Below are 72,089 nucleotides of genomic sequence, written 5' to 3'. Positions count from 1 at the left end.
CGATATTGTGATCTCGAAGAAGGTAGAGGTCCCCATATATCAGTATGAACAAGATCCAATATGTCATGAGAATGAGTTGTATTTGAAAGAGGAAAGGGTTTACGATTGTGTTTCCCAAGAGCACAAAATTCACAAATTCCCATATGAGGATGGGCTTTAAGATCCATGCCATGAACAAGATCACGACGTTGAAGATCAAGGAGTTTTGAGAAATCAGCATGAACAAAACGGTGATGCCATACTTTGCAATCATGATCACCTGGAGCAGTGACAACACTTGCTACAGCATCGTTGAGAGAGAGTTCAAAAAAATTACCATTTCGAGGAGCAGTGGCTATAGTCTGTCCATCTTTCTCAATTCGGCATTTGGTATGATCAAATCCAACAAACAGACCAAGATCAACAAGTCTAGCAACTGAAAGAAGATTACGTTGAAGATCCGGTACATGTAATACTCCTCGCAAAATTTGAGTGGAAGAAGATAAGGTACCAAGATATAAGTCTCCAATACCCTTTACTTGACAAGTAGTATCATCAGCAAGATAAACAACACGTTAAACTGGCAGTGGATGATAGTTATGGAGCCACTTAGACTGATATGTCATATTTCCTGTAGCACTAGAATCGACAATAAAAAGTGATCCATCACGTACATGAAGTATTCTGTCTGGAGCAACTGAACATAGGACGCAGCTTGTTTCTGGTACAATGTTGTTTCGATGTTCAGTAGCGTATGCTCTATTCTGATCTGTGTCGAATTGACTCTTATAGCACATATGAGTGGGATGATCAGATCGTCCACAATATTCACAAGAAGAAGAAGAAGAGTATCTAGATAAACGTGGTTGTTTTGTGGTAATATTGTGTTCTTCATCATATTGACGTGCCCAACAATCATCTTCAGTATGGCCATTTTTGTTGCAGTAAGAACATTGCTTATTAGGAAATTTGAGACGAGAGAAAATATTACCGCGACTGCCACCTCTAAGGTTTCCTCGTTGAAATGGACGCCTTCGAGCATAAAAATCCCGTTCCATCTGTTGTGACTCAGTCTCCTCATGTGAAATCATAGCCGTATCATGACTAGCATTACGACGTTCTTGACGTTGAGAGTATTCAATTAAAGACATGCAGGCTTGGTCGAAATCAAGACTATCTTTATTAGAGAGAATAGTAACAATGTTATCATAAGAAGAGTCCTTCACCGTATCAAGGAGAAGTGTAATCAGTTGCTTTTGTGGAACAGGATCACCGGCAGCAACAAGTTGATTAATAATAGATTTGAAAGATTCAATATGTCCCGTCATGGTAGTACCAACTTCATATTGTAACTTGTTAGGCAACCCTCTCAAATAAAGTATTTCTGTGACAGATTTCTTCTGAAAGTTTGCAATAAGGTACTTCCATACGTCGTGGGAAGTAGGCAGTTCGTACATATCAAGCAAAAGGGAATCAGTAAGAGCTGAAAGAATATACCGACGAGCTGCTTCATCACGTCGTTGCCAATCCGTATAGGCAACATTCCAATCTTCAAATATAGGTCCTTTAGTGATAAGCACGTTATCATTATCCGTATCAACAGGCTGAGGCGGACAAACACGATTTCCAAGAACAACATCGGAGAGTTCATCGCCTTCAAGAATTAACAACATCTTTGCTTTCCAGCCTGGAAAACCTTGACCTTGGAAAGGAGGAACAGAACGCTGGCCAGAAAGAAAGCCGTTGACGAGAATATTCATAGCCATATCTTATTGCGAGAAGACGTTGAAGCGGTCCGGGGCGGTCAACAAGAAGAGCAACCTCTAAACACCCTTCAAGGCTCCCGTGCTGCTCAATGGGGCTGGGGCACAACACAACACAAACCCAAAACAACAAACCCCCAGCCAAATCCCAACTACACAAGGGGCACCACCTAGTTAAAGAGCAAACTAGGACGCAACAGAGGAGAATCGTTAGAGCAACCCACAAACAAGCAAGGAATTTACACTAACCCTAACACCAATCGAACACTCTAACACACTAAAACACGAGAGAGAGAGAGAGAGAGAGAGAGAGGGAGAGAGAGAGAGAGATGGTGCTCGGGCTTCTTTGAAGTTTATCGTTAATGATCAAGCAAACATAAATATATATATGTAAGAAAGAGAGAGAAAGGGGGAGGGGGTGCTTGTTGCATTAATACCTTCTTACAAATCTGTCATGACAAATCAAAGTGAGATTAGTATTTGTTCAACATAGCTTGCGTAAATTTCACCACAACACATCACAAGAAAAGCCACCCCAATCACTGTCTTAAGGCCAGGGGAGTCCTCTCCACCCTGTCGCCCTCTTACAGTATGTGGGATTTATGGCTAGATTGATGACAACACCAGAGACAAGCTATCAAGAACTTTACAAAAAACACCAAGACACTTACGCATCATTGTTGTCCATTACTTCACGTTGGAAGGGAGACAAAGTATCCAAGCTTAGTCCAAATCCACCCTCCTTGATTCAGTAAATGTTGGGCTTACACTAGTAGGAGAAATGATAGATTTCCTACTCTCAATTGAATGATCACTCTCTCTCTTAAAATGGCATAGAGTTCCCTTGCTAATCCCCTATTACAACACATGCACATGCATAAGACAATGAGCTTCCACTCAAGAGCTCCTTCTAGAGAGGTTGAGCTTGGCTTCTCAAGCTATAGCATAGTGCTCTTGCTTATGGCTCCCCTTTTTTGTGCTAGCTACACCCTCCTTTTATAGCAATTTTTAAGGCTAGGGTTACTCCTCTAACCATGGTTGGGTTAGATTTTCAGCAATTTATCTAATTTCTTTTGCTTGGAATTATCAAGAAGTTGGTGGGGAAAGAGAGAGGAGAGAAATGGAGGTGATAGGACTTCTCATAGTGGGTTAGTGTTAGTAGAGTTAGTATTAATTTACAAATGGAATTGGATATTTACAATGGGAGTATCCATGTAGGATACAAATAAGGAAGAAAAACTCTTAAGAGGTAAGAAAAGGTGGATTTCTTACAAGGTTGATGCTCCAAGTGTCTTGAGTGGGGCCAATTTTGACGCTTGTTGACGGTCCACTAGCTTTGACGGTACATATTTTCTCCACTCTTGACCTTCCTTGAGAGACAAGGTAAATGAAGCTGAGTAATCAACCACCATGATGTTGTATTTTAAGAGAAGAGACTGAATTTTGTGGTTTTTTTGATAGATATGGGTAATTTAAAGGAGGAAAAATGAGACTAGGTGGTCAATTTTGGAATGGAATTGTGTGTGGGAGGTATGAGTTCAGCATGGTTTCTCTTATTCTTCAAGGTTGAGAAGAAGGTGAGTAGGGTGCAGAGAGAAGTGGTGAGAGAGGTGGGGATGATGAGTGGAGAAGTGTGTGTGAAAGAGGAAAATGATAAAGTGGAAGAGAGAGTGTGGCTGCATAGCATGGGAAAACTGGGGTCCACTAATAAAATCATAGCTCACAGCTCGTAGCTCAAAAAAATATGAAAAAATGTGAGGCAAAAGTACAGCCCACGAGCTACAACTTTTGTTTGTATCACCTTTTCAAATTCGAAGAGCAAGTGAACTTTAAAAATTCAGCGAAACCGACCGTTTTCTTCCACTGCACAAGGTCCTTGTGGGGTCCTTCTTTGGATGATTCTTTTGAATACCTCCAAGAGTGAGCCCTCCATAGTGCATGTATGCATGCCACCTACCCTTGACCTTATTTGGTAGGTCTATAATTGAAGATATTGTTGAGATCATGATATAAGTGAATAGTACAACTAAGAAAATCAAATATTGAGGGGTCTAAAAAATATGTACATGTCAAATATAAATAATATAAGTGGAAAAAATATAAAGGGGTCAAAAGAAATCTCTCTCATTATGAGGCTACCATAAAAAGATAAATAGTTTTGGTGTTCTAATTTTTTAGAAAAAAAACAAAATAGATGTAGGAAGGGAAAAATCACAATAGTGAAAAAATATACACATAAATAAAACTAGTTTGTTTGGATTTTTGTTGGGGTGGAGTTACACCAAATATAAGAGAAGCTTACATGAAAATATTTCTATATGGAATAAAGAGTATGAAAAATGGTAAGAAAAATTGTGGTAATGGTGAGGCAATGTACAGAGCATAAATAACACACACTTAGGTAAAAATATTTAAATAAATACCAAAATAATTATGAAAAAATCTTTTATTTAGGCCCTATATACAAAGAAATATTTACATATACATGGGCCATAATATACTTATATTTTTTATTTTCTTTATTTTTTTGGCTCAACTAGCCCAATGACTAGCTAATTGAGGGTTTTTTATTTCAGTAAGGAGATATGGGAAAAGTCTCCTAACTCACACGCGCCTATATAGAGTGAAAGGGTGAGGGTAACCAGAGTGTTTGAGTGATTTGATAGGGTGAGATAACTCACTATGGAAATTACAGAGAGCCGAAAAATGGCTATCATTAGCCCTCCCCCACGATGATGGTATATTCATGTACCATCATAAAGAATCTTTTCCAAAGAGAGTGCTTCAGAGTCTTTGACAAGATCTTCATTGTTTGGCCCCTTGGAATTTTGGTTTGTGTTACACTCATGCTTCATGGAACAATTCTTACATCAGATAATTTCCTTTTGCTCTGGTAGATCCTTTGGTAGAAGGCGACTCAAGTAAGGCTTCAAGCGACAACCGTTTACCTTCCTGGAGTGCTCTTTCCCATTCAAGTCCATAAGTTGATAGTAACTTGAATTGAAAGCCTTCTTGACTATGTATGGCCCCTGCCATCTTGTTTCAAATTTGGCATGAAAACGATTATCGAGTCGATTGTCATACCTTAGCACAAGATCTCCTTCATTGATGCCTTTGTCCTTCAGTTTCTTGTCAAGCTTCTCCTTTGTCTGTGTGACTTTCCTCTTATAGCACTCGTATGCTGCTTCTCTTTTCCACTCAAGCTCAGCTAAGGTAAGAAGTCGATCCATCCATGCTTCTTGATCATCTTGTGCTGATTTGCCATGAAGTCGCATTGTTGGAATGTTTAGCTCAATTGCCTGTAAAGCCTCTTGACCATAGACCAAGTGAAATGGTGTGAACTCCGTGGCTTCCCTATATGTGGTTCGATACGCCCACAAGGAACCATCCAAGAAGTCATCCCACAACTTTGTCTTGTTTTTCACCATCTTTCTAATGATGCCTGCAATAACACCATTAGCTTTTTCTACCAGACCATTTGATTGGGGATAGTAGGGTGTACTGTGACGATGTAGAATGTGAAGTTCTTCACAGACTTCTGTGAGCAATCCCTTTCTAAACCCTAGACCATTATCAGAAACAATCTCCAAAGGTGTGCCAAATCTACAACAAATGTGAGTGTAGACGAATTTGCTCACTGTCCTCTCATTTACCTTTGCCACACTTTGTGCTCCCACCCACCTAGTCATATAGTCTACAGCCACTAGAATGTAGAGTTTACCATTTTGTCCTAGGCAGAGGACCCATAGCATCAATGCCCCACTTTTCAAAGGGTCCATTTGCAAGCACGATTTGCCTTGGACCATAAATCAATCTTCTATTCCCATTTACCTGACAATTGTGACAACTTTTACACCAATGTTGGACATCCACATGCAGACTTGGCCAAACATACCCCGCAAGCAAAATCTTCTTCACAGTTAATTCTTGGGAAAAATGACCACCACATGCCTCTTCATGCAAACCTTTTAGAATGGCTGTAATTTCCGTGATAGTTGGTACTCTTCTTCACACTTTATCCTTCCCTCTTTGATAGAGGGATCCTTCTAGGAAGAGATACATGCTTGCCTTCTTCATGAGTCTCCTCTTCTGAGCCTTCGTGAAGTCTTGTGGAACCTCACCCTCCAAAATGTAGTCAATAATGGGAGCCAATGACTCCAATCCCTGGTATCTCGGTTGCTTGACAGCTGCTGCCACCATGATGACCTGCACTTCTCTCTCAACACATGTAACTGCTTGTTGTGCAAGTAAATCGGCATCTTCATTTTGTTTCCTCGGAATATGATATAGTTGCACTTCTTCAAACTAATTAAACATCCTACGAATGGCATGAACTTTTTTCCTTAATATTTCATTCTTGCATGCCCAAATGCCTAAAATCTGTTTAACAATGAGAAGTGCATCTCCCTTTACCATGAGACGTTTTATCCCTTGGCCAATGCACATCTTCAAACCATGAAGTAGTGTGTCGTATTCTGCTTCATTGTTGCTAGTTGAACCTAGTAGATTGACCTTCTCTTTCATGACCACCTCTCCACTTGGGTTGAGCAACACTAGCCCTTCCCCTGCTTTCCCTGTGGCTCGTCGAAAAGCTTCATCAAAGAACAAGGTAAAAGCATTGGGAATACTTTTTGGTGGTGGCAATGGTAGGGTCTTTACTTCAGGCACCTTAATCTCCTTTTCATGCACCCTATAAGTGAGAATCCCTGCCAATTGTGCACGCACACTATCTTCTACCTTGAAAGAGTATTGAAACTCTTTCAACTCCATAATCCACTTTGAGATCCTAGTACTAAGATTCATTTGAGATGACACCCAAGGGAACAAATTCTCTGCGATGAGGATTAAAAAAGGTTTTGGGAGCAAGTAGGATCTAAACTTCCTTATCGCAAACATGAGAGAAAGCATCATGAGTTCTGCCTCCGTGTAGCCTCTCTCTGAAGCATTCCTGACCCTACTAGCAAAGTAGATGGGCCGCATCCTGGTACTATAGGGATCTTGTTGTAGCAAAACTGCACCAATTGTTTCTTTCCCAGCACTAGAGCTAACAAAGAATGTGTACTCCCAACAAGGAGGCATGAGTGTTGGTAGCTCTGACAAAATGACTTTAATGTTACAAAAATACTCTTCAAGCTCATCAGACCATGCAAATTCTACTTGTTGTGTCACTTTTTGCAAAGGATGAAGCAACTCCGAGGCTAAGTGAATGAAGCGTGACATATACTTCACCTTCTGAATGAAAGAGATGACCTCCTTAAGACTCTTCGGTGATGGGAGCTCAATAAGAGCCTTTGCCTTTGAAGGATCCACTTCAATGCCTTTGTAAGAAACTTTATGACCAAGCAAGATTACTTCATCCTCACCTATATGGCACTTGTCGGGGTTGAGTTGACCTCCCATGTCGTAGAGCTTCTTTAAACCTTCTTCTACCCTTTGTAGATGCAATGATTTTGAGCTATAAATACAGAAATCATCAATGAACACCCTAATTGACTTTCCAAAGAATGCTTGAAACACCATATTCATGAAAAGTTGGAATGTTGCAGGAGCATTTGTCAGACCAAATGGCATGACTCTAAAAGCATAACAACCCCAAGGAGTGATAAAGGTTGTTTTCAATTGATCCTCCAATGAAATCCCTATTTGAAAGTAACCTGAGTAACCATCGCACACAGTGTACTTCTCATGACCAGCTACCTCATTTAGTATCTCATCCTGGAATGGGAGGGGAAAGTGATCTCTTTTTGTTGCCTCATTGAGGGGACGGTAATCCACACACACCCTCCACTTGCCATTTTTCTTAGGAGTGACAACAACAGGAGAGACCCACTCTGAATTCTCCACTGGATAAATGAAACCTTCTGCTAGAAGCTTTCTTACCTCCTTGAGTAGAACCTGCTCCTTTATAACTCCTAGCCTTCGTAGCTTCTGAGCTTTAGGTGTGGCCTCAGGCTTTAACTCAATCTTGTGTTGAACAACATCTACCCCACGCACGTCGGTGTAGTCTTTAGCAAAAAGCCTAGGAAACTTCCTTAGCACACATTTGAACTCCTCTCTTTCATCCTTTGTAAGTGTTGTTGATAGCATACCTTCCAGCATCCCTTCATCTTGAACACCTTCGTTCTCTTGAGGACCTACCTCCTCCAAGCATTGACAAGAGGTCTCTTGGTTGCTTGGCTTAAACCTTACCCCCATGACTTCGATGGAAGACTCCTCTTCTGTAATGCTGCCGCTACTTTCTTCTTCTGAAGTGCTATCGGTCCAACCTTCTTCCGTCTCACTTTGAGATGATTCTTCATGGAGCTCCTCTTGGCGTTGCTCCTTCATGTCAAAGACAACCTTCTTATGATTGTCATTCCTACGAATTAATTTCCCACTCTCCCAATCCTGCAAAGCTCGCATTTTCATTAGCCATGGTCTTCCTAGGATAAATGGATAACCACTTTCCTTGGTTGACATAACAAAAAAATCCACCGCTTTCTTAATGCCAAAGGCCTCTACAAAGACATTTTTACAAATGCCTACACACCTAGCCTTGCTATTGTTTGCCATCTTGACTTTGATTTCAGGTGTCTCATGGATGTGCATGCTTAGTCTTTGCATGAGTCCCTCTGTCATGATGCAAATTTGTGCACCCCCATCCACTAGACCTTTCCTAACCAATCTTCCTTTGATGTAACAGTCTAGCACCGGTGTAATGTCCTCATTCATTTCACCTTGTGCAATTTTTACAACCGGCACACTCTCTTTTACCTTTCTCCTGGTGCTAACTGCCCTGGTTAAATCCCTCCTAACTTGTGGACATAATGCAAGAAATTGAGGCCATGAAATATGAGGACCCGTACCTCTCATGTCTTCCAACAAGTTGTACGGAGCCATACCATGTCCAAGAGGGAAGTCTTGGAGGTTGATACGACGTCGAGTCCTCTTGGTTTCCTTGGTTTCCTTTGCCTTCTTGCCTTGTCCATGGTCACTCTGTGATGTGACTCCTTCTTTCTCTTTACCTTTCCCTCGGCCACGCTTAATGCCATTGGCTTCCATGTCAACCTCATTTGAATTTGTCACCTCTACCACATGCACATTTGGATCTGGCAAAGGTGGAACTCCTTCTACCCCTTGTGAAGGTGGTCTTGGTCCATTTGGCCTTTGTAGAAGCCTTGGTTGTTGACCATCTCCTTCTCCTGCATTCATCACTGGGTAATTCAAGTTAGGTCTCCCTGGCTCTCCACGGGGCCAAGGACAATTATAGATACCATGTCCAGACTCACCGCAATTCCAACATTGCAAGACTCTCCTAGTTCGTGGCTCTCTCTCTCTTTTGACTTCTTTGCTTGTCCCTTTGGACCTACAGCTTGTGCAAGGTGAATTGACAGGCTGCTTAAAGATTCATTTAACTTCTCAATCACTTCAGTCGTTACCTCAGGAAGCTCCCTAGATGTTGATTCTTGTGACTTACCTTTGGGTCTAAGACCTTCTATTGGAACCTCTCCCCTTAAGCACTTGAGTTTCCTATACTTCTCACCAGCCCTAGTTTCCGCTGCATCAAAAGTAGTAGGTGCACCCGCCTCAACTTTTACCTTAAGGTCAGGAAAGAGTCCGGCTATGAACCTCTCCTTATTTAAAAATTCTGCACCATCACCAGGGTTAGAAACATTTCGTATCCATAGAGCCCAAAGACGTAGAAACTCTTGCTTGTACAAGTAGTAGTCATCTAAGTCTTTTTGCTTATGAGAAACAATGTCTTGCCATAATTTGTGAGTGTTTTGGGGATCAAAGAAGTATTTCTTGAAACGATTCAAAACTTCCGTGTAATTCCCTTTAACTTCCTCAGGCAAAGAGTCAAACCAAGTGCTAGCATCTTTCCTAAGGACCACCTCAAACATTTCTACACGTTCTTGATCAGTTACTATCCTCTTGATACGGCAAGACATCTTGAAATTTGCTAGAAATAATTCTGCATCCTCTCCAGGCTCTCCAAAGAAAAGAGGATATCCAGACATTTGGCGTTGGCTCTCCATTGAATTGATTTCAAAGTGACGCGTTTTTGTTTTTTCTTCTTTAAAAGATTTACACAATAATATTTTCTAAATTGCAATCTATTCTACAACAAAATAAAAATATTCACATCAAATGACCTATGATAATCAATAAGAGGTAGAATGACAGGGTTTGGTGATGCGAGAATTTCTCCTACTCTTTGGGCACCAAACATGAATACCATACGTTGTTAAAAATGGATTTTTCTACTAATTGCAATGTTTACTCTAATGTGTGGAGTGAAATGAAAGGGAAAAACCTGTATTCCTGGGCCATTATAAATGGTCTATGCATGTCCTAATTCTTAAAACAAAACTAAAATATAGAAGTCCAAACTAAGGTCGTACCTAATGAGAGGCAAAATAAAAGGATTTACTGATGCGTTTATCTCTACCAACCTAAGAGGACCTAAAATTCTACGAATTACTCACTGAAATTCCAACTTAGTACTAACAATTATGTGTACCTTTTGCCTTGCAATGCGAATGAAGGGATCATACAAATTCTCGTGATTCATGAAAGCTACTTGATTATGCTAAAGGTTAAGCCTTCACAAAACATACACAAGCCTTTTCTCAGTGGGGACACCAATTTGAAGCGGTCCGGGGCGGGGCGGTCCGGGGCGGGCAACAAGAAGAGCAACCTCTAGACACCCTTCAAGGCTCCCGTGCTGCTCAATGGGGCTGGGGCACAACACAACACAAACCCAAAACAACAAACCCCCAGCCAAATCCCAACTACACAAGGGGCACCACCTAGTTAAAGAGAAAACTAGGACGCAACAGAGGAGAATCGTTAGAGCAACCCACAAACAAGCAAGGAATTTACACTAACCCTAACACCAATGGAACACTCTCACACACTAAAACACGAGAGAGAGAGAGAGAGAGAGAGGGAGAGAGAGAGAGAGATGGTGCTCGGGCTTCTTTGAAGTGTATCGTTAATGATCAAGCAAACATAAATATATATATGTAAGAAAGAGAGAGAAAGGGGGAGGGGGTGCTTGTTGCATTAATACCTTCTTACAAATCTGTCATGACAAATCAAAGTGAGATTAGTATTTGTTCAACATAGCTTGCATAAATTTCACCACAACACATCACAAGAAAAGCCACCCCAATCACTGTCTTAAGGCCAGGGGAGTCCTCTCCACCCTGTCGCCCTCTTACAGTATGTGGGATTTATGGCTAGATTGATGACAACACCAGAGACAAGCTATCAAGAACTTTACAAAAAACACCAAGACACTTACGCATCATTGTTGTCCATTACTTCACGTTGGAAGGGAGACAAAGTATCCAAGGTTAGTCCAAATCCACCCTCCTTGATTCAGCAAATGTTGGGCTTACACTAGTAGGAGAAATGATAGATTTCCTACTCTCAATTGAATGATCACTCTCTCTCTTACAATGGCATAGAGTTCCCTTGCTAATCCCCTATTACAACACATGCACATGTATAAGACAATGAGCTTCCACTCAAGAGCTCCTTCTAGAGAGGTTGAGCTTGGCTTCTCAAGCTATAGCATAGTGCTCTTGCTTATGGCTCCCCTTTTTTGTGCTAGCTACACCCTCCTTTTATAGCAATTTTGAAGGCTAGGGTTACTCCTCTAACCATGGTTGAGTTAGATTTTCAGCAATTTATCTGATTTCTTTTGCTTGGAATTATCAAGAAGTTGGTGGGGAAAGAGAGAGGAGAGAAATGGAGGTGATAGGACTTCTCATAGTGGGTTAGTGTTAGTAGAGTTAGTATTAATTTACAAATGGAATTGGATATTTACAATGGGAGTATCCATGTAGGATACAAATAAGGAAGAAAAACTCTTAAGAGGTAAGAAAAGGTGGATTTCTTACAAGGTTGATGCTCCAAGTGTCTTGAGTAGGGCCAATTTTGACGCTTGTTGACGGTCCACTAGCTTTGACGGTACATTTTTTCTCCACTCTTGACTTTCCTTGAGAGACAAGGTAATTGAAGCTGAGTAATCAACCACCATGATGCTATCTTTTAAGAGAAGAGGCTGAATTTTGTGGTTTTTTTGATAGATATGGGTAATTTGGAGGAGGAAAAATGAGACTAAGTGGTCAATTTTGGAATGGAATTGTGTGTGGGAGGTATGAGTTCACCATGGTTTCTCTTATTCTTCAAGGTTGAGGAGAAGGTGAGTAGGGTGCAGAGAGGAGTGGTGAGAGAGGTGGGGATGATGAGTGGAGAAGTGTGTGTGAAAGAGGAAAATGATAAAGTGGAAGAGAGAGTGTGGCTGCATAGCATGGGAAAACTGGGGTCCACTAATAAAATCATAGCTCACAGCTCGTAGCTCAAAAAAATATGAAAAAATTTGAGGCAAAAGTACAGCCCACGAGCTACAACTTTTGTTTGTATCACCTTTTCAAATTCGAAGAGCAAGTGAACTTTAAAAATTCAGCAAAACCTACCGTTTTTTTCCACTGCACAAGGTCCTTGTGGGGTCCTTCTTTGGATGATTCTTTTGAATACCTCCAAGAGTGAACCCTCCATAGTGCATGTATGCATGCCACCTACCCTTGACCTTATTTGGTAGGTCTATAATTGAAGATATTATTGAGATCATGATATAAGTGAATAGCCAACTAAGAAAGTCAAATATTGAGGGGTCTAAAAAATATGTACATATCAAATATAAATAATATAAGTGGAAAAAATATAAAGGGGTCAAAAGAAATCTCTCTCATTATAAGGCTACCATAAAAAGATAAATAGTTTTGGTGTTCTAATTTTTTAGAAAAAAAACAAAATAGATGTAGGAAGGGAAAAATCACAATATTGAAAAAATATACACATAAATAAAACTAGTTTTTTTGGATTTTTGTTGGGGTGGAGTTACACCAAATATAAGAGAAGCTTACATGAAAATATTTCTATATGGAATAAAGAGTATGAAAAATGGTAAGAAAAATTGTGGTAATGGTGAGGCAATGTACAGAGCATAAATAACACACACCTAGGTAAAAATATTTAAATAAATACCAAAATAATTATGAAAAAATCTTTTATTTAGGCCCTATATACAAAGAAATATTTACATATGCATGGGCCATAATATACTTATATTTTTTATTTTTTTGGCTCAACTAGCCCAATGACTAGCTAATTGAGGGTTTTTTATTTCAGTAAGGAGATATGGGAAAAGTCTCCTAACTCACACGTGCCTATATACAGTGAAAGGGTGAGGGTAACCAGAGTGTTTGAGTGATTTGATAGGGTGAGATAACTCACTATGGCAATTACAGAGAGCCGAAAAACGGCTATCAACGTATAAGATAAGATCGCAGAATTTGCACACCATATATGGTGAAGGCCGCAATTGAGAATGAGAGAGATTTGAGGACTGCGTTCTGTCAACGATAAACGTAAGAAGGATGCTCAAGGAACTTCCAAAGATGTGAGAGACGTCACCCAAAAAGGGCAGGGTAAAGGAGACGTTAATAATAAAAGAGTTCTCAAAATAGAGTGGTGTGAGACGCAAGATTGACGGCCACAATACGTATAGAAAAAAGCTAAATCTTCTCGAAAAAGTTAACGCCAAAATAAGAAAAACGATTGCGGACGCTTCACGAAGAAGTAGGAGGAAGAAAGCTGCGTCAAGCTCAATTGCAGTAAAAACAACATAACTTTCTTCTGCGAACTCCGATTGACGCAAACCTAGAACTCAAATCAAAGAGCTCGAGCAGACGAACAAGTTTTGGATGAAAAATGCCATTGCACTACGCTCCATTGCGCTTTTCCCGTTTCTCCAAATTTTGAGCAGAACAACAAGAAAAATTGAGATGAAGTTCAGGGTGTCATCAAGAAGAAAACGTAATCAACGATAAGATTGATTAGCAATAAACTTCACACAAAACACTAATCATATTCTTCTTCACACAAAACAACCACAGTTAATAAGAATCAATGCTCAAAAATAAAATTTGTAGCAATTTTTGAATCTTACATGCAAATCGCATACACATACTATTTTGTCACCATGAATTGAATCGGCGCATGATCGTTACTGCTCTGATACCATGTTGAGATGTAGAGAGAAAGAGAGAGAGAGAGAGACGAGACAAGAGACACACCATATACGCTCCCAAAGACTGATTCATATTGAGGACAAGATACAAATATATAAGTGAGACCAAGTTGAGTAGAGTGAGCCATATATAGCTCCAACATTGGCTGCTTGGATTATGGTAATCCCAGTGTGGTTAGGGTAATCTTAATCGGGGAGACAAAGCAAGTGGTGGGCCAGGTGTGGTTGACCCTTGCTTTGTTTTTGGGGGAGGTTATTAAAAGATGGGAATCTCAAGGTGGGCCTTTGTTACCCTCACTTAGAGAAAGGATATTTACAAAAGGGAAATTTACAATGGCTTGGGTGAAAACTGAAGATAATGGTAAAATAACCTAAAATTATTGAGATGGCATCGAGGTTGCATGTTGCCGGCGAATGGCGAGCTACCAGTGCGTTGGTGTCGAGCGTACTTCTTTCCGGAGTTGACCGGGGTATGCCTTCGGCGCATTTTCTGTTTTTTTCATTGGCGGCGCGTGCTTTGGATCCTTCTTCTTTCGTTTGTCGATGGCGTAAGCGTTTATGCACGTGCGTATGTATGTATGTGAGTGTGGAAGCATGTGTGTGTGTTTTTTTTTTGCGGGTGAGTGCGTATATGTATATGTATGTGCGCATGTGTGCGTTGGAGCACGAGAAAGGGGGGGGAGTTATATAATGTATATATATTTTTATTCTTTTTTTTCCTGTGGCGGATGGCGGACTGTTGCGCATGGTGGAAGGAAAGGGGGGGGGGGGGACAGGTGTGTGGTGGGGTGTGTGTGTATGTGCGTGTGTGTAAGTGTGTGTGTGTGTTTCAACTGCTGCCGGAAGGCGCGTGTGTGTGGGTGTGTGGGCAGCGGACTGCGCGCGAGAGAGAGTGTGGTGGAGATGCGGGGTATGCTGCGGATTGCGCATGGGAGAGAGAGGAGAGGTGGGGGGAGGGTGTGTGGTGGTGTGTGTGTGTGTGTGTGTGTGTGTGTGTGTGTACAGCGTTGCTGCCGTAAGGCGAGAGAGAGAGAGAGATTTGCGCGATGGTGGCATCCGGATGAGAGAGAGAGAGAGAGAGAGAGAGAGAGAGAGAGAGAGAGAGAGAGAGAGAGAGAGAGTTTTGCGTGCTGCTATGCTGTGAGAGGGAGAGGGGGAGGGTGAGGGGTGAGGGGATAAGGGATAGAGGGAGTGTGTGAGGGAGAGTGAGGGAGAGAGGGGGTATGGCGGGGCATGGGTTTGTGTGGGTGAGAGGGAGAGGGGGAAGGTGGTGTGTCTTGCATGGGCTTAAGGACGAATGACAACTAAGTCAATGGGGGGGGGGGGGGGGGGGGGGGAATATATCCACGGGCCGGGGGGGGAGAATGAGGCCGAAGGGGGGGGAATGAGCCGAAGGAGGGTGAGGCGAGCGGGTGGGGAAGAGGGAGGAGGGGTCGGGGGAGGGAATATTGGTGGGCCGAAGAGAGGGGGGGGGGGGTGGGGTGGGTAGGATAGGGTAGAGGGTAAAGGGTAATGGGAAAGGGGTGAGTGTAAGAGTGAGGGGGGGGGGGGGGGGGGGGGGGGTCCCACGCGGCTTACACCGAGGGAGCACGAGAGAGGGGTTGGGGGGATTTCTTCTTAATTTTTGCCTGGCCGGGGAGGGTAAATTGGGGGGGGGGGGGAAGGAGGGGGAAGAGGGTATGTAAAGAAAATGGGGGGGGAGAGAGTGCGAGAGTTTTATCTGATGCCGGTGGGGTGGGAAGGGAAAGATGAGTTACGGTGGAGGGGTACTGAGGTGGGGGGGGGGGGGGGGGGGGGGGTGAAATGAGTTTTTTTTTTCTTTTTTTTCTTTGATTTTCCGAAAGCCGGCTATCAATAGTAGCATACGTGTTAAATAGGAAACCTGATGTGAATGCACGTTTTGTTACTCGTTCTTGTGTTTTTTATAAAATCAAACATATTTATTTGAATCACATTTTAGTAAGTGAAGTGAAATCATTCAATTCTATGCATGACACATATGCAAAGGATTCCCATTTTGCATGCGCATGGTTTGAAGTATATCAAAATAATGGTCTTTCTTTTGAGCATTATACTTTGTCAAATGGATTTCTTTATTTTCAAGAAAAGCTACACATCACAACACCATTTAGGGAATCAACAATGAATGAAATGCATGCACCACCCTATATGGGTCATCGAGGAATACAATCTACACTTACTGCATATGAAAATCACTTCTTTTAGCCTGCCATAAATTACAATGTAGATAATTTTCATGAATGCTTAATATGTCAAAGAGTTAAGCATCAACATGGTAAGTCTTTTAACAACTCTTCCTATCCCTAGTGGTCCTTGGAAGAAAATCTCAATGGACTTCATCATAGGACTCCCCAATACTTCTTCTCAAAATGATATGATATGGACCATAGTTGACTCTTTTAGCAAACAAGAATATGTTTTACCTTGAAAAAATACCCTATCCACACCACAAGCTACAAAACTCTTTCTCAAACTCAATTTTCCTTATCATGCTTCCCCAAAATCATTATCTCTTATCGAGATGCAGGATTTTGCAATAACTTTTTGGGTTGCATTGGCCAAAAATCTAGGATCTACAATGGACTTCATGTACACCTTTCATCCTAAAAGTTACAATCAAACAGAAGCAACAAACAACACTATCATGGACCTCCTTAGATCATAAATGAGTGAAACATCTCAAATTGGGACCAACGTCTTCTTGTGCTTCAATTCGCCTACAATAACACACATCACTCAGCTACAGATTGATCATCTTTTGAGATTGTTTATGGGAAGAAAATCCATGTCTCTATCTCTACTATAGCAATGATGTCCAAGTAGCTGACACTTTAGCAAGAGACCACACAAACATTTTATAAGAAGCCACAAAGCACAAGCTAACAGAAAAAGTAAACCTACACATTTTAAACAAAATGACCTCACTTGGATTAGAATAGAAAAACAAAGATCAAAAAGTGTCAAAAAACATCCTAATTAAACCTCCCTTGATTGAGGATGATGAAGAAATTATAATTCATAAAACGATCCTTGACCATGACCTCACCACTACCCACAAAAATTAGTACAAAAGATATTTGGTATAAATCACTCCCTTCAAGAGTGTCAACAACGAATATCCAAAGCATTGCTACATCCACACTACCATCACTTGATACTTGCATACCACAAACCTAGAGACACAAATTCCTCAATTTATTCTCTTTTAATTGTATATCTAATGATTTAAGTAGTACTAGTGTAGATTTGCCAATTTAGGTAGTACAAACCCAAATGCAGATTTACTGGTTTAGGTAGCATTAGTGCATATTCTCTTATTTAGGTAGCACAATTCTAAATTCATATTTGTTGATTTAGATAGCATTAGTGGAGATTTGTAAGTTTAAGTAGCACGTCCATCGGTGTAGTTCCACTAGTTTAGGCAACAGTAATTACAAGGCCATTCAATGAGTGGCTAGCCACCACTACCGTTAGTTTGATTTTAGTAACATGATTCAGGACAATTGTCTTTCAACCCTGTGTATATAATGGGATTAGTATTTTGATAAATTCTTTATGGATCATTTGGTAAATTCTATAAGGTTTCCAATGTTAACTTGAATTGAAAAAAAAAGAACATTTGTCGAGTGTTGTTCTAGCAGATCAGTGACTAGTACATGCAAGATAATAATGAGATATCTATTGATGGAATAAAGCTGCCACTATTGGAATTTGTGGCAAGGCATCATGTTTCATAGTTCATTAAATGCATAGTTGAGATGTAGACATTTTATTATTAGAGAGATAGCTCTTTATGAGCAATGTTTAAATTTTTATGCCCAAGTGTGAACTAATGTAATCAATGTATGCGCATTGCTTTTACCTATAAATAAACATGTGCAATAGGAAAATGCTCACTCTTGCATAGGGGATATTGCACATTTTGCCTCTCTCTCTCTCTCTCTCTCTCTCTCTCTCTCTCTCTCTCTCTTTCTCAGCAATTCACTCTTTTCATCATAACTTCTTCATCCAAACTCGGTGATAGACCGCTTTTGGCGTGTACAAAGCATCATTTATATGCATGTTCATATGTATAAAAGGATGTAAATACATGAATTCGGGAGCTTTGCAAAGAGGTTTCAAGTTCAAAAAAAGGTGCAACGTGTGCACATTGTAAATATCTGTGCTTGCGTGTCGGCAGTCGAGCATACATACCTGCCTGGATAGGGTATCGCGGCCTTGGATATGGTTCTAGGTGGCTTATTTTGGCTCTAGATAATGTGTATGAGCTTTCTAGAATGTAAATAATGCAAGTGACAAGTGTGGATACTCTCATCCTGCTCGAGAAGTTTGACACATGCGGTAACTGTCTATTTGCGGTGATATGTGCATCGCCCTAGAAGTGGTCAAAAATGGAATGTGGGGATGTGGAAATGTGATTTGGGTATTGAGGATCAAGCGTGCAAAATTTGGTGAATTTTGGAGTTTGTTTCCTGTGAACAATGCCTGTCGGGGGTCAAAACTGGGCCAAAAAAGGTCAAAAAATGGTAAGAAAAGGTGTGAAATGGCTTAAAATTGCCACATCACTCACGGTTCCGTGATGGTCCAGACCGAGGAGGACTTTGGAAGATAAATATCAACACTTTCACCCCTCTGTGTGTGGGAGGAAGCAGGGTTCGTACAGGTGGTCTAGTGCAGTCCCGTTGCGTTTGGACCAAAATTATTAGCATTTCAGACTAAATGACATTTCAGAGAAAATTCTGATAAATCTGCTAACTTTGCACTCTATTGACTGAACAGGAGCCATGCAAGCAGCACAGAGGTCCAAGAAGAAGCTCAACCAAAAGGATAAGTTGCAGGAACTGCCCACTTATCAACTAGACCCTGATTCAGTCAAAGCAGCCAAGGCAGCATACCTCTCCAGAGAACAGCTAGAAGAGCATTACACTACAGTCTTCACCGACAGATTCAAGAGTGAAGAGGGGCATCAGGTGGAGTTGCAACTCCTACCTAAAGAAATTTATGATATTGCTGCTAAGCCCAAGACCAAAGAAGCCAAGCGCAGGCTTGGACTCAGAGACTTATATGAATAGGAGCCTTGCGGAGTGGATTTTCAGAAATTGTATGAGCTTCTATCCACAATTAAAGAAGATGGAACCACACAAATATCTGACACTCAGGGAAACAAGGTTGAAGTGGATCACTAAAGATATAGTGGCAGAGGCACTCAGACTACCTACAGAAGGAATGACCATGAGAGCAAGGGACAGGAAAATGGCAGACACCTTCACCAAGGAGACCGCCGCGGCTACCTTTGTAGATTTGATTCACAAACAAGTGGAAGAGCTAGCTCAGTTATACCATCAGCACTTCCATTTTTTGGCAAAAAGGCCACCAAGGTACACCACGCTGAATCACGTGATTGCCACCACATTTACCCAAGTTCTAAAGTCAACAACTAGGCAACCAGTGGACCACGCCCAATGTCCTGACCACCTTGAAGGACACCAAGAAAGAAGGCAAGATCACTTACTTGGGCACGCCAGAAGTTTTGACAAGGATAGCATACCATGCCATTGGCATGGCTGACAATCTACCACCTACTCCTAATCAAAATACATGGATATTGGCAGCACAAATATCTCCAAGAGCTACAAGGTCAGGAAAAATTAAAAATCCGATGAAGAATCAGCTAACAGCTCGGCGGAAAGACACAGCAGTGAGAGCTCTGATAACGAGGAGAAGAGAGCAAGAAGAGAAGAAATGAAGAGAAAAGTTGTGGCTGCCCACCAAAAAGAGCCCGCGCAGAAACAAGCTCGTTTTGAAAGAGAAAAACAAGCCTACCAACGCAACCGACAAGCACAAGGGAAGGACCAAGAGAAATGGGTGTCAAGCGGACTTAAAGGCCCATGAATGAAGCATCACACAAGAAAGAGACTGAAGACCCCACTGAGACTTTGGAGAAAATGTACCAAGAAGCTGAAGCCCTCAAGCTGAAGGAATCAGAAGAGGTAGCTAGGAAATCCAAAGAGGCAGAGGAACAGAGATGAGCTGAACAAACAAAAAGGGAAGAAGCACAAGAATAGGTCTATGAGTCTCCTAGACCCACCTCACCGCCTACAGGGCAACAAGACCACCCTATGCCAAGCCCACCACCATCCTCTGCAGGCAAAGACACCAATAAAGAAGGGAAGCCTGAGAAAGAGACAGAATTTGAGTCCACCAAAGAAACATAATCTACACAAAAGGCTGACGAGCACGAAAAACAAAAAGAGAAAGAAGCAGAGCCGGAACAAGAGAAAGTCACCGAAGCTACTCAAAAGATTAAAGAGCAAAAGGCAAGTGAATATGCACAAGGAGCCACTACTACACAAGAGCAGCAACAATAGAAAGAACTTGAGCGAGAGAAGGAAGTGAGCCTTGCACCTGAAGAGTCTACACAGTCTGGGCTAGCACCCTCTACTTCCACTCAGCAAGAAACCACTGAGGCAACAAAGCCTTGAGATGACAAAGAAAAATACTAACCCTCTACCTCCGCGCAAGAAGAACCAGCAGCTACGATGCAACAGAAAGACGCACATGAAGCTGCAGGTACATCCACTTAACTGGCAAGACAGGAGGATTGGCAGTCAAATGACGAGGTCATATTGCAAGTAAGTGAATATGCAAGGCAGATACAAGATATGACGAGAGACTTTGATCAGAAGCACTTAGCTATAGTACCAAGGCTAAAGAGCTCAAGATGGTGATTGACGCTCTCCAAGGAGAGTTAGAAGACAGGATGAATATCATCACCGATCTTTAGAGTCAAGTGCAAGAGATGAAAGCCAAAGTTGAACAGCATCAGCTAGCTAGAGATAGACAATAGAAAGAAATGGAGGAGTTAAGTGATCTGCTCACCAAGTTATCTGATGCTTGCAAGGCAAAGGACGAATAGCTCACAGAATTTACAAATGAACTTCTTACGACATCCCTGTCAGCTCAAAAAATTCAAGTGCAATCGGATGTTTCCAATGCCTCCCTACAATACTCTGAACAACTAATCAATGATCAGGCAATCTTCTTATGGCAAATCAGAGAAAATCCAGCCGTGGCCTTGATCAAGGGGACTGATAAAGATTCAAGGCACTACAAAAGAAGAACAAGGACCATGCATTAGAGTTAAAGCTGGAGCAATCACAGCGCAGGGACCTGTCTTTGATGCGGGTCTAGAGAGAAGAAGAGCTCCTGAAAGAAATAGCAGAGCTCAAGAGAGTTAACCAACTCCTCAGAGATGGAAAGCGAGAAACGCAGGATGAGGCCCGTGTTAGTAGCAAGCTAACGCAGACACCATTTTTTGGAGTTTTCCTTGTAAAACAATTATTATTTTGATAAATTGGAAATATTGTAACTCCTATTTTCTCTAATAAACCTTGTAATTAATGATCCGGGGCTACAAGCTTCTAGATTGTATCAGCCAATCAATTCCCAGCTTTGGTAGAACTCCAAAATATTAGTTCTGACCACTCAAAAACCTTGGATAAGGTATAAAAGCCAATTTTTGTAAGTTTTTTATAAGTTTTTGGATAAGAAATACACAGCGTGAGCTAATGGCGCTCACTTCTCTCCTTCTTGTGCTTCCTACTCCCTCTCCAGTTGTCACATTGCAAATGTTTTTGTTGCATTGCAACCGCAGGTAAGAGCTCTACGCATTAACGTAAGCCATTCACAGTATTTCATAGCTTTTGGCGTCGTCGACTTGCGACCTAATTTCATCATAACCACTACAATAAAAGAAGGTGTTATCGACGCATATATCGACGCTGCCCGTCGCTATACGCGTCGCTGTGAAACCAGTCGCTATTAGCGACGCGCATAGCGACTCATATAGAGACGCGCATAGCGACGACCATAGCAGAAAAAAAATTTCTTGAATAGAGGGCTGGTAACCTGGCCTATGCCCAGTTAAAAGATGGACATAGCCACAGCCAAACTTCCTGCCCTCTGCCCAAGAAAGCAATTGAATCGAGTGGAAATTGACAACAAGTCAATCCAAAGGTGAGTACTCTATCCAGGGCTTCTATCCAGGGCTTCATAAGTCTATATGAACCTCAGATCTGGTCATGTACTAGGAAATTGGGGCATACTCGGAGAAACCTCCAGTAGAGTATCTATTGAAGAAGCGTGAATCAAGGCAATTCCTTGCACACAATTTCTGAAGAAGTCTTAGACACTTTTTCAGATTCAACATCTAAAATGTCTTCTTACTCGACTCACTCGGAAACCGGAACGACAATGCGCTATAAAAATATACTCTCTTTTTACAAGACTAACCGTCATGGAGCCCAGGTTTACTTGCACCCTGACAAGGAGTGTGCTATTCGCATTGATGACCATGGTATTGAGTTCAAAGAAGAGGTTAGGGCAACCAAACAAGGAAAATGGTACATGGATCGAAACGGAACTCAATACGTACAAGTCAGAAATCCTGATGTGGTACAAATGGGGGTTAGAAGTAAACACTAAATCCCAGATATGTAAACAAAAGAAGGACCACCAACTCTAGAATTCGAGGGATACGATCAATTAGACTTGAAGCCTTTGAAACGGCTTAGTATGGATAATCCTAGGATCGGAGTCTATTGTTGGGAAGATAGAAACATAAAAGATCTTTTGTGGACTTCTCATGCCAGACCAGGACAATTAACGGCCATGAAGATCATCTATATATTCAAGATCAAAGATAAGGGATCTGCAGATCTACCAACTTACATGTTTAGAGATTATTTTAACAAATCTTTGTTATGATGACTTATGAGGAGGTAGAACAAACCAAATACTAGGGGTATTCCATACAGGATTGGATATTGGGTCAAGGACCAGAAACAACTCCAAGAGACGAACATCGTGAAAGATCATCTAAGAGTAATGTGAAGAAACCAAAAACCACCTCATCACATAGAAAACCAGGTGACACTAAGGCCAGTCCAGGGCTACATGAGTCACTATTTCCAACATACTGCTTTGAAGGACTCGGAACAGAACCAACTCCTAGAAGACCTAAAGTTGAACCAAATAGACGTGTCAAACCAACTGATTTTCAAAAATAGGTCAAAAAATACAGTGGGTCAGGGGATCCATATGACCACTTAGCAAGCTTTAAGCAAGTGCTAAGATCAGAGCGTATATTCCATTTCCATACTCAATTCAAGGGGTTGGGAATGACATTAGAAGGAAAAGTTTTGACATGGTTCCAAAACATTCCACCAAGGTCAATCATGGGCTTGAACACATTAGCTCAAGGATTTGTAGCTGCTTGTTCCAAGACGGGGATTAAACATAATATGGTAGCTCAAATCTACAACTTTAAACAGAAACATGGTGAGTCTATTAGGGATTGTGAAACTCGAATGAAACAATACATCGCCAGATGCCCAGAAATGGAGATACCTGTAGAAGAATGACTTGTATCCTCGTTTTTGGAGGGACTGCTAAACAAAGAACTGCATGCCATACTCTATAGTAAAAAGCATACAACCCTAGAAGCGTGTGTCTCTGATGCTATTGACCTAGGAGACAGTTGTGAGATCTTCAATGAAGAGGATTTCCCTAAGGATAAATAAAGCAAGAAACGGAATCCACAAGACCAGCACAAGCGGGAATGACCGCTCCGGCACCGCTCTCAGCCATAGAAGATATGCTAAAAAGGATGAACGACATGATGAACAATATGCAAAAAGCTCTATGAGAGGATCGGGACAAGGGATACCTCCACAAGGACAACCATTTAGGCCACAAAAATGGTGTGCAATCGAGGGTAAATGGACCAACCATGAAAGCCATGAGTGCTACTTCATATCAAAGTATAATGGGAATGTTTAGTATGTGCCCATGAGGCTCGAAAGACAACCCATGTACAGATATCAACCTAATATGGCCCAACCTCAAAGACCACCAATGGGTATGGAAAGACCTCAACCTGTGTTGGGACAACAACCTCCGAATCTAGGACATAATGCAGTGCATGTAAAGTACATGCACTTGGAAGGATTCATAGATGACAAAGCACTAGTGCCTACTACACCCTAATCAGAGCCTAGTCCATCTATAGTAATGGTAGAAGGAGATTGGTATAGTCCACATCCACCACCAATGGAATAAACCATGACTTATGCTCCACCAGAGCTCGCACCAATGTATTATGTAGCTAATCAATGTGTTAGACCTCCCATGGGAAGACCCATGATGAAGCCTAGAACAGGAAATTGTCATAACTGTGGTGCTGATGACCATTGGAAGAATGAATGTCCAAAGCCTGACAAAAACCTTAAACCAGGTGAAGCCTATTGCTTACAATGTTGCAAAAAGGGAGGACACTTTCCGGAAGATTGTTCTAAGAATCCTTTGAATGAGGTAAAAACTGTTGTAAACGTAGTCCAAGTGATGCCTAATAGCTCATCAGAGAGCCAACCGATTGTTCCAATCAAGGTAATCACTAGAACCCAGACAAAGAAAAAGAAACACAACTCCTCTGGTGATTCAAAGAACACGAAAGTTTCTTCTCAACGAATCAAAAGGATCAGAAGCAAAAGATATGAGATGAGAAAACAAAAACAACGGGTTGGAAACGAAGAGAAAGCAAAAATGCTAGCCCAAAACAAGTTGAAAGAAACTCGCAGTGAATTCAATGAAAAAACCGTGAAATCTGGAGGATCCATTCTGGTTGATAAAATTTTTGAGCCTATTAATGCTGCCTTTGAAGCCTACCAGACAGGAGTTAAAGCAGGCCAAACATGGAAAACAAATGGAAAACTATCCATCTCTAGGCACCAAAGCTTGAGGCTTATCAAAACTTGGTAAGAATCATGCAAGAAATACTGGATAACTAAAAACCCAAGCTTGAAAGAAAGTATTACAAAACATGAAGAGCTTCCAGTAGAAGAAACGAAAGCCAAATCCGATGTGGTGGCAGAACCCCACCTTGAAACAAATGGACCAGAGCTTATAGTGCTAGACAACGAAGATGCCTTATACAGAATTCAATTTGTAGAGGAGGACTGGCCAGGACACTTATTGGAAAAAGTAAGAGAGATCAATGATGGGAGCCTAACGTTACAGTCAGCTCCTATAGAAGAAGTCTGGTGCGATAACCTACCATCTGATATGAACATGGATTTACAATCCTGTACAGGGATTGCGGATCGAAAGATTCAGGAATATCTAAACCATTGAAATTAAAAACATTATCTTCTTACTTGGGAGATAACGAAGATGAATCCATCATGTGCAAGACCACTCAAGTAAAAAGAGCCGAACAGACCCTAGAAGTAGACAACATTCATTCAATCATGTCTACCCCCATCCAATTCACTCTTACTTTGGGATAACTGTTGAAAATCAGGCCGTACTTATGGAACGATTTACAAAAAACCCTAGAGAAGGTGGGGATAACATGGTTAATCTCTAAGAATTTTGGCAATTTGAAAAACGAAATGAAAAACAAAGAGATTCGATCAATTCTTATGAACAAGGCGGGAGAATATTATGAAGGGGAAGAAGGAAACACTACCCTCCCAGTGAAATATAATGACATTGAAACCATGGCAATACTAGATAGAGGAGCTGGCATAGCCATAGCCACTAAAGTATTATGGGAATCCTAGGGACATCCAGCCATTAGACAAATGGAAATGAAATTGCAATTGACTGATAGACACATTGAGAGACCACTAGGGCTACTTGAAAAAGTGATAGTCAACTCCTGTGAAATTGAATATCAACACACTTTTGCCATAGTAGACTTTGGGAAAAAAATCAACTATGAAAACATATTCGGAAGACCTTTCATGCGACAAGTGCAGCTTATCCAAGATTGGGGAAACAACTATACTTGAAGCAGGTGGGATCTATAACAAGAGTCAATATATCTAAAAGATCACACTTATAGAGATTCCCATCCAAGAGTTTGATTCAGTCTCTGCGCGCTGAAACTAAACTCCCATCCTGGTTAAACAAAGAGACTCCTATTTGGATGTGCGGAGATTCAGAAAATGTAATCTTAAGACGAGATGAATGTATCTTACAAATGGACTGTACAGACGAAGTCTACATACCTGAATATCCTTTCCAGAGCATTTATTTGAACCATTCGAGTGGACTCAAATTTTAGTGACAATGGATGTATGTGTGAATACTCAATTTTGCAATGAGGATGGATACATATAATCCCCATCCCAATGATGTCAGTCCTCAACATTGAAAACTAAGATGACGAAAACAAGGAATTGATCAAAGCTCCTCAAGTCTTTTTTGACCTGTATTACGATGCAACTGATGAGTTAGATGAACATTCGGCTACCTCAAAAGACTCACTGTCAGAAAAAGAGCATACGAGAGCTCAGTTACTCTTAAAGGGAGGGGAGGAAAAGTGTTTTGACTTTCCAAACGAGAAATCAAGAAGACAAAAATGGTTTAGACAAAAGAGAGACACCAATATTGTGAAAACACGACCTATGCCATCAGTCTCCAGTAAAACACAATTTCTGATGCAAAAAGATCCCAATGATTGTGTGAAGGACAAAATAAATGGCAAATATCCTTCAAACAGAAACTCAGAAATGTCTCAGACATCGAGAAAAGCAAAGAAGGGTACTCAAGAAAAATCTCAGGGTAAAAAACCACTCATGACCAGAGTCGAGCGGAAAAAGAAATATCAAGAGTTGAAAAAAGCTCTAAAGGAGATATACACAACCGAAATGGAAACCACGAAAGAGGATGGTAAGGATGTAATGCATGCTCCATCCCATTACAAAAATTATACTCTCCAAGATCAGAAAATCATAATCTAACAACCTGTTAGGGAACTATGGAAACAAGGCAAGTTCCTACGAAGGACCTGAAAATGCTAAAAGGGTAGACGTGGCTGCACCAGGAGAAGAGCTCAGACCTTCTTACATTGCGAATGACTTAACAGAAGAAGAAGAAAAGATTTTGTTGAGCTTGTTAAAGGAATATCGGGATATCTTTGCTTGGTCTTACAAGGATCTCAAGGGTGTTGATCCAGAAAACATACTATACCCATGAGAGATGATGCAAAACCAAGTAGACAGAAACCATACACTTATAACGAGACATTTTCTAGGAAGATCAAAGAAGAGATTGAAAAACTAAAGGAAGCTGAATTCATTTACGAATATGAACACACAGATTGGGTGTCTCCAATTGTGGTAGTACCTAAGAAGAATGGGAAATTACGAGTGTGTGTTAATCTCAAAAAGGTGAATGTAGCTACCATTAGAGACAACTTTCCTCTTTCGATAACTGAGCATGTTTTAGAACGAGTGGCAGGAAAAGAAGCTTACAGATTCTTAGATGGATTTTCGGGATACAATCAACTTTTGGTTGACCAAAAAATCAGCATAAAACTGCTTTTGCAATAGAATGGGATATATTTGCCTATCGGGTTATGACATTTGGGTTAACTATTGCTCCAGCCACATTTCAGAGATTGATGAGTGTTGGGCGGTTACGCCGCTAGCGGATGTTGTAATAGCGAGAACTCAACCATCAAACAAGAATGTCAGAGGAGGACGGAGCTTGACCCGCAGGCGCATGGAAACAAATAGATGGGTGTCAATCACCTACTCGACCTTCTAGAGACAATCACCACCAAGGAAATCAAATCTAAGTTCTAAAAACGCAAATGACTGAAATCCGTCCTACGAGCAAACGCTATCCGAAACATGATCAAAAGTCATAGAATCAGCCTCAAACTCAAAGGGGAGTCTATACACCGAATAAGGACAGTACTCTATGAATTTACACTCTAATCTGAACCTCCAAACACTCCGTGCGGTAATCGCGTATGAAGAAAGGCCAAAAATTACAGGTCACCGAATCTCAACTTCAATGGTTCTAATGTGTAGTTCTACTCGCTACGGTTCTATCGATATATAGCATGCTGAATTCTGACTCACAGATCAAGAGAAAACTCACAAAGAAGCTCGCGGGAGCTCGCCTCACGTAGAAGCCGAATGCACGCACGCTTGGTATTGGTGTGTAGCCCTCGCCGTCACTATCGCAATGGCGGTGTCGCTTCTCAAATGGCTACTCCATAGCTCGTGTAGCAAGAGGATAAGACTCTCTCTCTCACACACTCTCTCTCAGACACAGTCACGGCGCTCAAAAACTCAACTTTTGATTAATGATAAGTCTCCTTTAGGTTTACAAAAGTTGGCTTTTATACCTCACCCTTGGAGGTGTGAAATCATCTCTACTTACAAATGCGGGCACAACTATCTTGCCTACTTGAATGGAATACAATCTGGAAACTCAATCGAGTCCCGCTAATTACAAATGATTGTCTCAATGAAAAATAATTTCGGCAAGACATTTATTACAATGAATAGTTGCAAAAGTGTGGCTGTGTTTTCCTTCGGCTCAACACTCCCCCCATCCGCGTTCATGTCGTCGCTAACACGACGTCTTTGAGCTTTGCTTCAGTGAAATCCCGATAGCTCTTTGGTTGCCGATGGTTAGGATCTCTGAATGTCCCTTGATAAACCTTGATTCCTTGCTCTTCAAGGATTTTCTCTTCCATCCATGTATTTGTAGGCTTCAGTGTTGGGTTCTGCTTCTGCTATTTTGTCCTTGAGTGTGGTTCTTTTCTTCTTTGTAGGCGACTTTCCTGTATCCATAGCTTTTGTAACTCCAATTTCAAAAGTTAGCGTCTTTTTCGTACTGATTGCCGAAACTAATCTTTTAACTATCCAAATGACTTCAAAATTGAAACATAAGCTATTCAGGGCCTAAGGATGCAATGCATATGGAAAATATGAATTTTGGGTGCATTTTCATGCTAGAGACATCATATGGGTATGATGTCAAGGTGTTCAAAATCACTTGATATTTGATATGCAAATAGTTGATAGCATGTACATCATAGATATATGCTTGATTTTGCAATTGGATCTCATTTGGTCAAGTTATGGCCACTTTAGTCCTAATCAGGCTTTTGTTGAGATATTGAGTGAGGATTGGCTTTTGAGATCCAAATGGGATAAAACTTTGTAGATGGCTCTCATACCACATGTTGAACAATTCTGTATGGTCAAAATAGCTCTGAAATGTCCCAAAGTGCCTTGGAGACATCATACCCATATGATGTCCATATGGCCCAATTTGGCTCATTTTGGTTTTTTGGCTTGGATTTGGCTTTATAATGGCTTCTGCAATGATCTTATGGAATTTGAAAAGAATTTGGGTCAAAATTGCTCCATGAGACATCATATGGGTATAATGTCTTTTGTGGATTTTTTGCATGATTTTGGTTCTGTGAGCTCCTTACATGGTGGTAAAGTACTATTTGTACTCAAATCATCATTTGAAGTTGAATATGGCTGAATTTGGATAAAAATAGGCTTTAGGTCAGGATTTTTCCGCTAAGTGGACTAATGTGGCCATATACTTGTCCAAATGGTACCAAACTTGTTGTGTGGCTTATATTCTATGTGTATAATGAGAATATGATGAAAAACATTAAGTTATGGCCCAAAATGAGTGAAAAGACATCATATGGGTATGATGTCTTTTTTGGCCAAATTGCACTTTTGATATCCAGATGGCTTGTGCAAGTTATTTACACCACTCCTACAAAGTTTCACTTGATTTGGAGCTATTTTTGCAAGCCTAGGGTCATATGTCGGTTTTATGTCCTTCTTTGCATTTTTTGGGTTTGCAATCGATTAACTATCTCCAAATCTCCTGTAACTTTGTATTTTGGATGGTCTTAGCATGTATATAGTGAATATGAACTCAGAAGTGGAGTGTTATGTGCAAAAATGCTATGAGACATCATATGGGTATGATGTCTGATTTGTCAAAAATTCTTTTTTCATGCAAGGCTTGTGCTGTGCTTGTGCCCTAAGCCCTTGTAGCTAGTTTTCAACTTTAAAAATCACAAGTTTAGCTAATAGCCCCCTTTGTAGGCATTTCAGTCTTCGAGTCCGTCTTTTGGTTTCAAAGTAAACTTTTCTTGATCTTAGTCCTCGAGAGTTGTATCTCGAGCTTGTGTGAGTTGTTGGGAAGTCGTCTATGTGGTTCAGGTTGACCTTGATTTTTTTTACACCACTTTTTGCCAAAGTGTCTTGTGAAAGAATCTGTATCTGTGTGTTTCAAAAAACTGTGTCTCTCAAGAGGCCACTGTTGGTGTGTATACGTCTCCGGATTCTTTGCCCAAATCTACCACAAAATCTCAAACCACAATCTCTGCGGAAGCTGAAATTACATTTTCAGCTCATAATTTATGCACTTAATTTTGAGCACCTCTTGTTCTTCCAAAAGCATCAAACTCGCATAATGCTGCGTAAAAGTGGAAAACCTGAAATTTTCAGAAATCCTCAAATTTTTTGAGCTGGATATTTGAAAATCAGTGAATTTGCAAAAAGTTTCTTCTGCAAAGTTGTAGATCTCGCAAAAATTGTTATCGGGTTGCAATTGTTATCACTTGTATTAGCGCTTTGAGCTACAATTGTACTTGAGCCTCAATGGCAGTATTGTCGGCTATACTTTCTCTTTGTAATCATATTCACTGTAATCTCAATCATGGTATATATTTCAGTGATACTTACTTCTCGACCAGTCTTCTGAATCTGAATCTGATTCTTATTTCAGTATCCACATGTCAGTTTAGTCTCTGATTTCTATCTAGTCTGTTGTCTGAAATCTTCCCACACTAGTAGCTGAAATACTTCAACACTGGAATTAGCTGTCTCAAGAGATTAGCTCCAATTCCATTTTGGCGATCACGGTGGCTAGAGTTGAAGCTCGTTGACTGAAAGAATCTTCTCCCAGTTGAAGTTTGCCGCAATGGAACCAAAGTCCAATCGTGGCCGGAAATCTACCAATCGTGTGGACCCCATTCCTGAGGAGTCAGGAAGAGAGTCTGACCCCAAGAAAGAGAAAATGACTAGCACTGAGGCTCAAGAGGAGCATAGTCAGGCTGAGGAGGCGCAGGACTCACAGCACTCCAGTCATTCTCGATGCAAACGGGCAGAACGGGAAGCACGAAAGGCAAAGAGTTCCAAGAGTTCTCAGTCTCGCCAGAGAGATGAGCATATCAAGGACAGAAAGGGAAGTCACCGTACTTCTAGCAGACAAAACAGAGAAGATACTGATACTGAGACTGAGACAGAGATTGATTGGGATGCTGACACTGACAATTGCAAGAAGGCTCCCAAGCGGCATTCTGAAGCCAAGAAGCGAAGTGGTGGGATTAGCAGTAATCAAAATGATTACATCGATTCCCTGAAGATTTCTTTTCCCATATTCAAAGGAGGGAAAAAGGATGATCCAGATGTTCACATACAAGATTTCGAGCAGTATGCTGAACTAAAAAACATTGATGAAGATGATTGGGGGGAATATTTTCCACAAACCTTGAAGGAAGCAGCGAGGAAATGGTATTACCATTACCCTGCATGCCAACTGAGATCATATAACAAATTACTTAAGGCCTTCAGGTTGGATTATTCCGACAATCGAGGCGATGAGGATATTCATTGTGAATTGAATCAGATCAAACAGAGGAATTTTTCAGTCCGCAGCTATGTTGAAAAGATAAAAGAACTGACCAGGCAGCTGCAAGAACCGCCGTCTGAGAAGAGATTGAGGGCATGGTTTCTGAATGGGTTCAGAAGCGAAAAGCTTATAGAACAAGAAGTACCAGCTCCTACAAAGAAATTCAATGATCTAGTCCAGCGAGCATTAAAACTGGAACAGCAGACTAAGAAAGAAAAGAGCCACAAGAAGCAAAGGACCTATAGCAGTAGTTCGGCTACTGAAGCTTCTGATTCAAGTACAGCATCCAGCAGCTCCGAGAGCAGCTCCAATGAACGGACAAAGGAGAAATCAAAGAAGGGATCATGGACCAAGAAAATTGAAGAAATGGCTAGGAAGATTGCAGAAATGAGCCACACAAGACAGCTAGTCCGGAAGATGGAGACTTGGTGTTCCAGATGCAAATCCAAGGACCACATCTCCACTGAATGTCCACAATGTACCTACTACAAGGCCTTTGGTCACCTATGGAATAATTGTGGCATCAGAATTCACCATTTCAAGAAAGGAAAGGATCTATCAGTGGTTGCCTACACTTAACCAGTGAAGGCAAAACCAATCAAAGTAGCTCAAGGAGAGAGACCAGGTACTAGTGGTACTGGTCAAGGACGTGGCGGATACCAACCAGGAATGGGTAGAGGAAGAGGAAGAGGCAACTTCCAGACCAGGAGCATGAATTTCCATACCTGTGGTAAGTATGGTCATTTTGCAGCCCAATGTCTAGATGCACTAGTAACGAGTGCTACTAAGGCTAAGGCACTAGAGCCAGTCCCAATCAGAGTAGTTACCACGAGCAAGGGAGTGATCATTGAAGAAATCCCAGATATTTCAGAAGTACCAGTCAATTCTAACAGCAGCAAGTGGGCCCAACAAAGGGAAGTTTGGAAGGCCAAACGTAAAAAAAAGGTGGTAGATGAGTGGCAAGAGCAGCGGGAACTAGCAGCTAAAATCATAGAGGATTTAGCTAAGAAGCTACCAGAGTAGCCAGAAAGTTCCGAAGCTAGAGTCATTCAAAAGATACCAGCCCAATCGAATGATAAAGATCAATCAGTACTGGCCATGACAGAGACCATGCTGGCGGTAGTACATGGACTAGCTGATGAAATGGGAGTGGAAGGAAAGAGTAGAAGTACTGCTGAAGAAGAATGGCAGTGTGAAGACACTAGTTCTTCACGCTCTGAAAATCAGTGTGACCAGGAGCGTGAGGAAATTCAGGTGAAAATTTGTGATAGAATCCAGATTCTGACTGTAGAGCTGGAGGATATAAGAAAGACCTTACCTGAGGTGGCCAACTTTATCAGACAACGTAGGAAGACTGAGGCAGAGGCCAGAACAGTGGACCTGACGGCTGTCCGGGATGATGAAGTTCCACTTATTCAGGTAGACTACAAGGTCAGAAAGCAATGGGAACCTCTCTCAAGTGTCATACTGGATGGAGGAGCAGGAGTCAACATAATGGGAGCCCGTCTTCAACAAAGAATGGGTATTACTAACATGAAACCAACACCATTCAAAGTAAGAATGGCATTTCATCGAGTCGTACAAGCGACGCGTATGATTGAAAACATGCAGATAAGAGTTGGGAAGGAGAAATTCAAAACCAGTTTCCTAGTCTTGGATGTGCAGGGAGCATATGGAATGCTACTAGGCTGCCCATGGTTAAGAACAACACATGTTGTTCATAACTACACAAACCAAACTTTAACCATAGAAAGGGCTAGTGGCAGAATCAAAATCCAGACCAACAACACCAGGATCTGGAAAAAGAAACTGAGACCGAAGGAGTTGTGTCAGAAATACCAAGCTAAGAAAATTCAGCGAATGCTAGCACATATTTCCTTTGGCAGAAATTGATTTGAATGCAGTCCTGCTGAACAAAGAGCAAGCTGACAAGCAAAAGAGACAATTCCCTGATCAGTTTACTGAAGTCAATACAGGGGAAAGAACAATTCAGCTAATTGGAAGAATGGAGGAACCAGCTGATACTGGTATAATGATAGAACCAGTATGTTCTGAAGAGTACCCACTGAATCAGCATAATGATTCAGAAATGAATGGACCTTCTTGGGATTACGCTGAAGAATCGACCAAACGAAAAGGAGGCGGACCAAACTGGTTGCTTCTAGATGATCAGGAAGTGGAGGAGTGGAACCTGGGATCAGAGGAGAATCCCAGAATGATCAAAGTTAACAAACACCTGAAACCGGCAATGAAGGAAAAAGCACGGAAAATGTTCCAGAATTATAAAGATGTATTTTCCTGGGAACATACAGATTTGAAGGGAGTAGATCCTGAATTCTGTCAGCACCGAATACCACTGAAACCGGATGCTAGGCCAGTCAGATTGCAAAGATACCGGATGAACCCCAACTATGCAAAGAAGGTCAAGGAGGAGATTGATAATCTTCTCAAGGCTGGGTTCATTACGGAAGTAGCAAGTAGTGATTGGTTATTTTCCATAGTCGTTGTTCCTAAGAAGAATGGGAAATTAAGAGTGTGTGTCGACTATAGGAAACTAAATGCCCAAACCATTAAGGATCCATTTCCCTTACCTTTTACTGATATGTTGATTGATGAGATCGCACGATATGAGATGTATGGCTTCATGGATGGTTATAGCGGCCATAACCAGTTACAGATTGCTCCTAAAGATAGGGCTAAGACCACTTTCATCACTGAGTGGGGAGCATTCATGTATTTGGTGATGCCTTTTGGCCTGTGCAATGCACCAGCTACTTTTCAACGGTGTATGATGGAGATGTTTAATGAATTTCTTCATCGATTCCTCTCCATTTTCATGGATGACTTCACTGTCTATTCAGATGAGGAACAACACCTTCTATTCCTAGAGATGGTTTTTAAACGCTGTCAGGAGAAGAGGATTTGTTTGAATCCATTCAAACCTGTATTTTTGGTTTGGAAGGGATAGCTACTGGGACATGTGGTTTCCCACAATGGAATAGAAATGGCGAATGACAAAATACATTGTGTCCAGCAAGCTAAAGCACCCAATTCTGAGTTGAGTTATTTCTTGGGGTATGTGAATTTCTATAGAAGATGTGTACACAAGTTTGCTTCTCAAGCAGTACCACTATATGAGCTTACAAAGAAGACTAGTAAGTTCAATTGGACTGCTGAGTGTGAGGGGAGTTTCCAGAATTTGAAAAAGCCATTATCAGTAAACCAGTCCTCAGGCAGACGCATTGAGATAGTATTTTCCATGTACACGTAGATGCTTCAGGATTGGAAATGGGGGCAATATTAGCTCATCCAGATGGCATAACAGACTATCCGTTCTATTTTGCTAGTCGGAGATTCAGTCAGGCTGAACAAGGCTATACGACTACTGAAAGAGAGGCCCTCGGAATGGTTTTTAGCGCTACAAAGTTCGGGAATTACCTATTGGGGAAGTTATTCCATTTTTATGTCGATCATCAAGCTCTTCTGTTTCTGATTAACAAAGTTATTATTCAAGGCAGGCTAATAAGATGGATGATGTTCCTTATGGAATTTGAATTCAAAATTTTCCATAAGCCTGGCCGAAACCATTGTGGAGATGACTTTCTCTCCAAAAGTACAGAAGGATATTCAGAATCACCTCTGAGAGATGAGCCAGTGGATGTTGATTTATCTCAGTTATAAGCAGAAGAATCAGTGGATCCTGAATGGTATGATATTTGGGTGAAAGCATGAATAGGTGGAATGATATTTAAGCTATTAGATAGCATATCACAAAAACAATCTTGTGGAAAAAATAATACAAACTAAATAAAATTTATAAGTGATTGCACTTCTATATTTTATTCTTTAACACTAGAATGGTAACAGGACACTTTTATGTCCTTGGACACTTTTGTGTCCTATTAAGTGACCATTTTGCTTGAATTATTTGAAGAGTATGAAAATGAATTTCTAGGTGCTATATATCCACAAAGTTTCCTTATGAGCTGAAAAAAACTTAGCATTTTTTTTAGTATTGATCTCACCATTAACATTACTCTTGCACAACATTTTTGAACCTAAACTGTGTGAAAAAACGGGTCCTGTTTTTGGCTTTTTTTTAAAAAAAATTGGCAACTATACCACTCTAAACTTCATGTTTGTGAGGTTTAGATGGCCAGAGGTTAGGCCTTCATAGTTCTCAACATGTTTTGATGCTTGTAGGGAGAGCTAAGTGTTAAAATTGAAAGTTATGACCAATTTACAAGAATTGCATAATCCTGTTTTTTGGCCAAAATTAGCACTTTTATGATTTTTTTGCTGGCTTTCTTGATATCCAAATTCAATTTTGATTGTGTAAGTGTAATGTATAACATAAAGCTAATCTTCCTTGAGTTTTGGGGGACCTAATATGCTATATAGCATAGTATATGATGATGGTTGAGTTTTTGATTGCTGAAGAATACGATACATTTTAGAGTAGCAAGTATAACTTCCTCAATATTGCTAGTTTCTTAGGCCAATTATATGTATTTTGTAGGAAGTAACCATATCTAATCATAGACTACAAACTTGGCTAGATATTGAGTAGTTTCTATTGGTTTCTAGAGGTCATAATGCTAAACCCAGTTTTTTCATGTTTGCTGTACTTAGCATTTTATCATTGCTCCCAAGGTTCCAATTGTAAGAGATCCATTATCCTTTTGACATGCTCCATGGCTCCTTTTGAATCCAAATGCCCGAAGGGAACTAAGAAAACATGTATATAGTATTTGTATTGAGCGTGACTATAGAAACTTTGATGATAGGTCTGGAGAATGGCAAAAATGCAACTTTTTTGTACCTTTTTTTTTTCCCAAAAAAAAAATAGTGAGGTAAAAGCAACCATATGTTTTGGTCACCAACCCATTGAAGTTAACGAGGCATTTTATCTCATGTCCTACAAAAGTCCCCACTTTTATTTATATGCAATCAACCGTAAGAAATTGCTATTTTGGGAAAAATGCACTGGTCCATCAACTTTGGAGGCTTGTAGTGACCAAGGGATGAGAAAAATTACAAGTTTCTCATTTTTTCCATATGTAGTAGTTATTGAACTATAAGCTCATGAAAGGATTTTTCAAAATGAGTGGATCTACTATGGTTTTGGAATTTTTTCCCAAAACCCTGAAAGGACACTTTTATGTCTTGTTAGGTTACCATTCTAGCGTTAAGAGCTATCCATTGACATATATCATGATAGAAATTTTATGTGAATTCATGTCTAATTGTAGGCCAAAGTTTTTGATAGTAGGTGTCCATGGACACAGCTATTTAAGCCACCATTCCATGCTTTCACCCATTTATCAATTCCTTTCCCAAGGTGCCTTTCTAGAGGATTGGAAACAGAATCAGAAGAAAGCTCTGATCATAAAAAGCCTGAAATTTACCATCATCGGAGGAGTACTTTATCGATTAGGTGTGGATGGTATACTTCGAAGATGTGTCCCTATGGAAGGAAGAATGCAAGTTATTTCAGAAGCACATAATGGCAAGTCTGGTGGAAACTTTTCCAACGAAGTGACCTACAAGAAGATTCTGCAAGCAGGTATGTGGTGGCAAACAATGATTGCTGATGTCAGAAGCTTTTGTAAAACCTATGACATATGCCAAAGAATGGGCCGACCAACAGCTGCAGACATGACTCCCTTAATGCCAATACAACCATTGGGAGTATTCATGAAATGGGGACTGGGTTTTATGGGACCTTTTAAGAAGGTGACTCCCAGGAAAAACAAGTACATCGTGATGGTTACTTGTTATGTTACCAAGTGGGTGGAAGCTAAGGCTCTTCCTCACAACACAGCCAAGTCAACTGGAAGGTTTCTGTTTGAGAATATTGTTTGCCGATATGGATGTCCACTAGAAGTTGTGACCAATCAAGGGACACATTTTATCAACGATACTATGAAAATCCTATTGGATATGCTTTCAGTCAAGCATCGAAAATCTACTCCTTACTATCCCAGATGCAATGGACAGGCTGAAAGTAGCAATAAGACAATTAAGACTATTCTTACTAAGCTGGTGCAAAAGAAACCAGACCAGTGGGATTTGAAGCTTCAGACTGCTCTATGGGCTTATAGGACAGCTTATAAGGTGACTACTGGAATGACACCATTCAGAATGGTGTATGGTACTGAAGCTGTGGTTCCTATGGAGTTCGTAATTCCCAGTCTAAGAATGGCTGTGAAGTATGGATTAGACTTCAACCATAATCTTAAGAAAAGACTGAATGAACTAATGCAGTTAGATGAACTCAGGCAAAGAGCTATATTGGAACACAAGATTGTTCAACAAAGAAGGAAGCACTGGCATGATAGCCGAATTAAAGTTCGAGAATTCCAGAAAGGAGACTTAGTGCTTCTAGGGATTTAATATTTACGTGATCACTCAAAAAATTTACGTGATCACAAAGCGTTAACTAATGTTAACAACCATATAAATTGGAGTTTTTCAAAATTGCTTCTTCCCCCTTCATCCAATAGTATAAATGCATGACTTTGTCCACGCCAACAAAAGATTCACCTTACCAACTAAATGTTCACTCTAATGTCATTTTGAGTGATCACATGAATTTAAAATCCTTGAATGCTTCTATATCAATGTAAATTGGGTCCAAAGAAGAAAAATTTGAAGATTGCCTGGGCAGGACCTTTTGAGGTCGATTGGGTCTTCTCCAATGGCACAGTCAGATTGAAAGATTTATCTGGACTGATGTTGCCGAGAGTATATAATGGAGCAAAGATCAAACTTTATTATTCAAAGACCAGAGAAACTGGGTTGGAACAAGGTACTAACGAACTGGAGGTTGTTGATAAAGAGATAACGGAATCATACATTTTTAGTCTTTTCCATGTGCAACTAGTTCCAGCTTCAGAACCAGTACCAGACGAACTAGATCAAGCTGACCTGAGAACCAATACCAGTATGGTCCAGCCAGAGTGGGAGTCTGTTCAGAACCAGTATGGACACACTTTCCAAATTTTAAGTGGCCAACGGTCAAGTGATATGCCAGTGGTAATTATTACAAGGATGGGTTGCACTCTTGTCCAATGCATGTTTGCCATGACAGCAACGGCGCACACAAGTTTAGGAGCGGCGAGTGGTGGAGCTTTTATGGCGCGAACACGTATAACAGTAAGGAGAGTTAGCATTTTTCCTCATAAATCTTCTGCGCGACGCTTTCCTCCCGTCAACCATTTACCATCGTCGAGCTCCGAGGTTTCTTCACTACAGCCGCAAACTTCGACCTCTGACGAGACAGCTGACGGTCAGACAGCCTTACCAGTGACACTAGGGAACGGCTTTGACACAGGTAAGTCCTCTTCACCTTCGCCTGTTTCATCGTCGTCAACCTCACAGTGTATGCGTAGAAGGAAACACTCAGAGAAGATGCAGGAAACTTTTGAAGAAACCCAGGCTATAGTTGCTGAGGCAAACGCAAGCCTTCCTGTTCTTCCATACAACAAAATCCAATGCTATGTCTTTACTGATCACGCAATGACTCTGCTACAACTCTGGGATCTGCGAATTGTGTTGCAAGCTACAAGGATTGATTTTGATGCAGATATCATTAAGAAAGTTCTCGATTCCTTTGATGTTGACACTAGCAGTGCTATGATAAATAATAGGAAGGTGTCAGTGACACTAGAAGCCATTGCATTTGCATTTCGGATGCCTAATGAGCCCAAACCGTCTCTGGCGACTGCACAGCAAATAAGTATTGCTCTAAAGGAGGATGAAACACCTAGAAAGAAGCGCAAGGCAGGTGCTCAAGGAGTTCCAGTAGCAGGTCTGGAAGCCTCCGCTGCTTATAGGTTTGTAGTTGAAGGAGTCAGTCTTAAGAATAACCCAACGTATGTGTCAGAGAAATTATTTGCTATGCTATTGGCCAAGATACTGGATCCACAAGTCCATATCAACCTTTGTCAAATACTCTCGCATAATGTACTTCAACAGACTGCCAAGCTGAAATCTCAAACATTTTTCAAGGCATGGTATGTCTGGCAATTCTTGTATTGGGCTACTGCTGCAGATGTTAATGAGCAGGTAAAGCAGGCTTGGAGTGAGCAAAACGACGAAGACACAGACAGTAAAACGATTTTCAATGACCTAAAAAGGAAAGCCACTGCAGAGGAAGCTGGCAGTTCAAAGAAGCCAAGAATTACATTGACAAAAAGCAGTGAGTTCTTGAAGCAAATAGAAAGCCAGGTTAAGGCAGTGAGCACTGAGAAAGCTGAGAAAAGTAAAACTGAGCATCAATTTACTCAGAAAACTGTGTCTGATCAGTCAGTTGTCAAACATACAGTTGCTACTGGCTCTGGGAAAGATCAGGTAATGCCAGTCACCGAGGAGAAGGTAGCAGACCAGTTAGTGGACAAAGGCAAGAGTCAACTGGACAAAGGGAAAGGTCCAGCGTCCTCAACTTTCTCTGGAGAAGTTCTTTCCATTTCTGGGAATCCTCTCCAACTGGTAAAAAAAGACATTAGGAAAAATATGAACCCTCTAGGGACCCTTTGGGATTAAGGTTAGTTAGAGGCCAGCCAATGAGAAGAGGGTGGTGGACACACTCTATGCCCTCAAAAATGTAGGGGGACAAAGTAGTATTACACTTCTTAAATGGGCTCTTACCTAGTGAGAAGGTGGGGTGGGAGGGGGGGGGGGGGGGTAGTGCATGGGTGGGTGGGCCATATGAAACCTCCAACTTCCCTCCTTTTTGATCCGGTTTTGAAAAAATCTCAAAAATTTGAAATTTTTCAAAATTTTCAAAACTCAAATTTCATCTTCTTAAAGCCCCCTTAAAACTATTTTATGGTCAAAAAAACATTTTTTGACCTCAAAAAGTCAAAACGTGCACCCAAAAACCCTAAAATTCAATTTTTAAAAAAATCTTTTTTTGCTATCCAGAGCTCCCCCAAAAGTAGTTCTTAGGCAAAAAGTGATTTTCTCTCTCTAGAACACCTTTTCCAACCCCTCCTTGGTTGCAACCATCACACTTGTCCTCTACTCCAACACTCTCTCTCTCTACACCATCTCCATTGCTGCAGCAAGGAAGCTCCTCTCTCCTCCCCTACCACCTTCCATTGCCACACCAAGCAAAGGTTATCCACCTTCTCCTCCCATTGCCACACCAGGCAAGGGTTATCCACCTTCTCATATCACTTTATCCTCTGTACATTGTAGGAACAAGCAAGGTCCTTCTCCTCCTCCTAGTTCTCTTTGCTCAACCATGGCCAAGTCTACTTCGCAAAGGCGGCCAAAGGATGAGGTCACAGCACTTGCATGCCACAACACTAGAGGTGTAGATGATGAGTGGGTGCCAGAAGAGTTCACCAAAGGTGCTTGGGTATACATGCAACCATCTGCTATTGGCCCTCATTGTGTGCAGAATCGTGCAAACTTGGATCTTCATTGGAAAGGAAAGCTCCTTGGCTTCAAGAACTGCAAAGACAAGGGGACCGTAGCCATTGTGCAACATGTTTTCTCAATGTCAACCATGCATTTGCAACAACCACCTCGATTTCCAACACATTGTAAGTACATGTTTTGAGAATACAAAGCTAGGTGTGAAATCACAATGTAATGTTATTATGGATTCATACTTGAAGATTTTTCATGCATTTATAGTCATATTTCCATCCACGCTGATGGAGGAGCAGCCACTGCATAGTCTCTCCGGCACATTCAATGCTATACATGCGGATATTGGAGCAATAATGTTCCCACATCTTTGCCCAACCAAACTGGTTCAAAGAAGGATTTTCTTCTATTCTCACTCCTATATTGTCCGTACTTCTACACAAGCGTTTGGAACAGTTGAACCCATCAAAGTAACTTCCTTATTAAGTATGGAGTGGCCGGTACCAGATTTGTGGTTGGTAGCATCTTTCAAGCAAAAGATGATAATGGATGTCCAAAACTCTTTGAAATACTCTAAAGCTTCTAGGTATGTGGGTTTGAGTTGGTGTTTGCCTATTCATTGTTTTGTGCACATTTTTAAAGAGTTTGTATTTGTGGAGACTACCACAATGCTTGTATATAAAGATGCGCATTACGAGGAATTAGGAAGGCTTTTAGAAGAGGACTGGGGTTTTGTGGAGGGCATGCACAACGGGGACCGATACCGTTGTAAGGTTGGAGCTTCAGGTATTGGAATGGGCTATTTGAGATCCGCACCTCCTTGTACATACGATTTCACTATGATCGTTGGATGTGCAAGCTTGGAGTGTGGACTCCCTTATAGAGTGTAGACGGTGCTATTGCAAGCTTTGACATTGCAGTGAAGATGCCCAACGATGCTTTGGAGGCAGTCCAAGTGAACAAGCATTGGACTCTCAGTAATGTTCGAGAACATTTGGTTATTATGGGGTTTGAGGCCCTTCAACAAGCACAATTTCGTTTACAAGGTCACAAGGTGAGAATCCTTCCACCACATTTTCAATACATGGTTTGTCGATCATTGGATGCTTATTGTAATGAATGTCCGCAGATTGGGAAGATAATGGAAGACAAATTGAAGGTCAAGGAGAACTGGGGGATGGATGGACCTATGCTATCGATCCTATAACTTTGTAACTCTTGCAATTTTCAAACTGATCCCCGTTGTAATCAACATGATTTTCTTCGGCAAATCATGCCTTTGAATATAATTTTTTGCATTGGGATGAGGAATCATTTTTTTTGTGAAAGTTCCTTTTTTTTTAATGTCTTAAAAAAAGGGTCCATTATAAAAGAGGGGCCACCTAACTCATTCACTATTTTCACTTTTGCAACTCTTGAGCTCCTCCACTCTCTATCTACACCCCAGGCTAGACATGGATGTTTCCACATCCTCTGCATCTGCAGCCACATCCACGCCTTTGTCACGCTTCATCCTCTTCCTCGAGGACACCAAATACAAATGGAAGTTGGACCTCCACACCTTTTTTACTCGTCTCCCTGACCTTGATGCCACAGTTGTCCTTCACATGGATGCATTTGCCAAGATTTTTGCGTTCATGGAGGAGCATATCATAAAATATTTTGTATCTATCCCCCCACATGTAGGGATCTGGGTGCCTTGCGATCTTTTGCGCTATATACACAAAGGTGATCTCCCATTCTCCAAGCGGTTGCAACGATTCGAAGAAATTGCAACCGATGCAGGCCATTACTTGGACGAGCAAGCCCCAGGGGTGTCAGCGCTCAAGAAGCGCAAGTTGGGGGTGGAGTACCTTTCTCAGCTCGCAACATTTATCTTCTTGGTGAGCGAGGAACCTGATTTGGAGGAGCTTCACTTACCACACCTTCAGGTTGGGTCCTTTATCAAGGACACCAAGGAGCAACAGGTTATCCCCATGAACCTTGCAGCGGAAGGAAAGGCACACTGGCTCGAGTACCCTAGGGGTCTTGAGGAAGTGGTTGAGAAATCCATAGTTGCGGCTGGCCCTAGTGACACTCCAGTGCCACTACCGCTGACAGATGTGGCTATCCCAGAGGTAGAAATCAGCCGCTTCTCCTTAGTGTTAGTGGATGGGGAGGAGTATGTGTTCCTACATGATTTGGAGAAAGCATTTGGCCTGCGCATGGATGAATGCTTGAGCGTGCTATGCAACAACACCAAATGTCCCTTAGACAATACGCCAGATGCCCTAGAAAGCAAGCTCTTTCCAGATGGGGACTCTTTTGCTAACACTATTGTAGTTTTATGTGCGGAGGTCCTGGAAACAGAGTAGTTGCACATGGCTGATGAGGAATTCCAAGCCACGCAAGCCAAGGTTGAGGCTGCTAGGATGCCTATGCCATTATGAAACCTCCCATCTCATGATCCAAAGGTCGTATCTGTGGTGCATGGGAGCATTGACTTGGATGCAAAGGGCAACAGGGAGGAGGACGACAAGGAGCAGGATGTAAACTGTATCCTAAATTTCATGTTACTATTTTATCCTTCATTGTCTTTTTTCTCAACCTTCATCGGTTTATGACAGGATGTCGTGGAGGTTGATGATTTTGGTGCAAGGACGGGTGGCAAGTGGACAGGCTTTGGACCTCAAGCTTCCCTTGAACATTACCTAGGACATGTTGGAGCTATATATGGCTCACTCTACTCAACTTGGTCTCACCTATATATTTGTATCTTGTCCTCAATATGAATCAGTCTTTGGGAGCGTATATGGTGTGTCTCTTGTCTTGTCTCTCTCTCTCTTTCTCTCTACATCTCAACATGGTATCAGAGTAGTAACGATCATGCGCCGATTCAATTCATGGTGACAAAACAGTATGTGTATGCGATTTGCATGTAAGATTCAAAAATTGCTACAAATTTTATTTTTGAGCATTGATTCTTGTTAACTGTGGTTGTTTTGTATTAAGAAGAATATGATTAGTGTTTTGTGTGAAGTTTATTGTTAATCAATCTAATCATTGATTACGTTTTTTTGTTGATGACACCTTGAACTTCATCTCAATTTTTCTTGATATTCTGCTCAAAATTTGGAGAAACGGGAAAAGCGCAATGGAGCATAGCGCAAAGGCATTTTTCATCCAAAACTTGTTCGTCTCCTCGGCTCTTTGATTTGAGTTCTAGGTTCGCGTCAATCGGAGTTCGCAGCAGAAAGTTATGCTGTTTTTACTGCAATTGAGCTTGACGCAGCTTTCTTCCTCCTACTTCTTCGTGAAGCGTCCGCGATCGTTTTTCTTATTTTGGCATTAACTTTTTCGAGAAGATTTAGCTTCTTGCTATTCGTATTGTGGCCGTCAATCTTGCGTCTCACACCACTCTATTTTGAGGACTCTTTTATTATTAACGTTTCCTTTACCCTGCCCTTTTTGGGTGACGTCTCTCACATCTTTGGAAGTTTCTTGAGCATCCTTCTTATGTTTATCGTTGACAGAACACAGTCCTCATATCTCTCTCATTCTCAATTGTGGCCTTCACCATATATGGTGTGCAAATTCTGCGATCTTATCTTATACGTCTTCTCGCAACAAGATACGGCTATGAATATTCTCGCCAACGGCTTTCCTTTTGGCCAGCGTTCTGTTCCTCCTTTCCAAGGTCAAGGTTTTCCAGGCTGGAAAACAAAGATGTTGTTAATTCTTGAAGGCGATGAACTCTCCGATGTTGTTCTTGGAAATCGTGTTTGTTCGCCTCAGCCTGTTGATACGGATAATGATAATGTGCTTATCACTGAAGGACCTATATTTGAAGATTCGAATGTTGCCTATACGGATTGGCAACGACGTGATAAAGCAGCTCGTCGGTATATTCTTTCTGCTCTTACTGATTCCCTTTTGCTTGATATGTACGAACTGCCTACTTTCCATGACGTATGGAAGTACCTTATTGCAAACTTTCAGAAGAAATCTGTCACAGAAATACTTTATTTGAGAGGGTTGCTTAACAAGTTACAATATGAAGTTGGTACTGCCATGACGGGACATATTGAATCTTTCAAATCTATTATTAATCAACTTGCTGCTGTCGGTGATCCTGTTCCACAAAAGCAACTGATTACACTTCTCCTTGATACGGTGAAGGACTCTTCTTATGATAACATTTTTACTATTCTCTCTAATAAAGATGGTCTTGATTTCGACCAAGCCTACATGTCTTTAATTGAATACTCTCAACGTCAAGAACGTCGTAATGCTAGTCATGATACAGCTATGATTTCACACGAGGAGACTGAGTCACAATAGATGGAACGAGCTTTTTATGCTCGAAGGCGTCCATTTCAACGAGGAAACCGCAGAGGTGGCCGTCGCAGTAATATTTTCTCTCGTCTCAAATTTCCTAATCAGCAATGTTCTTACTGCAACAAAAATGGCCATACTGAACATGATTGTTGGGCACGTCAATATGATGAAGAACACAATATTACCACAAAACAACCACGTTTATCTAGATACTCTTCTTCTTCTTCTTGTGAATATTGTGGACGATCTGATCATCCCACTCATATGTGCTATAAGCTTCGATTCGACACAGATTGGAATAGAGCATATGCTACTGAACATCGAAACAACATTGTACAAGAAACAAGCTGCGTCCTATGTTCAGTTGCTCCAGACAGAATACTTCATGTACGCGATGGATCACTTTTTATTGTCGATTCTAGTGCTACAGGAAATATGACATATCAGTCTAAGTGGCTCCATAACTATCATCCACTGCCAGTTCAACGTGTTGTTTATCTTGCTGATGATACTACTTGTCAAGTAAAGGGTATTGGAGACTTATATCTTGGGACCTTATCTTCTTCCACTCAAATTTTGCGAGGAGTATTACATGCACCAGATCTTCAACGTAATCTTCTTTCAGTTGCTAGACTTGTTGATCTTGGTCTGTTTGTTGGATTTGAGCATACCAAATGCTGAATTGAGAAAGATGGACAGACTATAGCCACTGCTCCTCGAAATGGTAATTTGTTTGAACTCTCTCTCAACGATGCTGTAGCAAATGTTGTCACTGCTCCAGGTGATCATGATTGCAAAGTATGGCATCACCGTTTTGTTCATGCTGATTTCTCAAAACTCCTTGATCTTCAACGTCGTGATCTTGTTCATGGCATGGATCTTAAAGCCCATCCTCATATGGGAATTTGTGAATTTTGTGCTCTTGGGAAACACAATCGCAAACCCTTTCCTCTTTCAAATACAACTCATTCTCATGACATATTGGATCTTGTTCATACTGATATATGTGGACCTCTACCTTCTTCGAGATCACAATATCGCTACTTCATTACTTTCATTGATGATTTCTCAAGGTATACGGCTGTATTTCTACTTAGACAAAAATCTAAAGCCTTATCTGTTTTCAAACAATTCCACAAGGCTGCGGAACTTCAAACTGGTCGTCGCCTTAAGAAGCTTCGTAGTGACAATGGAGGCGAATATGTTTCTCGATAGTTTGTGAGTTACTGTGCTGATAGTGGAATTCATCATGAACACACTATTCCATATTCGCCTCAACAGAACGGTGTTGCTGAACGAAAGAATCGCACTATTCTCAATGCTGTAAGATGTATGCTGACTCATTCTGGCTTATCTCGTGTTTTTTGGGCTGAAGCTACGTTGACAGCAGTATTTATTCAGAATCATCTTCCTACTACTGCACCCTCTGGTAAGATACCCATCACAGCATGGACAGATGACATTCCTTCTGTATCTCATTTTCGAACCTTTGGATGTATTGCTTATATTCATGTTCCCAAAGAAACACGAACAAAGCTTGATGCTCCTAGTCTTAAAGTTATCTTTATTGGATATTCTGACACTTCCAAAGATTCTATGACCCTTACTCCAAGAAAGTAATTGTGAATCGTGATGCTACTTTTAATGAATAGCTTATGGGAGGCTCATGGTCCATGGGATTCTTATGATACTAAATCATTGCTTCAATATTTTCCATTTCTTTCAGAAGATGAAACTCTTCCTATAGAGCAAATTTCCTCTTCACAACCATCCATTCCGAATGTTGCCAATGATGATATTGATATTTTTGCTGATCTGCCTCTTGATTTTGAACATGGCTCATGTCATGTTTATGATGACGATGTTAGGAGTTTTTTGGAGCAAGGTATTGCGCATATGTACATATACATGCATGGTGCATCAAATAAAGGATAGCCCATTTTCCTTAGCCAGGTGGTTATGTGGGGCCCACATGTGTACAGGTAGGACAGGGTGTACACAGTGCATTGATTTTCACTATTACCAGTACCACTGTGTTTCTCTACAATAATGAGGAGTTTGTAGCGTGTAAAACTTCTCGAGGAAGTTATCCGCGGGCCGACGACGTGAGGTCAGCACGTGCGTCAGATGGCATCTAGTGGCGTCAGGAGGGCGAACGAGGTCAATATTTGCACGCGGATGAGGATGGACACAACGTGGGTGTTTTCTGGTGAGAGTTATGCAAAAAGGTCATCATTAGGACCACTTTTTGGGGCCACTTCACGTGGTGGCGAGATGCATTATTAGAAAAAAGCTGAGTGCCAGGTGTGCGAATGATGCAAAAAGGTGACAACTATGCACTGCGAGGTCAGTTTTTGGCCTGTTCGGGGTCCGTTTGAGGTCATCTAAAAGGCCGTTATAGGGAGAGGTACAGGTACAGGTGATTCACATAGGTACAGGTAGCTGGAGTACAATGATATACTAGCAGTGATGTCACTTGCAGTTGTTGTGGGAATGCATCACTTGGCGCCTATTTGAGCGCATTGTCTGCTGGATTGTACGTTACTTGTGGAAACTGCCATTGTACGCATTTGTGGAGCCATACTTGGTTGTATTTGGCAGTCCCAGCCATTTCTTAGACTTGGTCTGGACGATAGTCATTTCTGAGACTTGACTATATGCGATTTGCATTAGCCTTCGTGTGAGGGTCGATAGCGTGAGGTTTTTATTGAGCTGGGGGATTCTCAAATGTGGAGATCCTTTCGGTGATACAGGTAGCTGGAGCACCCTTTTTGTGACCTCGCCATAGGCTATGTACTAGTGAGTCCTACTTGATGCTCGGGTTCTATTGTTGACAGTTTATGCATACATAGACAGTCTATATTTTGGGTTTCTACTGCTCTACTTCTGGGGAAACTCTGTCGAAATTTTCCCAAGTTATGATGGCTAGTTTTTTGGTATTTTGAGCCATTTATGCTGTTATGCTGCTGAAATTTTGGCAAAATCAGAGGTTGAGTTAGGTGTGCCTTCTTGGGAGCTTCATGGTTGGCTTTAATGGATGATCAAAATGGCCCTCACTTCACTCCTTTTCATTTAACTCAAAGAATTCAGATTAATGTTCATGTGTCCAGGAAGATCTTTTTCCAGCAGCGCATAGTCTTTATGTTTGGGCCAAGAAGATTGAGAGAGATCCTGGAATGTCCTTTGCCTGTTGTCATTCCGATGATTAACTATGAAAACTCATTTGATGTGCATGTGTTTGTCCTTATCTAAAGTTGAGCTCCATTGAAGTTTCTGGGGATTGGGTAGTGAAAAGTTTTGGGTTCTTGCACGTGTGTTCGAAGGGGTTCTCAAAGAATCATAATTTGGGTAGACATGTCTTTCTCTTATCCCGAGTTTTATGGAAGAAGTGATGAAGATGTGGAAGAATTTTTGGAAAAGATGGAGGTTGCCTGCATTAGCAACCAGATTCATGACCCTACGCAAATGTTACGCCTTCTCGAAATTTGTTTGAAGAGTGATGCACGAGTTTGGTCTAAAGCATTTGAAGAGGAGTTGCGTGTGGCTGATCCACCTGTAAGGTTGAGTTGGGACAATCTACGACATGGGTTGGAAGTGGAGTTTGTGAAGATAGAAGATCCTGACAAGGTGTGGCAAGAAGTACAGGCTTTGGTGCAAAAGGAAGGTGAGCCAGTAGATGCGTACATACGTAAGTTTTCATTGGCATGGGAGCGAATGTGCAAGGCTTTAGCACCACAGGTACCCCCGCCTGACATGATGAAGAAGGACAGGTTCTTGGCTGGTCTTTGGGAGAATATACGTTGGAGAGTGGAGCTAAAGAAGCCTAGGACATATGAAGATGCACTAGAGGTAGCAAGTAACAAAGAGTGGAAGTTGAGGAAAATGAGCCAGTTAGGGGTGGAGTCTTTGCCCATGAGGTCTGAATTTCAGCCTATGGACTCTTTACAAGGTCGCATGTCAGGGGTTCATCATGAACCAGTGGTTCCTGTTACTACTCAGGTTATGCCAGCAGTGGTCACTACATCGGTGCAAGATGATGGGCTAAGGCAAGACATGAGGCAAGTGGTAGATTTGATGAAGAATCTCAGCCTAAACATGCTAGGTCAAGTGGGAAATAATCGAGGTCGAGGGAGGTTTGCAAATCAGCCAGGAGGTGAAGAAAGGCCTAGGAATGGTGTTGGACAAAGCAATGGTAGGTTTTGGAGGCAGCCGTCCACATGTTATAATTGTGGAGATTTGGGTCACATCAGCCCGAAATGTGATAAGCGTATCCATTGCCAAGACAGGTGCTAACTAGGTCAAATGATTATGGCATCGAAATTAAGGGAGACGAAGGAACCACTGGACTGACCCAGGAGGAAAAGGGAAAGACAAAAGTGCTAAGTGTAGTCACCTTGAAGAAGGCATCAAAGCTAGAGGATACATTAGTGATGCCTATTGGAAAGAGGACCATAGAGGAAAAGGAAGGAAGAAGTGCCCCAGGTCCTAGTAAGAAGAAAGGAAAGAGCAGGAAGGCAGATGTTACTTTTGGGCAGCTTATAGAGATGGTGCCTAAGCTAAAGCGACAGTGGAAGAGGATGATTAACCCAATGGAGAAAGAGCTAGAGAGAGGTTCAGTGAAGGTGTTGGCAATGGACGAGCTACCAGACATTTGTCCAATAGTAGATGTGTGGCATAAAAGGAAAAATTTGGGACAAGGTTATGTGGATGGCGGAGCCCAAATATGCGTCATAACACACTCATGCGTTGAAAAGATGGGTCTCACAGTGGCTGGGGTGTCAGGTTTTCGGATCAGATTGGCAAACCATCAAAAAGTAAAATGCTTGGGTGTTGTAAAGAGCTTAGAAGTGGAGGCATATGATGTAAAGGCAGTGGTTGATTTTCATGTGATGCCAGCAGGGTTGGGAGCATATCCTATTATACTGGGCAGACCATGGTTACGTGCAGTGGGAGCTGTTTAAGATTGGCGACATGGTACGATTAGCCTCTATGGAAAGACAGGTACCAAGAAGCTTTATAATATGGACACAAGAAAACGATTAGAGGAGCTTTATGAAGATGAGCATGAGTCTAGTGATGAAGACTCTTCCACGGGGACAGATGAGGACAGTGATAGCACTACCAGCAGTGATGAGGATGTTGATGTTGCATTTCTTTTGATGGACAAAGAAATCTAGGAGTTTGGTTTAGTTGCATTTGCGAATGAGGTTGAAGATGAAAGTGAAGGGCCTTATGAAGTGATTGAAGGGTTGATGCAAACCAAGGTTGAGTTGTCAAAGAAGCAGGAATTGATGACACAAATGATCAGTGGAGACCTCTCAACTATGGAGAAGGATATATATTTGCACATGCTGGCTAGTTTTCCTGATTTGTTCATTACTTCATATGAAGAGATCAGAGGGTTCAAGGGAAAAGAGATGCATATAGAGCTGAAAGAAGGAGCTAAGCCAGTGCGGCAAAGGCTAAGAAGGATGGGTCAAGAGAAAATGGAAGCCTTGCGAGAAGAGGTGGACAAGTTATTGAAGGCAGGGTTCATAGTCCCTATGGAGACCACAAAATGGGTGAGTCCAGTTGTAGTCAGTCCAAAGAAGGATGGGAAGTGGAGAATTTGTGTAGATTTTAAACCCTTAAACGCAGCCACTAAGAAGAACCCATATCCTCTTCCTTTCATTGATCAGATCTTGGATTCACTGGCAGGTTATGAGAGGTACAGTGTGTGTGATAGTTTTTCAGGCTATTTTCAATTGAAGATTGCTCTTAAAGACCGCACAAAGACAACTTTCATTACGCCATGGGGCTGCTATTGCTACATAGTGTTGCCGTTTGGGTTGTCAAATGGACCATCTTTCTATCAAGAGAGAGCGAATTGGGTGTTGGAACCATTCATTGGTAGTTGTGTTAAAGCTTTTATGGATGACTTCTGTGTTTATAGCAGTAGGGCTGAACACCATGAGAAGCTACAGATGGTATTGGCTCGATATGATGAATGTGGAGGACAACTAAATCCAAAGAAATGTCATTTAGCACAGCCAAGGGTGAAGTTATTGGGCCACATGGTGTCAAAAAATGGCATTGAGGCTGATCCAGAAAAGGTTAAGTCTATTATTCTTCTTCCATCACCTACGAGTACGAAGCAATTGGCAACCTTTATACACAAAGTAAAGTACATGGCACGGTTTATTCCATTGTCTTCGCAGCTTCTTTATCCATTACAGCAAGTGGCAAAGCATGATCCATTGCAATGGGATGACAAGTGTGAAGAAGTGTTTCAAGAGGTGAAAGAGGTGTTAGGGGGTTTGTCAGCCATGCAGGCTCCTGATTGGGAGAAATTTTTTTATGTAAATCCATCAGTAGGGGATGATGCCATTGGAGCTATGCTATTGCAAAAGGGGAAGGGCAGCCATTATATGAGGCCAGTGTATTGTGCAAGCCGAGTGAAGTTGGTAGTGGAGAGAAAGTTATCGGAAGTAGAGCTAGTGATGGCCAGTGTAATATTTGCTTGTCGACGATTTCGTCATTACTTGCTACCACGGCCTTTTGTTTTCTTGACGAGTTATGCCTTTTTGCCATAGTTAATTAATGGTACTAACATGTTAAATGTGGTGAAGAAATGGGTAATTGAGCTGCAAGAGTTTGAGTTCTCTTTTCTAGTGGAAGATAGTACAAGGGCTACCCTAGCTGATTTGTTGACCTACAAGGACAATCCCCTTATTGTTAAGGAAGATGTGGTGAGAAAGGTAGTTGAAGAAGTGCCACATCAGCAATGCACATGTGTTGTTCTTTGATGGTTCATACAGAAAGAGCCATGATGCAGCTTCAGGGGGTATAGCACTTTATGATCTAGAGGGGAAGCTAGTATGCAAGAGAGGGTTCAAATTGGATGCGCATAGTAACAATGAGGCTGAATATGCTACATTGGAATCCGGATTACACATTTGTTTGAAGCATGGGGTTCAAAGGTTGAGGATAAAAGGTGATGCCTTGTTAGTGGTGAAGCAAGTGCTGGGTGTGTGGAAGCGCAAGAACACCTCATTGAAGGAAATGTGCTTTAGAATTAAATGCCTGTTAAAAAAGTTTGAAGCATGGAGCATCAGATACATTGAACGTGCTCTAAATGGAGAGGCACATGAAACAGCTCAAGGCATGATTGGGGAGCTATTTGTGTTGAGGACCAATTTACCTCTTTATCATGGCCGGGAAAGTTTGGCTCAAGAAGAGGAGTTTTTGCTAATAGGAATCATTCCAAAGGAGATTCAGAAGTCTAAGAAGTATGGCTTTGTGCGTAGAGCATACAGGTACAAATTGATTGGTGATGTCTTATACATGAAAGGGGCTGATCTCGTGTGGAGACGTGTACCTTGGCGGGAGGAGCTTTCCAGAGTGTTGGAAGAGAATCATGAAGGCGCATGTGGTGGCCATTTTGCTCTAAAGATCACCTTGCATAAGATTTTGCAAGAGGGGTATGTATGGCCTAGTTTGCACAAGGATGTTCACCATTGGTGTAGGTCTTGCAATAGGTGTCAAGCATTTGGGAAGAGAGTGTTGAAGCTAGAGCTACGAAAAACCATTATGGCGTTTGATGTGTTTGAAAAGTGGGGGATTGATGCAATAGGCCCGTTACCTATCACAAGGAGGGGCAAAAGCTATATTTTGACGGTAGTGGACTATCTTTCTAGATGGGCAGAGGCTATAGCAATAAAACAGATCACTGCAAAGGATGTGGCAAAATTTGTGTATGATGAAATATGTTGCAAGTTTGGGGTGCCATTAGAGCTACTTTCAGATAAGGGGCCAGGATTTAGAGCTAAACTGCTAGACTTCTTATGCACAAAGATGAAGATTAGGCACCAGCATACCACTCCTTATTACCCACAGTGTAATGGCCTAAATGAAAGATTCAATGGTGAGTTGGTACAGATTCTTTTGAAAGTGACAGAGCACCAAGGAAAGAATTGGGATTTGGAATTTCCTAGTGCATTATGGGCTTACCGTACTTCGGTGAAGACAGGTACAGGGTTTACTCCATTTCATTTGGTGTATGGAAAAGAAGCACTATTGCATGTGGAAGTAGAGTTTCCTGCGGTCAAGATGTTAGAGAAGTTTCTTGGGCCGCCTAGTGATGCATTCGAAGAGAGGCTCTTACAACTACAAGAGGTTCAGTTGGATAGGATGAGTGCATTGGAACATTATGGGCAGATGCAAGATAGGGCTTTGGCAAAGATAAATGAAAAGGTCAAAATTAAGGGTATCAAGAAGCATGACTTGGTTTTGCGCTACAATAGTAAGCTGGACAACACCTTCCAAAAGAAGTTTCAAATTAAGTGGGAAGGCCCTTTCAAGGTAGTGGAGTGTTTTCCAAATGGCACATATCAGCTGGCTTACCTGGATGGTGTTCTACATAAGTCAAGGGTAAATGGGTTGCGTCTTAAATTGTATCATGCTAGATTGATGATGGTGGAGCAAGATGAGTTGTCTGTGGATCAAGCAGTGTTGGTGAGGGATGAGGAGACCTGTGATGCGGCAAGTCTCATATCTCTCTTTGCTGCTGCTGATCATGAATGATCTAGCAGGCTAGGGCATGGGCAAATTATGTCAGGAGTTTTTTGGAGCAAGGTATTGCGCATATGTACATATACATGCATGGTTCATCAAATAAAGGATAGCCCATTTTCCTTAGCCAGGTGGTTATGTGGGGCCCACATGTGTACAGGTAGGACAGGGTGTACACAGTGCATCGATTTTCACTATTACCAGTACCACTGTGTTTCTCTACAATAATGAGGAGTTTGTAGCGTGTAAAACTTCTCGAGGAAGCTATCCGCGGGCCGACGACGTGAGGTCAGCAAGTGCGTCAGATGGCATCTAGTGGCGTCAAGAGGGCGAACAAGGTCAATATTTGCACGCGGATGAGGGCGGACACAACGTGGGTGTTTTCTGGTGAGAGTTATGCAGAAAGTTCATCATTAGGACTACTCTTTGGGGCCACTTTACGTGGTGGCGAGATGCATTATTGGAAAAAAGCTGAGTGCCAGGTGTGCGAATGATGCAAAAAGGTGACAACTATGCACTGCGAGGTCAGTTTTTGGCCTGTTCGGGGTCCGTTTGAGGTCATCTAAAAGGCCAAGGGTGCCCAACTAACAAAGCTAAGTGTGGGAACTGAAAAAACAGAGAGAAGACTAGAAAAAACGTGGAGAAGACAGGAGGAACAGCCGCAGGTGTGTTTCTGCTCATTTTGGAGCCTGTTTTGGCCGTAAACTGCTCATCCGAGGTCGGATTTGAGCACTTTGACATTGTAGACTGGGGTTTTGGGCTGTTCCGGACGTGATGGTGCTGTCCGTTTTGCCAAATTCCTCCCTCTTTTCTTGCTATTTTTCTGTGTAAGTTTCTCCTATGAGCGAAGTTTCTGCTCTAGTTTGTGATTGTATCTGGCTTATTTTACCCATATTGTGTGAGCTATTTGCCCCATCGGTGTTGGCCCAAGCTCAATTGTACCTAATTATCAGAAATTATCCTCTTTTGAGCTGAGTTTTTTTGGGTGTGTGTGTGTGTGTGTGGAGTGGGCAAGTGGATAGTCTCTCTCCTCTCACTCCAGAGGTGTGTTCCCTGTCTCGGCCAGGTGTGTTGTCTAAGCCGAGTGGTGCCCCATAGTGTGTGTGTGTGTATCTTCCCAAGAGTTTGTGTCGGGTCGTTATAGAGGCGCTGTGTGTGTTTTCATCCCGCTCACAACGATATTGCTGATAATGCTTTTTCTACTTCCAAAGATCCCATTACTTATGATGAAGCTATCTCTTCACCACAAAAGGATCAATGGCAAGAGGCTATGGAAGCAGAGTACGATTCTCTTATCTCTAAAGGTACATGGATACTAACTAAATTACCTCCTGGTCGTACAGCTATTAAATGTAAGTGGGTGTATAAGACAAAAGTAAAAGCAGATGGATCTTTTGACAAGTTCAAGGTGCGTTTAGTTGAAAAAGGTTACTCCCAAGTAGCTGGTGTTGATTATCAAGAGACTTTTTCACCAGTTGTTCGCATTACAAGTGTTCAAGTTTTATTGGAATTTGCTGTTCAATTTGATTTAGAAGCTCATCAAATGGATGTGCGAACTGCTTTTCTTAATGGTGACTTGGAAGAGAAAATTTATATGGAACAACCAGAAGGGTTTGTTATTCCAGGTAAAGAAGACCTTGTTGCTCAACTCCATAAGGCACTATATGGTCTCAAACAAGCTTCGCAAGCCTGGTATACAAAATTTGATCTTTTTCTCACCTCTAAAGGATTCATCTCTTGCTCGTCATACCCCAACTTATACATAAAATGCCAAGGTAGCAGTTTTGTGATTCTTGCTCTTTATGTGGATGATACCATCCTTGTTTCCAATGATTTGGGATTTCTTCAGCAAGTGAAAAAGTTATCGTCTTCTGCATTTGATATGGTGGATCTTGAAGAGATTCACTCGTGTCTTGGCATTCAAATCCAACGGAACCGTACAAAAGGTATTTTATTCCTTCGAGAGTCAAAGTTTATTGCAGATACTATTCAAAAATTTGGTATGGAATCTACACATTCAGCCAACACACCTTGTCTTGCGAGCTCTACGAAGAACACTTCTAACAATGGCGGTCAACTTGTCACAAATCAACCTTATGCTAACTTGATTGGATGTCTTCAGTTTGTTGGCATGAACACTTGTCCTGATATTCTGTTTGCTGTTAATTATCTTGGACAACATCTTGCAACAGGACAACTCCCCCCTTGCGATGTGGCCATTATCCATAATGAATTTACTCCCCAAGCCCATTTTATGACTTGGTCGTTAAAATCTTTGAGCAAGTTTTTGTGTTTGAGCACCATTGCTCAAAGTGCGCATCAAGTGTTCCTAGTGCGTAGATCCCTTGTATGCACAACGTTTGGTACTCGCTTTCTTGGTAAAGTGCTTGCCCAGATAGGGATACATGCTTCCATTGGCTCAACTGACCCAAAGGCCATAGCGCAGTCCCTCTTGACTGGGGAGTTGCCTTACATACAAAATAGGCGCCAGGAACTGGTGAGGTTTCTCCACTCTTCCTCACTGCATCAAGTGTGTGAGTAATTTTGGACTACTCCGTTTTCTTCATAATAGCCTTCGACTCTTATGCTCACCTCTTCCAGCATGAGCGACATGAGTTTATGTATGCTCAACTCTCCAGTTTGAGCTTATATCTATTAGCTAGACTCATAGACCACATAGAAAATATTAGACTTGAAGCTTCGTTCTGACACTTTGCTCATTTAGTGGCTCAGCTGCCCGACTCTAGACTCTTATGCCATGTATTTTTAATGGCGACTTGGACTTACCTGATCACATCCTGAAATCCAATTCCATATGTTATTGAGGTTTAGGCCATTCACTTTGGTTTGGTTTTGTGATGCCATTTTGTCAAATACATTGACGAATACCTGCTCTTCATGCTTTGGTAACACACTGATGTTGCATGGTGAGACAGGTTTTGAGGTTGAAGCAATGGTTGATGAAGTCTTCTTCCAGGCTCTGTTCTTTAAAACTATGACTTCTTCTTGTATCCTTGCTTTACCTTTGTTGGGGGTTTCTAATCACTGAGCAAGAAAAACCGGGCGAAGATAAATCTGAGCAAATTGATAAAAGATCAATAATGGTGAAATATTATGCCATGCACATTACTTTCACTACCACAAATCTGACACTTAATTGACAAAAAATGAGATTTTAGAACCATTATATTGAAAATTGAATACTCGAGACACAAGCAAGCAATGTCTTCATACTCAAAACATATATAATTCAATTCCATGTGGCATACCTAGCCTCCTCTGAAAAATAGCCCACCAAAAATTTGGCACCTTAGATTTTGAAATAAAGACAACACACCACCTTGTAAGACTACAATGCTATCCGAGAACCTCCTAAAGCATGAAACAACTCCACTTTTGTAAGCAAGCAAAAACAAGTGCCTAAAGCAAGCGAGAATAAGTGTTCTCTCTCTCTCTCTCTCTCTCTCTCTCTCTCTCTCTCTCTCTCTCTCTCTCTCTCTCTCTCTCTCTCTCTCTCTCTCTCTCTCTCTCAGCTTCGTAGTGCAGCACCCTTGAGCGGTCCTCCCTTTCCTCTTACCATCTTGACACTAAAATGGTGGAGGAAATGAGAGCAATAAGTTGTGGATGCACCCATTGCAACTACATTGTGGATATCCAAGCCTGCGTCACTCACATAATGGAAATTCAAAGATTCCAAAGCCTGCCAAGATCCTTTGCACCAGCATGTAAACAAAAGCAACCAACACAGGAGCATAGTTGTTTCTCCTATACACTGGCTTATGTGGCTGCAATCCAATGCCCCAGTCACTTCAACCATGGAAGAAAAAATCCCTCCCATTGCTCGCCATCACATTGCAGGTGTCGTTGTACTGTCACCCGTTGTAAACACCTCAACTTCATGCAGCCTCGCCCAAGAGGCACACAATTGAATTATGTGCCTGTGGTGCGGCTTTCTTTGCCAGTGGCACAACATGCTACAACACATCCCTGGTTTTGCTGGACATTTTTTAAAGGGAATGTTTTCAAAAGCCCGAGTCTAATTTGTGGAAATTCCCAAAATACCCCCTCAAATTTCAAAATTTCCCAAAATACCATTATATCTATTTTGGTTGGATTGTTTAAGATTTCCTACTCTTTATTCTATTTTGACAATTGAGATCCGTTTTAATTGAGTGCTTAGCATGTAACTCACCTCGTTAAAAAGGCAGTTATGTCTGCAAACAATGAAGCAATACATCTCCAAGGCCTACATAACCAACTCAAATTATAGTTTTAGCATCTTGTATTGTTAGAAAATCAATCTTCTTATTTAAAGCTACAAATTTTTTTATCTTTGGAAAAATTTTATCTCGCAAACACGGGTATTTTGGGAATTTTGAAAAATTTGAAGGGCATTTTGGGTAATTATGACAAAATATTGGGGGTGTTTTGGAAATTCTTGAAAATTCCACAAATTAGAGCCTATCAACGTGACCCTACTCTTCTATTGCAACCGTTTGAAAAAAAAGAGATGACCCTACCCTACCCCTCCCTGGTATGTTGCTACAACTAGTCCGCGCCGGCACGGACTAGTTGTAGCAACATACCAGGGAGGGGTAGGGTAGGGTGATTTCTTTTTAGAAAACGTGCTACTTTGGTCTTCATGGAGGCGGCACCGCTAGGGTTTGCGAAATCATCCAGGCCTCAACACTACACATTTACACCACGACAGTAGCTAGGGTCACTAGCAGCTCCGACAACACATATGTGTGTGTGTGTGTGTGTGTGTGTGTGAGAGAGAGAGAGAGAGAGAGGCCTGCAGCTTGGGCTGTGTATTCTTATTTTTTGTTGGTAGCTCATTTATGTCCTGCAACAGCTGTGTTTTAGAAGCCGTAAGCTGTGGCCGATATCTAGGACGAGCCTAAGCTGTGCTAGTAGTACGCCCTTCAGTTCGGTAGACCTTATATGACACACCCGTCGGCCTGGCTTCTCCAGGCGCGTCTTGTAGGATGCATGGGCTTGGAGACGCCACCATCGTGCATCAAGTCATAGAGACTCTTCCCTTTAGAGTAAAGCCCTATTGCATTGTATATCGTGAACTTGCTGGAACCGTTCTGCACCGGTGCGGACCGGTTTCGACAGGTATCACAATGTGGCAAGATTCCTAGCTCTTGGCTTGCACCTTCCTTTGCACGCTTCTTCGAGGAGACCGTGCCCATCAGTCCACCGCCACTTTGCCCGGACAGAGGGTTTTTCTTGATTGCTTTAACCATGGGAGGCTTGGGCTGGATGACTTTGAGGATGAAGAGCAAGTGCATGGCTTGTATTCACTACGCTTGTATAATGTACACCATGTAGGGAGAGGAGGCAGAGACAACATAAAGCAGGGCAAGCAGTACTCTTCTTTTAAAGAAAGGATGTCGCCAGAGAGGGTGTATGTGTCAAAGGGGGAGCAAGAGATAGAGAGGAAGGGACGCACGAAGCAAGGCAGCAAGCAGAGGGAGTGGTCAAAGGCTGCGGCAAAGATGGAGGAGTATAGTTATGACAAGGGCAGCAAAAGTAGAGTAGTTCAAGGGGAGCAAGACCAAAGAGAAAGAGGAGGAGGGAGAGTTAGCAACAACAACGGATTTGCAGAGAGTTCGAGGAGGGCAAGCTTTGGGACCTGTGTGCAAATGCTTGAGATAGCCAGGCAAGGAAGCCCTCACTTAAGCAAGCTCTTTGTTGGAAACCAACTTTTGATGCTGGTGACCTCCAGCTACTCCTTAAACTCTTGGCGTGTCTTGTAGGGTACATGGACCTGGAGACGCAACGGTCGTGCATCAGCTCATAGAGATGCTTCCCTTAAGAGTCAAGCCTTTTCCCCTCCCTCTGGCACGTGGCCCTTTCTACCTTTCGAGTTGATAGTGGCAGTAGCCTGTCCGTCCAATGAACCCCAAACAATAGCATGCAACCTGTTCGCCTGCCTATCTGCCCAATGGGTTGGTTACCTAGAGGGCATCTCAATTTTGCTACCTTATGTGTGCGTCCCAGCCGCACTTATGCTAGGTGGTGCCCCTTCTAGTTATAGGATAACTCCTACCTTGAGGTGATGCTTGGGGATGTTCAGGCTATGTGTTGTGTAGAGGCCACCCCACATGGCATGTCATTTTCGGTTATCATTTTCTTGGCGCCCCCACCAAGGATCCTTTCATGAAACCCTCCAGTTTACAAGACTAAAACCCCTTAAATTTTGTGGATGGATGAATGGTTAGCAAGGTTCACTAAGTGGATGATAGAAGAAGAAGATCTCCAAGCACAACTAGATGAACTTCGCATCTCCATCGAAGCTCAAGTGCCATGCGTAACTGTAATCGATGTGTAGTGGGAGAATCAACCAACACGTCAGAGTCAGTGAATATACATAGGCAGTGCCGAGGAGAAGAAATAGGAAGTCAAAACCATGTCCGCAACCTATGACTAACAGAGAATCAACACTATTCTACTCATCGAGGTACTTATCATAGTCAATTTCCAAGTCGCATCTAATGTTGCAGCACAGATAATGGAAGCACATGCTCATGCTCTCACTAGAGAGACTAGGGATCTGCTGAGATTGTTTCAGGAAAGAACACCACCCTCTCCCATAAACTTGGACAGTGACTAAGCACCTCTAATATTCACATGAATCAGTACAACCTACCTCAAGGCAGATCACACATTCCGATACGAGTACGCTCAATCAAGGTAATACTAGACTAGAAGGCTCACTACCAGTACACCATCGACACCATGCTGGGTGGGGAGCACTTCTTTGAGGTTCTGGCATCAGGTCAGCCATTTGTCTTACCTTTGGTACAAGGCCCGTTTGAGATTTTAATCTATGTTCTAGTATAAAAAGGGTATACACGCCTCCTTGTAAAGAAAAAAAATAAAAAAATATCTTTGGATTGCAAGGTAATCAATGTATCTTTCTAGCTCTCTCTCTCTCTCTCTCTCTCTCTCTCTCTCTCTCTCTCTCTCTCTCTCTCTCTCTCTCTCTCTCTCTCTCTCTCTCTCTCTCTCTCAGTAATCATGGCAAGTGTAGCATTTCCAACATTTAAAGGAAACAAGGGGGAGGATTTGGTAATAGATTTCCTAGATGACTTTCAAGTGGCATGTGTAGTAAGCAACAAAGATACAGATGAATCCCAGGTTAAAATATTTAAGCATCTCATGAAGCTAGAAGCTAGGTTGTGGTACAACGCACTTCAACAAGCAAATAAGGATGATTGGGATCCCTTAAAAATTGCTTTTAAGAGGTGCTTTGGGGGAGGTACCACTTTTGAGAAGTTGTGGGACAAGTTGAGAGACTTGAAGCAGGAGGGTCTTTTAGAGTATGACACCTATCAATCCAAGTTTGTGGATTTGTGGGAACGGTGGCAAGAGGGAAAGTTGCACCCAGTTTCCTCAAAAAGGACCAGTTCACGCATGGCTTATGGCCGCTTCTTAAGGAGAAGGTGAAAGGTAGATTCGAGGCTACGTATGAGTTAGCCCTCGAGATTGATTGCCTTAACGACAAGAAGTTGCGGATGAAAGCCAAACAAAACCGAGTCAACAGAAGCAAGAACATCGTTTTTATCAACAACCACGACAACCACCATTCCTCCACCATTGGCTCCTGGGGTAAGAATGACCAACAAGATATGTTGGCCCACATTACTGACCAACTGCAGAATTTGTCTGTCCACTTGATACAGCAAGGAAGGAATCAAGAAAGAGGCCAAGACCCGAGAAGAGCACGATAACAAAACAGGTAGTATCACTGCTACAACCATGGAGAAGATGGTCACAGTATGTACTAATGTCCCAAACCGCAACAAAACTATAATATGGGAGGTAAGAGAAACCAATTGTCACCCCCTAGAGAGAGAACACCTCCACCCCAAGCACCAACCCCACCAACACAAATTCTACGACCACCCCAGGCACCACCACAAGCACCCATTCGACCTCTTCCACCCGCACCACCACCTTGTAAACATCATAAGGTTAGAGGAGAAAGGAAAGGCTGTAGTAGTGGATCCACCCAGAGTAAAGGAGAGAGATAAGGGTAAGGAGAAGGTAACCTTTGTAGAACCATTTGAAGCCATGACTATAAAGCGAGCTAGGAGGGAGAAAGCTACACAATTTGATGATGAGAAAAGCATGAAAGGAGAGACTAGCAAGAGGCCGCCAAGGCCACGATGGAAGATAGGCATCACCGACTTCCAATTAGGGGAGAGTTCTAGGCCCTATGATCTAACATTGGATGTGGCAGAGCAAGGACCAAAGATTACATGGCCACATCTGCTACATCTTGCACCACAGGTAAGGCGACAGTGGTCCAAAATGGTAATTACAAGGTACTCCAAGGTAAAGGTAGCCAGAGAAATTTTGGGTTGCAACACGGATGGCATCCTTCCAATTGTCGATGTCAACATAAAGGGTTAGATGGTTGGGAACATCTACATTGATGGAGGTGCACAAATTTGTGTGATGAGTGAAGCTATGATGCTTTAGCTAGGGCTTGAGGTTGACAGGCCTTCTCCATGCAAAGAAAAGATGGCAAACAACACAAAAGTAAAATGTGTGAGTGTGATAAGTGCTTTGAAGGTAAAAGCCTTCAATACTGAGGTAGAAGTAGATGTTTTTGTGATGCCAACTAAGGGGGAGGTATATCCATTAATGTTGGGAAGGCCATGGTTGATGGCCATGAAGGAAAAGCAAAACTGGGGAATTGGCCTTCTATTCATGACCACTAAGAAAGGAAAAAAAATCTACTACGACATGAAGACCAGCAAGCAGAAGCAAATGGATCTAGAGACATCAACAGATGAAACCACTAGTGAGTCTTCCACTTCTAAGGAGGAAACCACATCCATCGACAAAAGCGATAATTCCATTGATGTGATGGGTATCATCATGAAGGATCTATAAAGGGTAACCACAATTGGCAACCCATCACTAGAAGGGCTAAGCAACGAAGAGCAAAGAAAATCACCTGGCCTAGGAGAAAGTAGGTTGAAGAGTATGTTGTCTATGGAGCTAACAATTGAAAAGAGAGATAAATTTTTGCAAATTTTGATGGGATTTCTTGAGCTTTTCATTGACAATTATGAAAGAATCACAGGTAGTACAGTAGTGGAACATCATATTAAGCTGAAGAAGGGGGTAAAACCAGTTGTGCAAAAGCTACGATGGCTGGAGGTCATACAAGAAAAGGTACTCCTTATCGAGGTAAGGAAGCTACTAGAATCAGGGCTCATCTATCCTATGGAAAACTCAGAGTCGGTGTCACCCGTAGTAGTAGCGACGCCTAAGAAGAATGGTAAGTGGAGGGTATGCGTTGACTACAAACCACTAAATGCAACTACAAAGAGAGACCACTTTCCTCTCCCTTTCTTGGATGAAATTCTGAATGAAGTGGCTAGTTTTGAATGGTACACCGTGTGTGATGTATATTCCGGGTATCAAATACGCATAGCCTTGGAAGATCAACTTAAAACTACTTTCATTATGCCATGGGGTTGTTTTGCATACAAAGTTATGCCATTTGGTTTCACAAATGCACCTACCACATTCCAAAGATATGGCACATATGTCTTTCAACCGTTCTTTGGAACATCCATAAGAGTGTCTATTGATGATTTTTGTATATATAGCCCTTGCATTTCACACTTAGAAAAGGTAATTGCAGGTTTGGCAAGGTTGCAAAGCCTAGGTGGGCAATTAAATGTGTACAAGTGCTACATTGGGGAAAGTAGAGTCATTCTTTTAGGCCATGAAATTTCAGTGAAGGGTATCAACGCCGATCCAAGTAAGGTGTCCGCACTCATAGCCCTACCTTCACCAACAACCACATTTCAAATGGTCTCTTTTCTACAAAAGGTAAGATACTTGAGTAGATTCATACATCTACTATCACAACTTGTTCTACCACTACAACAACTCACACAACGATCAACTTTCACCTGGGACGAGGAGAGTGAACATCACTACAACAAGGTAAAGGAGGTCTTAGCTACCATACCAACTATCTCACCACCTAAGTGGAGTGAGAAATTCTATGTCACCTAAAGTGTGGGTGATGACTCCTTGGGGGCTGTGCTACTCCAGAAGGATACAACAACATATTTCATGAGGCCAATCTACTTCTCCAATCGAATGATGACAGCAAACAGAGAAAGGTTTCACCCATGTGGAACACCTAGTCCTGGCTCTTAGATTTGCAACTACAAAGTTTAGGTCATATTTGTTGCTTAGGCAATTTGTGATTTTAACCATGGATGTTTCTTCTAGGATTACTAAATGGCTAGTTCGTCTGTAAGAGTTTGACTACACGGTACAAGTAGACTTTGAGAAGAAGGTAAAGCAATCTAAAGGGGAAGGAGTTCAACCACTTTTAGAGCCATCAGTGGTAGAAAGAGCACACTCTCTCGACTTTGATGGAGCCTACAAGCGAGCATCCGACAAAGCAATTGCAAGCATAGTGGTCTTTGATGACAAAGGTATCAAGATATTTTCCCTTGGCCATTTGTTAGAATTACATTCTAACAATGAAGCTGAGTATGCAGCACTCACCAAGGGGTTACAATGGCGCATTTCACAAGAGGTAAGGTGCCTTAATGTATTTGGGGATGCTCTACTTTTGATAAGGCAAGTAAATGGAGTATGGACATGTAAGATTCCTAGCTTGAAAACTCACCTAAGCTGTGTAAAAACTTTGTTGGGTAAGTTTGAAGCAGTTCAACTACACCACATCCCAAGGGCTCAAAACCTATAGGAAGTGGTGGTTGGGGATATAAAACTAAATCTCCCTCTATTTCAAGGTAGTAACACCTTACCCGACATTATGCATTTTTTGGAAACAGGGGAATGTCCATCAAATTGAACAAAAGGACAGAAGCAATGACTTACCCGGAAGGCCACGACGTATTGACTTTTCAATGACGGTTTGTATTGTAAGGGTAAAGACCAAATAATCAGGAAGATCCCTCTCTCTAATGAAATTACGGGGGTAATTGCCAGTTGTCATGATGGTGTTTGTGGCGGTCACTTTGCCCTAGATGTAACTAGTAGGAAAATCTTGCAAGTTGATTTTGTATGGCCTAGCCTCAATCGTGATGTACACCACTGGTGTAAGACATGTAAGTTGTGTCAAAAGGCCGGCAGCAGCAGCAGGTCACTCATGCCTAAACCACAGACACCTATCCTTTCATATGGACCATTTGAAAAATGGGGTATAGATGCCATAGGACGATTGCCTAGGGCCAACTCAAGAATGTTCTACATCATCATGGGAGTTGACTATAGTGACTAGGTGGGTAGAAGCTACAGCCACAACTACAGCACATATGTTGCAGGTTTTGCACACCATTAGAAATTATCTCTGATAGAAGAACAGGTTTCAGAGCAGACTCAGTAGGAGAGTTAATGCAAAAACTAGGCATTACAAGGAGGCACTCCTCACCATATTACCCTCAATGTAATGGCCTAGTTGAGAAAGTGAATGGAATAGTTTGTAAAATTATCACCAAGCAGGTTAACAATCATCTTGGAGCTTGGGACAAGTATCTACATCCAGCTTTGTGGGCCTATAGAACCTCATTCCGTACATCTTTGGGGTTCACCCCGTATCATTTGGTATTTGGCAAGGAGGAAATCTTACCTATTGAGATGCAACTAGCAAGTCTTAGAGTGATGGCAAGCCAGCTTCAATGCCCAACATGCATTTAAGAGATCACATCCTTGACTTGGAATGACTACAGCTAGACAAAGAAGAAGCAATCAATTATTATGTGACACATGCAGAAAGAAGACGGCTTAGTTTCAATCAACATATTTGGCGCAAAGATTTAAAGAAGGGCATGTTGGTGCTCAGCTATGACAATCGCTTTGACACACTCAAAGATAAGAAGATCCTACTCCGATGGGAAGGCCCTTTCATCATCAGAAAAAAGTATACCAATGGGTGTTACCAGCTTATGGAAGCTGATGGTAAGCTTCATAAAACCAAAGTAAATGGTTGGCGGCTGAAACCTTATTTTCTATGATTTGATCAGACTCCACCTATCGACATTCCTGATGAGGACACAACATCAACCTCCACCTCCAATGACAATGAGTTAGAGGCATAAATGCCCTAGCCTTAGGGGGAGGGCTAATGATACCGGTTTAGCCACACCGCCCTCTAGACTGGCCAAAGAAACTAAATTTTGGCCAGTTTTCAAAACCAAGGCCACAGGAATCAACCCATTCAGGGAGCCAAAGGTAAAAAACCAAAAAAAAAAGGTTTTTGTATTATTATCACCGTCACCAACTCGTGTGCATGAGGTTGGCCGTCGCGGCTCCTTTTGGCACACACATTCCCTCTCATCTTTTATTTTCCCTCTCTCTCTTCCACCAAACCGGGCACATAAAATATCACACACTCTCTCTCTCTCCCTCTGGCGAGCCGCCAGGCCATCCTCTTCCTCTCACCTCTCGTCCACACTCCCTCGTCTTCACCAAGCCCCTCTCTTCCCCTCTGGATTCTCCCTTAGGCGGGTTGTTTCTTTTTTTCTCTTCCCCTCATCCATTTCCTCTGTCTCCCTTTCTCCATCACCCACTCTCCCTCGTCCGCCAAACCCCTCTCTCTCCCTACCCTTACCTTCTCTCTCTCTCTCTCTCTCTCTCTCTCTCTCTCTCTCTCTCTCTCTCTCTCTCTCTCTCTCTCTCTCTCTCTCTCTCTCTCTCTCTCTCTCTCTCTCTCTCGCTTTCCTCATTTCCCTAGTCTCTCTCTAGCTCTCCCTCCCAGTATCTCTCTCTCCTCTCGTGCTCTATATGTGAACGGCCCCGCATGCCAAAAATCTCTCTCTCTCTCTCTCTCTCTCTCTCTCTCTCTCTCTCTCTCTCTCTCTCTCTCTCTCTCTCAACCACACCCCTCCTTGGCCCGCTACACACCCCCATCCCATTGACCAACCCCCCCCCCTCGCACTCTTTGTTGGCAAGGCCACGGTAAGCCCCCCCCCCCCCCCCCCCCCCCCCCCCCTTTCTCTCTCTCTCTCTCTCTCTCGTGCTCTCTGTGACAAGCCCGCACACAGGCACAACATAACATTACAGGGCTCTCTCTCTCTCTCTCTCTCTCTCTCTCTCTCTCTCTCTCTCTCTCTCTCTCTCTCTCTCTCGTGCTCTCTCTCGTGCTCTCTGTGACAAGCCCACACACAGGCACAACATAACATTACAGGGCTCTCTCTCTCTCTCTCTCTCTCTCTCTCTCTCTCTCTCTCTCTCTCTCTCTCTCTCTCTCTCTCTCTCTCTCTCGTGCTCTCTATGACAAGCCCGCACGCAGGCACAACATAACATTACAGGGCTCTGTGTGTGTGTGTGTGTGTGTGTGTGTGTGTGTGTGTGTGTGTGTGTGTTATTCACACACACACTCACACACTCACACACTTCCTCTCATGTTGGACGGATACGCCGCGACGGACGTCAACACATCGAGAACTCACCTAACCTTTAATGTCAGCTAAGGACGAAGCTGGACCCACATGCGCGTGGAAGCAAGCATAAGGTGTCAACCTACACTCGACCGACTCCTAACTAATTCTTACAGAGGTCTCTACCAATTGCCTAAGTCACAGCCTTCAAGAATGCATAAGAGGAAACTTCCTACAACGCTTTCTAGAGCCGAACACCCATCAAACAATCTCAAAACACCATAGAACTTGAAGAAGACCCTACTAATACCAATAGGTCGCTCTCCCTAAGGTCTATGAACCAAAATCCCAACCCAAAACACCTGGTGCAGAAACGCGTAGGATGTCTGGCTGAAATCTGCAGGTCTTCGTTTCCAAAATCTAAAGTGCCGAGTGTGTAGTTCTACTCAATGTGAATGCGTGGATATGCTGCAATGCAAAATCGGACAATGTATGCTCACCCAAACACCCGATGAAGCTCGTAGAAGGAGCTCGCAAAACCAGGCCATACGCACGCAATGTAGGTATCGGCGCGTAGCTCTCGTCGGGGGCAACACGCTGCACTTCTTCGCACTCGATTCCGACCACCGGAGCACACGTAGCGTCAAGATGAAGCTCACACACTCTCTCTCTCGTCCACAGTACGCTCACTCACAGACTTCAAAACTTGTTTTTAAAATGACAAAATATTTTTTTCATTAAGGTCAAAAAGTGGTATATATACCTTAAAATTTCTCAAACCCTAAAGTTCCAAAATCAACCATCTACTCAATCTAACTATCAAAACTAGGCTACAATCAGGAAACTTCTATAAGTCCCAATATTTACAAGGTGAAAAATCAGGTTTTCCTCAATGAATGAATAATTACAAAAAATAATAATCCTCCGAGTAGTTAGTGTCATGGGGTGTGTCCAGCTTCTAACACTCCCCCCCTCCTTGCTCATGTCGTCCTCGACATGGCCGTTGATCTGCTTCTTCATTGTATCATTTCTCGCATCTTTAGCAGAGATTCATATCTTGCGTGCAGGTTCATCATTGTCGGGCCAAAAATGTCAGTGTTTATGGTGAAGAAGCCTGTGTAGAATGCTTCTTCAAAAGCCTGGAGGTGGTAGGATGGTAGAAACATTATCCTTTGATACAGCACATGTATCACCTCCTTGGAAGGAGGACCAGACAGATCATAAGCGCATCTGTATGTATCTTGGAAGAAAAATATATTGGCGGTCACCTCACCTGGCTTGAAAGTCTTGAACACTACTAAGAGGGTTCTGCAGATTTTCCTTATCATAATGCATGCAAGGTCAGGTGAGCCAGTGAACAACTTTATGGCGCCCGTTAGGGTTTTCACCATGTATTGGACACTGATTCTCTCACCTGCTTTCAAGCCCGACAGCTTAGGGTAGTTCAGCCAAGTGGGTTGGCTTCGTTGCAACATTTCCTGCGCTTTCCACGTCCTAATCCTTGGTAGAGGACAAAAGCTGAGGTTGTCTCTGATATTTTTCGGTGCCTCTACCAAGTGGATTAGGTATTGTGGGTACTTTGTAAGCCAGGCCTTCCTCCACTTTGGCTGAGAATCCACAATGAGCTTGACCCCTTCCGGTTTTGAGATATCTTCATTGTTAAGGGGTACGGCTGGCTCTTCTATGATCCGCTTGTTTATGGTAGCTGCTTCATATTTCAGCAATGGATATGGGAGAGAGGGTTGAAGCCACTCGCGCCTGAGGTTGCTGGCGTCGATCTTCTGAATGGTCATAGACTTGAAGACCCTCTGCTCCCACTCCAAGGCTTCCTTTGTGGTTTCTCTAAGCGTCATCTCTATTGCTTTACGCAATTTTTCTTCCTCTTCCTGTGTTAGATCCTATGGCTCTTGAGAGGATCCTTCTAGGATTTCCTCTTGCATAGGCGTGTCCACTGGATCTGGCACATTTTCTAGGTCAATGCCCTCATTGGTGGCTGGCCATGTGCTCTCTGGCTCTCCTGCTTGCTGTCATTTTAACTCCTCAATTTGCCTCAGGAGTTTCTGTTTTTCCGTTTCTGCTTCTTCGCCCATATTCACGAGGAGGTAATTAAGTTTGGTGTTTATTCTTTCCGCCTCCTCTAGCTTTCTCTTCATGCTTTCTACTTCCTCTTGCAGGGCTTTTTGGCCCTCTTCCATTCTCGTTTGCATGACTATAGATCCTTCTGCCATCATCAATCTCTGCTTTTTCTCTAGAGTCAGCTCTTTCTGAAGTTCTTGCATTTGCTCTTCATAGAGTTGACTCTCAGTCGTGATTTGAGTCGAGCTAGTAGCCCTGACTCTAGTAGGTGATGCTCGCAGCCTTTGGATGGTTTGGTCGTTTACTTTGAGTTGGTCCTTGAGCTCAAGGACCTCATCCTAGATTTCTTCTTGATCTATCTCTGCTCTTTCCTTGGCGTTCCTCATGGCTTCTACTTCTTTAGACTCCTCTGCCAGCTATAGTGTCAGATTATCTCTTTCCTTCTCAGCATCTAGCAGTGACTTGCTGAGCTGCTGACACTCTTCTTCAACTGCTTGCATTCTTTTTGCGGCTACCTGATTTGATTCTTCCATTGCCTAGCAGTTTTGTAGTTCCCTTGCTAGGCTGGCCTGTAGCTCAGCTTCCCTCTCCTTTTGCCTTTGGCTTTGTCCTTGCAGAGCGTCTACTTCCATTTTAATCTTTACTTCAGTGGCCTTGAGAGATGTCATCTCTTTCTCTGAAGCCATGGATTGAGCTCTCAACCCGGCTAGCTTTGTCATCACCACGTCCCAGTCGTTGGAGGGCGGGTGAAGGTCCACTGTATCTGTAGCAATTTCCTTTAACTCTACTAGCCTGATGCCTTGCATTTGTTCTTTAGGCCCTATCCTCGCCAGGTCAAATGCGACCATGGTGGCTTCTTCCTTCGTATATCCTGCAGCTAGCAGGTCCAAAAATGCATAATAAGAATCTTCTAATTCTTTTTGCTCACTTTAAGGCTTAGCCTCCTCTTTCGGCTCCGGCTCTTGTCTCTGTCGTTACTCATCTCCTTGCCTTTCTTCTTGTTTGTCCTCAGCCTCCTTATCTTCTTGTGGAGGGCTGCTAGGAGCTGGGGAGGGTGGTGGTGATGGATGTGGGCTGGGTTTAGGGCTGGCCAGTAGAGATGTTGGCTTGCCCTTTAAATTCCTGTCTGCTTTAGTTTTTCTTTCTCTTTCTTGGCTCTCTTGCTCATCTAGCAGTTTCTGCCTTATTTGTTGTACTTCCTCCTCTGTGAAAGGGACATGTGGAATGTTCTCTGATGTAGCATCAAGAATCTCAAAATTCTTCATATAGTCTTCAAATCAGTCCCTTTGCACTCTTCTGGATGATCCTGACATAGACTCTAGAGAAGGCTTCCAGAGTTCACTTAAATCACCCTTGAGGGCTCTCTCTGCTCGGAATCTCTCCATCAGCCTCTCTAGTCTTGCCGCTTTCCGTGACTTTGTTTCTTCGGCCTGCACTTGAGCATGTTACCATATATGTGTGGTAGTGATGTGTGTGAACACACTAGGACCGCCGGGGCATTTTTTCCCTCTTTAGGAGGTTTTTTCCCCCGTGCATTGTATATACGCCCATCACTCTAGGGCTATCTATCTTTCCATTGCACACTAAGTAACACACTCTCTATTGTGTGCCTTGAGCTTTCTTCGTCTTCTCCAAGCTGTGTGTGTTTCTCTGCAACCCTAATTCCAACAATTGGTATCAGAGCAGGTCACGTCCTCCCGGGCTTAGTCGCCAGCTGCTCCAGCACACGCCTGCTCACTTTCTCCGATTTCAGTGAGCTTTGGCGAGCGTTCGCAGGTCGACAAATATTTTGGGACGGCTCAAAGAGCTTGGTCTGCTCAGAATTTTGATTTGAGCTCATTTCGGTCTCCGTTTCCACTACGGGCAGTACTGCACAGGCTATTTCGTCATTTTGTGCAGATTTTTTGTCAGTGCCGTTTTTTGCATAACAGGTGCCTTATAGTCTTCTACGGTTTGTGCTATATAGCACAAGTTGTTCCCGCTCCATTTCTCCTATTTTCGGGTAGTTTTCACATCAGGTGCAGCATTTACTATGGCTGACAACAACAACACAGATGTGTTCAAGATGTTTGCTGCTGAGGACAGGTTGGATGGGGACAACTACCCTATGTGGGCTTATATGATGCAACATGTTCTTGTGTCAAAAGGTGTCTGGAACATTGTGCAGGGCATTGATGTACGTCCTGGTTCTGAAGATGTAGGCGATGTTGAGGATGTTGCAGGTCTTGCTGCAAGGATTGCAGCTGTAAGAGTTGTTTTGCCTACGGCAGAACAAGCTCGTTGGGATGTTAAGGATGCGCAGGCTCATGCATTGATTGCGTTGTCTGTGAAGCGCACCATTATTCCTCACATCCGTTCAGCAAAATCTGCAAAACAGGCTTGGGATATTCTAGCAGGTCTTTATGCAAGCCGCAATGAGGCTAAAATTGCTTTGCTGCGTAAAGAGCTAGACTCGAAGATTATGCATGAGGAAGATGATATGGAAACTTTCCTTGCTAGTGTCAAGGATATCAATGAGAAACTCATTTCTGCAGGTGAAGTCATTTCGGATAGTTCCCTTGTGCAGACTGTTCTTGATGCCTTACCAGATTCCTACCAGACTTTTGCTAGTACTTGGAGACTGATGACCCAAGGAAATCCTGAAGTTGTCAAGTTTGATGCATTATGCACATTGCTGTTGCAAGAGTCACTTTCTAGAAAAAACAGGACTAGGTAGCGTGCAGTTGAACAGGCTTTTATTGTTTCTCAAAGAAAGGGTGGTAATAGTAATGCAGCCACTTCTTATGGTTCTGCTGCGAGTGGCAAAAATTCTGTTCCTAATGCTTCTACTGGCAGCACTTCGTCTGGCAATTCTGGTGATAAGGGAAAAAAGAAGATGCGTTGCCATTATTGTAAAGCCAATGATCACTTGATCAAGTCGTGTCCTAAGTTGAAGGCCAAAGAGGCTAAGAAGAAAGAGGGTGGTTCCACTGCAAATGCTGGTTCCAC

At 42.2% G+C, this 72,089-nt stretch overlaps 1 pseudogene; it reads left to right on the top strand.

Moving 5' to 3' along the window:
- The first annotated feature begins 19,736 nt into the window (after positions 1 to 19,736).
- Positions 19,737 to 59,396, top strand: LOC147464070 (uncharacterized; annotated as a pseudogene).
- The last annotated feature ends 12,693 nt before the right edge of the window (positions 59,397 to 72,089 follow it).

The sequence above is a fragment of the Adiantum capillus-veneris genome, chromosome 2 (genome assembly GCF_014529385.1).
Source record: "Adiantum capillus-veneris isolate H3 chromosome 2, ASM1452938v2, whole genome shotgun sequence".
NCBI classification, from domain to species: domain Eukaryota; kingdom Viridiplantae; phylum Streptophyta; class Polypodiopsida; order Polypodiales; family Pteridaceae; genus Adiantum; species Adiantum capillus-veneris.
The sequence above is the reverse complement of the archived record's forward strand: the minus strand, read 5'-3'. Positions and strand labels throughout refer to the sequence as shown.